Genomic DNA, 60,948 nt, shown 5'->3' on the forward strand with positions numbered 1-60,948 from the left:
TACCAATACTGAGTCAATGTGCAGGGGTACCAGGTAGTTGAGGTAATATGTACATGTAGGTAGGGGTAAAACTGACTAGGCAATCAGGATAGAGATTACATCTCCTAATCAAACACACACACACACACACACACACACACACACACACACACACACACACACACACACACACACACACACACACACACACACACACACACACACACACACACACACGTATTAGCCTATGGATTTTTAAACCAAGAAAAATAAATGGGAAAATGGGAGAGGAGAAATGACTAGAGTGTTGTTTAACTCACTGACCATGACCCATGAGTTCTTCTTACCTTTGTTCAGTAGAAAAGTCTCCCTCTCTAAACTTTATAGGTAGACCCATAGACTTGTTACTCTTCATCGACACACAGCTGGGTACAGGGGAGGCTGGTCTCTCCTGCTTGATTGGGCTTCAACACAACAGAGACAAACATTACATCTCTCATCTACTCTGAGCTCAGATGGGGAAACATAAGAAGAGTTTCATTCCAAAATGCTATATATATATTTTCAGAAATGTTGGTCAATTATATTTTGTGAGAAACTGTGAGAAACTGGGTCAAAGTAAGATATGGCATCTGTAAGTACATTTATCTTTAGATATCTAGGTGAGGCAACCACATATCACAGTCAAATATACAGGATACTAACATTCCATTCCTGATAATCAATGGATATATAGATATCTGTAACAAGGGTCGTATAAAGGGGACCAAGGCGCAGCGTGTAGAGTGCTCATACTTTACTTTAATGAAAACGCTTAACCTGTTGGGGATAGGGGGCAGTATTTGCACGGCCGGATAAAAAACGTACCCGATTTAATCTGGTTACTACTCCTGCCCAGTAACTAGAATATGCATATAATTGTTTGATTTGGATAGAAAACACCCTAAAGTTTCTAAAACTGTTTGAATGGTGTCTGAGTATAACAGAACTCATTTGGCAGGCCAAAACCTGAGAAGATTCCAAACAGGAAGCGCTCTCTCTGACTATTTCTTGGCCTTCTTGATCATCTCTAACCAAAACAGGGGATCTCTGGCATAACGTGACATTTTCTAACGCTCCCATAGGCTCTCAGAAGGCGCCAGAACGATGAATGGTGGCTTTGCAGGCCATGGCTGAAAAACATTAGTGCATTTGGTAAGTGGTCGATCTGAGGACAATGAGACTGGAGGCGCGTGCACGAGCCGACACCATGTTTACTTTCTCTCTCTTTGAACGAAAACAACGACTCCCGGTCGGAATATTATCGCTTTTTTACGAGAAAAATCGCATAAAAATTTATTTTAAACAGCGTTTGACATGCTTCGAAGTACGGTAATGGAATATTTTGAAATTTTTTGTCACGAAACGCGTTCGGGCGCGTCACCCTTCTTTACCCTTCGGATAGTGTCTTGAACGCACGAACAAAACGCCGCTATTTGGATATAACTATGGATTATTTGGAACCAAACCAACATTTGTTATTGAAGTAGAAGTCCTGGGAGTGCATTCTGATGAAGAACAGCAAAGGTAATCAAACTTTTCTAATAGTAAATCGGAGTTTGGTGAGTACCACACTTGGTGGGTGTCAAAATAGCTAGCCTGTGATGGCCGGGCTATCTACTCAGAATATTGCAAAATGTGCTTTCACCGAAAAGCTATTTTAAAATCGGACATAGCGAGTGCATAAAGGAGTTCTGTATCTATAATTCTTAAAATAATTGTTATGTTTTTTTGTGAACGTTTATCGTGAGTAATTTAGTAAATTCACCGGAAGTGTTCGGTGGGAATGCTAGTCACATGCTAGTCACATGCTAATGTAAAAAGCTGGTTTTTGATATAAATATGAACTTGATTGAACAAAACATGCATGTATTGTATAACATAATGTCCTGGGATTGTCATCTGATGAAGATCATCAAAGGTTAGTGCTGCATTTAGCTGTGGTTTGGGTTTATGTGACATTATATGCTAGCTTGAAAAATGGGTGTCTGATTATTTCTGGCTGGGTACTCTGCTGACATAATCTAATGTTTTGCTTTCGTTGTAAAGCCTTTTTGAAATCGGACAGTGTGGTTAGATTAACGAGAGTCTTGTCTTTAAAATGGTGTAAAATAGTCATATGTTTGAGAAATTGAAGTAATAGCATTTCTAAGGTATTTGAATATCGCGCCACGGGATTACACTGGCTGTTGAGTAGGTGGGACGCAAGCGTCCCACTGGCCCAGAGAGGTTAAACAAAAACAACAAAACGACAGCCAACAGTTCCGTCAGGTATACTAACAAAACGGAAAACAACTACCCACACCAACACAGGAAAAACAGGCTGCCTAAGTATGGCTTCCAATCAGAGACAACCATAGACACCTGCCTCTGATTGGAAACCATACCCGGCCAAAACATAGAAAACAAGAACATAGAATGCCCACCAACCTATCACACCCTGGCCTAGCTAAACAGAGAAAACACAGCTCTCCTAGGTCAGAGCGTGACAGTACCCCCCCCAAAGGTGCGGACTCCCGGCCACAAACCTGAAACAATTGGGGAGGGTCCGGGTGGGCATCTATAATTGGCGGCTGCTCTGGTTCTGGGCGTAGCCCACCCCCCCGCCCACTGTTCCCCCCGCTTCTGTGTGTCCGGAGGAACCAGACCGTGGATCATTGCCGGAGGATCTGGAACGCCATCGCCGCTGAAGATTCCGAGCTGCAGGCCGCCGCTGAAGACTCCGGGCTGCAGGCCGCCGCTGAAGACTCCGGGCTGCAGGCCGCCGCTGAAGACTCTGTGCTGCACGCCGCTGCTGAAGACTCTGTGCTGCAGGCCGCCGCTGAAGACTCCGGGCTGGAGAGCGTCGCTGGAGCTGAGGAGCGTCGCTGGAGGCTCCAGACTGGAGAGCGTCGTTGTAGGTTCCGGACTAGAGACCGTTGTTGCAGGCTCCATGCCTTGGATCATCAATACAGGTTCCGTGCCCTGGATTATCACTGGAGGCTTTGTGCCATGGATCATCTCTACAGGTGCCGGGCCATGGATTATCCCTACAGGCTTCGTGCCATTGATTATCCCTACGGGCTCCGGACCATGGATAATCCCTACAGGCTTCTTGCCATGGATTATCTCTACAGGCTCCGGGCCATGGATCATCACTAGAGGCTTCGTGCCATGGATCATCTCTACAGGCTTCGGACCACAGATTATCACTGGAGGCTTTATTCGTGGAGCTGGAACAGGTCTCACCGGACTGGGGAGACGCACTGAGGACCGAGTGCTCAAAGCAGGCACCGGTCATACTGGGCTATGGAGGCGAACTGGAGGGAGAGTGCGAGGAGCAGGCACAGGACGTACTGGTTATGGAGGCGCATTGGAGGGAGAGCATGAGGAGCAGGCACAGGACGTACTGGGCTATGGAGGCACACTGGAGAGAGAGTGCGAGAGGCAGGCACATGCTCACCACAATAAGCACGGGGAGTTGGCTCAGGTCTCACCCCTGGCCCAGCCAAACTACCCGTGTGCCCCCCCCAAAAAAATGTTTTGGGGCTGCCTCTCGTTCTTCCCCGGTAGGCTCCGATATCTCTCTATTACCTGGCCCCAAGTCCAGTTTCTCCTTTCCGTCCACTCCTTATGTGACCAGGTGTCCATTTCTGCCTGGGCACGCCGCTTTATCCAATCATGGTGGGTAGTTCTGTAATGAGGGTCGTATAAAGGGGACCAAGGCGCAGCGTGTAGAGTGCTCATACTTTACTTTAATGAAAACGCTTAAACAAAAACAACAGCCAACAGTTCCGTCAGGTATACTAACAAAAAGGAAAACAACCACCCACACCAACCAAGGAAAAACAGGCTGCCTAAGTATGGCTTCCAATCAGAGACAACGATAGACACCTACCTCTGATTGGAAACCATACCCGGCCAAAACATAGAAAACAAAAACATAGAATGCCCACCCACCTATCACACCCTGGCCTAGCTAAACAGAGAAAACACAGCTCTCCTAGGTCAGAGCATGACAATATCTAGGTGAGACAACCACATATCACAGTTAAATATACAGGAATGTATACACATCTACAATCTAGAACAGTTATATAGAATGTACACATAAGCAATCATTTCTGATTAAAAAACGTTTTGGAATATGCCTTCTTAAACAATATTGTCAGCTCACCTCTTAGTTTTGGTGTCATGTCCCTCAGAGAGACTCATTTTAGAGGCAGGGCCCCCCTCCTCTCTCTCCCTAGAGAGACAAATTTTCGAGCACTGACCCCTAAACAGAGATCCAGCATGTTGGTTGTCGTTAACACAGTGACAAGAAATTATTGAAAGTCAGTTGTTCTCATTTATTAATGATCTCTTAGAAATAAAACATTTACTAACAGACACATCCAAACCGTCAGGTGATTTAATGTAATGACTTTTTCTAGCCCAATGACTACTCAAAACCCTCCCAACAAGGCCTGAAAACTAGCCCCAAAAAATAGTCCCTGGTAGCGCCTGAGGCCTACATGTTATTTCAGATAGCCTACAGTAGCCTGGGCAAGATGTAGGCAAGATGTAAGATGAACGATTTAGCAGCTAGCCTAGTTCAAATTGACAAATATATTTATTCAACATGAATAGCGAGGCGATTTGGTGGTAGGAAGTGCTTCTGTTGCCCAGTAGCCTGCTGGAATAGGCTACTGAGGATGGGGTCGTAATTTCAATCACTGAATCAAATATTAATAACATGGTTATGAACTGAATAGGTCTATGCTTGTCAACAACAGCCAGGTAATCTTTTACTTGTAGTCTAATCTAACTGACTGATATCTTCAATCTAATGCATTCTAACAGCTAATCAGCAATTGCTATATCAAGTGTGACAATGGTCACAGCTCTAACTTCCAACTGAATTAACACGGCCATTAATAATTGCATAATAACAAAAGACTACAACAACAATAAACTACATTGCCATAGAAATGAATAGGCTATTTAATGGCCAACAGACGTGTCATTTTCCCCAAAAAATGTTTAACAGGCCTACAAACCCAAAAGGTTTTAATTTCAGAATGTTCATTTGTTTGCCTCAAATATTAAACTGTCTTAAAATATTTGATGATTAGTTGAATCAGGTGTGTAAGTGCTGGTCAGAACAAAAGGATGAGAAACCCTGAGATAAACATAAAACCATATAATGTAAAAGCTCCTCCACCATCTTTACCAGACGTTTTACTGATAACATGTAGACCTACTGATTAGTTTCCACTTTGAAAACTGCTGTCTGTCAGCAACTCAGCTCAAGTAGCAGTTCTTCTAACAGTTCTTCTAATATATCATTCCTGTTATTCATTCACGTTCTCTGTCCTTTAGAATTGATTACTGTTCAGTAATACTTAGAAATACTCACTTTATTTTTCAGGTCTCTCCATATAGTGTTTTCTGCTCTGTCGTCTCAAAATGGATCCTGTACAAAATAAACATGTTACTTCCTGCTTCATTCAGCACACTCCCCACCCTGAAAATAGTGTTTAATTTGTAACTTCCACTAGATGGCAGTAAACACCTGCTGTAACGAGACTCTACAACAGTAAGTGTTTGGTTTCTTTGTCCTGGTGAGTCCTGGGAAGTGTATCAGAAGAAGAGAGCTGACCTAGGATCAGGTCCATGTAATCTGATTCATTATGATCTAGGATCAGGTCCCCCTCTCCATGTAATCTGATTCATTATGATCTAGGATCAGGTCCCTCCTCTCCATGTAATCTGATTCATTATGATCTAGGATCAGGTCCCCCTCTCCATGTAATCTGATTCATTATGATCTAGGATCAGGTCCTCCTCTCCATGTAATCTGATTCATTATGATCTAGGATCAGGTCCTCCTCTCCATGTAATCTGATTCATTATGATCTAGGATCAGGTCCTCCTCTCCATGTAATCTGATTCATTATGATCTAGGATCAGGTCCCTCCTCTCCATGTAATCTGATTCATTATGATCTAGGATAATTACATATTGGAGAATAACAACAATCTCAATCTGAAGCTCTAAAGAAAAAAGAGGAATAGTGTAAATCAGGACCACCATTCTTCCTCCTGCCCACCTATTGTCCCTGTATGAATCAGGACCACCATTCTTCCTCCTGCCCACCTATTGTCCCTGTATGAATCAGGAACACCATTCTTCCTCCTGTCCACCTATTGTCCCTGTATGAATCAGGAACACCATTCTTCCTCCTGTCCACCTATTGTCCCTGTATGAATCAGGAACACCATTCTTCCTCCTGCCCCACCTATTGTCCCTGTATGAATCAGGAACACCATTCTTCCTCCTGCCCCACCTATTGTCCCTGTATGAATCAGGACCACCATTCTTCCTCCTGTCCACCTATTGTCCCTGTATGAATCAGGAACACCATTCTTCCTCCTGTACACCTATTGTCCCTGTATGAATCAGGAACACCATTCTTCCTCCTGTCCACCTATTGTCCCTGTATGAATCAGGAACACCATTCTTCCTCCTGTCCACCTATTGTCCCTGTATGAATCAGGACCACCATTCTTCCTCCTGTCCACCTATTGTCCCTGTATGAATCAGGAACACCATTCTTCCTCCTGTCCACCTATTGTCCCTGTATGAATCAGGAACACCATTCTTCCTCCTGTCCACCTATTGTCCCTGTATGAATCAGGAACACCATTCTTCCTCCTGTCCCACCTATTGTCCCTGTATGAATATTAGTTGGCATCTAATTGAAGAACATACTGCTTTATAGATCCCAGCCTGACAAACAATTGTTTGGGCCTTTGAGCACTTGCACTGGGCCTCCGTTGAGTCTCCATGTGTCAAGCAGTACAGAGAAACACCCTCTAGATGACAGCAGAGGCTCTTGGATCTACCCTGTCTAACCACCAGTTTAGTGACCTTGTTCCATCAATATGTCCATACTACTTCACAACCCATTTCAGGTCTTGACCAGCAATGTCCCATTGGGCTCAACCAAGCCGAGAGTGAGGTTCTATAAAGAGGACTGACTTTCATACCAACTCCTAAACAGGTGGACTGACTTTCATACCAACTCCTAAACAGGTGGACTGACTTTCATACCAACTCCTAAACAGGTGGACTGACTTTCATACCAACTCCTAAACAGGTGGACTGACTTTCATACCAACTCCTAAACAGGTGGACTGACTTTCATACCAACTCCTAAACAGGTGGACTGACTTTCATACCAACTCCTAAACAGGTGGACTGACTTTCATACCAACTCCTATACCGGTGGACTGACTTTCATACCAACTCCTAAACAGGTGGACTGACTTTCATTCCAACTCCTAAACAGATGGACTGACTTTCATACCAACTCCTAAACAGGTGGACTGGCTTTCATACCAACTCCTAAACAGGTGGACTGACTTTCATACCAACTCCTAAACAGGTGGACTGGGAGGAGCTCCGCAGGGATCTACACGTCTATCATAGAAGATTGAAGTTATCAGATCATTTTGAATATGAAACAGATTTTCCTCAGATACTATTTCCAAACCCCTCACATTGGGAACCTCAGTTGGAGTCAGAAACTATACAGACTCTTATACGTAGGGATGTGGCTTCCTTTTCACTATTCAGAACCAGACCTGTTATCAGCTTAACCTTATAAATGTTCTAGAAATATAGTGATTAAACCAGCAGATAAGGGGGCTCAGATTGTTGTAATGGATAAAGTGAATATCTTCTTGAAGCCAATAGACAATAGGATCATATTAAACACTATGTTCCTTTGTCCCACTCAACACAACCGGAAAACACAAAGATTAATTCAGGAGATAAACCTTATGAGGATAAGTACATTACAGATAAACAGATGGTCTGTCTTTTTGGGCCAGATTCTCCAAGGCCTAGGCAGTTTTACTTACTGCTTAAAATACATATCTCCTGAGACGTTGGCGGTTCCCTGCAGCTGACCAATAGGAAGTGATTGTGTCTTAGAGAAGTTGGCGGTTCCCTGCAGCTGACCAATAGGAAGTGATTGTGTCTCAAAATCTTACTGTATTGCTGAATATATAGACTTTAATATCAACCCTCTATCCCAGAAACACCCAGCTATGTTCAGGATACTGATGAATTAAGGGTTTACTACTATTGTAGTACTGACTTTAATATCAACCCTCTATCCCAGAAACACCCAGCTATGTTCAGGATACTGTTGAATGAAGGGTTTATTACTATTGTTGTACCCTATTTATTAACTTAGCTACTGACTTGTTCTATTGTTGTTGCATTGTCAAGAGGTTAACCTGCAAGGAAGCATTTCATTACATTATACCTGTACTGTACTAGATATTATTAGTTATCAACAGCTCAGTACGTTATTACTGTACTGGATATTATTAGTTATCAACAGCTCAGTACATTATACCTGTACTGTACTAGATATTATTAGTTATCAACAGCTCAGTACATTATCCTGTACTAGATATTATTAGTTATCAACAGCTCAGTACATTATACCTTGTACTGTACTAGATATTATTAGTTATCAACAGCTCAGTACTTATACCTGTACTGTACTTTATATTATTAGTTATCAACAGCTCAGTATATTATACCTGTACTGTACTGGATAGTATTAGTTATCAACAGCTCAGTACGTTATACCTGTACTGTACTAGATATTATTAGTTATCAACAGCTCAGTATGTTATACCTGTACTGTACTAGATATTATTAGTTATCAACAGCTCAGTACGTTATACCTGTACTGTACTAGATATTATTAGTTATCAACAGCTCAGTATGTTATACCTGTACTGTACTAGATATTATTAGTTATCAACAGCTCAGTATGTTATACCTGTACTGTACTAGATATTATTAGTTATCAACAGCTCAGTACACTATACCTGTACTGTACTAGATATTATAATAGATTTTTTTAGGGTTGCCATGGATTTCAAGCGGGCAACAGGCGTGTTGGGGGTTTCCTGCCAGCGTGACCACCCGCTTCACTTCCTGAACATGAAAAAGGCTGAAAGGTGGGATGCAGTAATAAGGTTTTTTCAGTTTGTTTTCAATATTTATTTTCAGTATTTGATTAATTTAGTTTGTAAATAATGATGTATCTCTTCTGTAGTTTGTCAGATGCAGTGAACCTGCTGAGAGATGAAGGAGGGGATGAGATGCCAGAACATCAATCTCATCTTCATGGAGGACATTGATGCCAGATGCAGTGAACCTGCTGAGAGATGAAGGAGGGGATGAGAGGCCAGAACATCAATCTCATCTTCATGGAGGACATTGATGCCATATGCAGTGAACCTGCTGAAAGATGAAGGAGGGGATGAGAGGCCAGAACATCAACCTCATCTTCATGGAGGACAATGATGCCATATGCAGTGAACCTGCTGAAAGATGAAGGAGGGGATGAGAGGCCAGAACATCAACCTCATCTTCATGGAGGACAATGATGCCAGATGCAGTGAACCTGCTGAGAGATGAAGGAGGGGATGAGAGGCCAGAACAATCTCATCTTCATGGAGGACATTGATGCCAGATGCAGTGAACCTGCTGAGAGATGAAGGAGGGGATGAGAGGCCAGAACATCAATCTCATCTTCATGGAGGACATTGATGCCAGATGCAGCCACATGTGAAGTAATGAACCTTTTTTATTCAAGCTCTCATTGACTTTAACATTTGAAAAGCAGTTTTCTCCAAAAATAGTTTTAACGTGAACATTTGGTCCATAACTTTTTAGAGAAACTTTCCTGAATTGAAGCATGGGACCAAATTGGTTGTTCCAGTTTTCCATGCTGATGGACATGACTTGTCATGTCAGGTACTTGAACAGGATCATTAATATTATTAGTAGGTATTTATTCATATTTTATAAGGTGTAAACAAATAACCCTTTTACCATGGTATGACATGATTTTATATTTCTAGATGAAATTCAACACCCGATATGTGGAAGGTGCTGGACTGGCAGATGGGGAGCAGATGGAGAGGCTGTGGTCGTATCTGAGGCGCTTTGGGAAGGTCACCAAAGAAATGAGGCCGTCCCATCTTATTGACCTCCTGACTGATGCACTTCTCCACCATGGGAAAAAGATACGCCAGAGGAAACGTTAGTACACTTGGAATTGTTCTTCATTTACTTGATGCTGGTTGACTCTAGTGATGTTCCTAACATGTCCTGTTGTTTTGATGTAGTGGACTCTCTGCCATAGAGGGTTTTCCCAGCAACAGAAGTTGCAACAGAGGCAGAAAGGGAAATGGCAGAAACTCTTCCAGGTAAACATTGTATCAATAATCTAAGCATAGAATTTCAGTATTGATTAGAAATGTTGTCACATCTGTCACTGTTGTTATGTTTTAGGAACAACACTGGACACCATTAGGGATTGGAGCAGGAATGTCACTGTCACCCGTGAGAAGCAAAAACCTGCTCTGTGCTGGGAGGAGCAATATGTTGCAATGCATACAACATACAATTGCAATGTATATCATTAATTTTAAATGACTAAACAAAGTTGTTATTTTTCGGCATCATTATTGTCTGTCCTCTCTAATCCATGTTTTATTATCAGGGCATTGTTTTATTATCAGCTTGTGCAGATCGAGAGGTACTTCCTGAGTTTTTAACAGTGTAATTCTTAGATCAATGAATATAATTGATCTCCCTGGTCAAAGTATTTAGAACCTTTCTGATGACAGAAAACTGAAGACGATGGGGAGGAAGAACAGCACCCTCCATCGATGGTCCCCCACCAGCAGTCTCTTCCAGACTGCACTCCACAGACTGCAGAGTAACAGATTGATGGTCCCCCACCAGCAGTCTCTTCCAGACTGCACTCCACAGACTGCAGAGTAACAGATTGATGGTCCCCCACCAGCAGTCTCTTCCAGACTGCACTCCACAGACTGCAGAGTAACAGATTGATGGTCCCCCACCAGCAGTCTCTTCCAGACTGCACTCCACAGACTGCAGAGGAACAGATTGAGGACCAATCTGGAGGGAACCTTCAGTCTGCTGCTAGAACGGAGGATCCTCTGTGGCCTGATGACAAAATATGCAGCTTTTATATATATATATATTCAACAATAGGAACAAGTCAACTCATATCAGATCTATGATAATTCTGGGTGGTCAAACACAATAATAATATTTATTTGTATCTGTTTCTGAACTTGGTTTCTGTTGCTAATGATCTATTGTTGGATGGTAATCAGAGTAATTTTATAGCAGCTTTAGGTCATTTTTTATTTATTTTTTGTTTAGATTGGATTACCTTTAACATATGTTCTGTCTGTATTATCTGTTATCAATAGATGGTCAAGGTATAGATTATGTCACACACTGACCTAGGAGAGCTGTGTTTTCTCTGTTTAGCTAGGCCAGGGTGTGATAGGTGGGTGGGCAATCTATGTTTTATTTTCTATGTATGGTTTCCAATCAGAGACAGGTGTCTTTCGTTGTCTCTGATTGGAAGCCATACTTAGGCAGCCTGTTTTTCCTTTGTCCTTGTAACGATCGTCGTGCAGGAAGGAAGAAGTGGACCAAGGCGCAGCTGGGAGCGAACACATGTTATTTATTACAGACTGAAATAACACGGTCAAAACAGAGAATAAACGTATCGCTACTGCTCCAACAAAAAGAGACAACAACCCACAAACATCGTGGGGGGAAAAGGAACTTAAATATGATTCCCCAATCAGAGGCAACTAGCGACAGCTGTCTCTGATTGGGAATCGACAGAACCCAACATAGAAATACGCCCCAAAGCAAGGCTATACCAGGGTGTGATAGGTGGGTGGGCAATCTATGTTTTATTTTCTATGTATGGTTTCCAATCAGAGACAGGTGTCTTTCGTTGTCTCTGATTGGAAGCCATACTTAGGCAGCCTGTTTTTCCTTTGTTCTTGTAACGATCGTCGTGCAGGAAGGAAGAAGTGGACCAAGGCGCAGCTGGGAGCGAACACATGTTATTTATTACAGACTGAAATAACACGGTCAAAACAGAGAATAAACGTATCGCTACTGCTCCAACAAAAAGAGACAACAACCCACAAACATCGTGGGGGGAAAAGGAACTTAAATATGATTCCCCAATCAGAGGCAACTAGCGACAGCTGTCTCTGATTGGGAATCGACAGAACCCACATAGAAATACGCCCCAAAGCAAGGCTATACCAAAAACATAGAAAATAAACTATAGAAATGCCACACCCTGACCAAAATAGAAGAGTTCACCTGGTCAGGGCGTGACAGTCCTTGTGGGTAGTTATTTTCTGTTTAGTTCATGAAACCTGACAGAACTGTTTTGCCGTCGTTTTGTTTGATTGTCAGAGTGTTCTGAGTAAAATAAATACAAGCTGCACATTGGTCTACTCCTTTCGACAGCTGTGACAGATTATCTGTTATCAACAGATGGTCAAGGTATTGATTATCTGTTATTAATAGATGGTCAAGGTATTGATTATCTGTTATTAATAGATGGTCAAGGTATTGATTATCTGTTATTAATAGATGGTCATAGGTATTGATTATCTGTTATCAATAGATGGTCAAGGTATTGATTATCTGTTATCAATAGATGGTCAAGGTATTGATTATCTGTTATCAATAGATGGTCAAGGTATTGATCATCTGTTATCAATAGATGGTCAAGGTATTGATCATCTGTTATCAATAGATGGTCAAGGTATTGCCAACCGCCTGTCCAAAAGGCCACGGTCGGTAGTAGCATAAAAATACATGTGAAGGACTGCAACCTGAGGAGACAAGGTTTGTCCTCACAGCTCCTACAGGCCCTGGTGTATGAGGATGCAGTGCAGGTGGACAGCACTGCTTGGTCCTGGAGAGCAGGAGGAGCAGAGGATGATGGGAGTTTCACCTCAAGCAAAGGCACTTTGTGCTCTTTGTGAAGAGAAGCAGTACATTGAGGATGATGTCTTCACTGTCAAGATGTTCTACTCACATGAGCAGGAACTGATCGTGGAGGCCTTACAACATTACACAGAGCAGGAACTGATCGTGGAGGCCTTACAACATTACACAGAGCAGGAACTGATCGTGGAGGCCTTACAACATTACACAGAGCAGGAACTGATTGTGGAGGCCTTACAACATTACACAGAGCAGGAACTGATCGTGGAGGCCTTACAACATTACACAGAGCAAGATCGATTTTGTCTTGGTGCAAGAGCTGTCCTTGCTGGAAAGCTTGATGAGCTCCAGCAGGCAGAAGGACAATGTGAATCATTCAGAAGGGCTTTTATTGAGGACAGAAACTATGAAGAGGAGGAGGAGGATGACTATTATGATGTCGACTACAATGATGGTGATATTGATGGAGGAATAGATGAATGAGGCTGAGGGTGATGACTACAACAACGATGGTGATATTGATGGAGGAACAGATTAATGAGGCTGAGGGTGATGACTACAACAACGATGGTGATATTGATGGAGGAATAGATTAATGAGGCTGATGACTACAACAACGATGGTGATATTGATGGAGGAATAGATTAATGAGGCTGAGGGTGATGACTACAACAACGATGGTGATATTGATGGAGGAATCGATGAATGAGGCTGAGGGTGTTGACCACAACAACAATGGTGATATTGATGGAGGAATAGATGAATGAGGCTGAGGGTGATGGTGATGACTACAACAACGATGTTGATATTGATGGAGGAATAGATTAATGAGGCTGAGGGTGATGACTACAACAACGATGGGGATATTGATGGAAGAATAGATGAATGAGGCTGAGGGTGATGACTACAACAACGATGGTGATATTGATGGAGTAACAGATTAATGAGGCTGAGGGTGATGACTACAACAACAATGAAGATATTGATGGAGGAATAGATTAATGAGGCTGATGGTGATGACTACAACAACGATGGTGATATTGATGGAGGAATAGATTAATTAATGAGGCTGAGGGTGATGACTACAACAACGATGGTGATATTGATGGAGGAATAGATTAATGAGGCTGAGGGTGAAGACTACAACAACGATGGTGATATTGATGGAGTAACAGATTAATGAGGCTGAGGGTGATGACTACAACAACGATGGTGATATTGATGGAGGAATAGATGAATGAGGCTGAGGGTGATGACTACAACAACGATGGTGATATTGATGGAGGAATAGATGAATGAGGCTGAGGGTGATGACTACAACAACGATGGTGATATTGATGGAGGAACAGATTAATGAGGCTGAGGGTGATGACTACAACAACGATGGTGATATTGATGGAGGAATAGATTAATGAGGCTGAGGGTGATGACTACAACAACGATGGTGATATTGATGGAGGAATCAGATTAATGAGGCTGAGGGTGATGACTACAACAACGATGGTGATATTGATGGAGGAATAGATTAATGAGGCTGAGGGTGATGACTACAACAACGATGGTGATATTGATGGAGTAACAGATTAATGAGGCTGAGGGTGATGACTACACCAACGATGGTGATATTGATGGAGGAATAGATTAATGAGGCTGAGGGTGATGCCTACACCAACGATGGTGATATTGATGGAGGAATAGATGAATGAGGCTGAGGGTGATGACTACAACAACGATGGTGATATTGATGGAGGATAGATTAATGAGGCTGAGGGTGATGACTACAACAACGATGGTGATATTGATGGAGGAATAGATGAATGAGGCTGAGGGTGATGACTACAACAACGATGGTGATATTGATGGAGGAACAGATGAATGAGGCTGAGGGTGATGACTACAACAACGATGGTGATATTGATGGAGGAACAGATTAATGAGGCTGAGGGTGATGACTACAACAATGATGGTGATATTGATGGAGGACCAGATTAATGAGGCTGAGGGTGATGACTACAACAACGATGGTGATATTGATGGAGGACCAGATTAATGAGGCTGAGGTGTGTTGTTTTTAACATGTCCATTCTGTTTTAATTGATGTCATTGTATTCCTGCCCTTTGTTTATAATGGTATGGTTTATTGCTCTTTTGGGGTTAAAAGAAGCACATTTCTGTTTATTTATTAGATGTGATACAGGCCATTGTTGCATGTCATTCACTATTTATGTCATGGTGAGGAGAACCTGACTTGAGCCTGATATACCCCAAGAGTCTAATGGAATAGACAGGTTTGCTTCCTCTAAAGTATTGTCTTTTTATTGACTTGTTATTTGTGGAGTTTGTAAATATATTTAACAAATATCACCCCTTTATTTAACTTGGCAAGTCAATGTAGATTATTGTGTAAATATTGTCATGTGAATATCTAGATCACCATTGTCAATGTAGATTATTGTGTAAATATTGTCATGTGAATATCTAGATCACCATTGCAGCTGATCCTGTCTGGCTCCTGCAACATTTAACCTCCAATAATGGGTTTAGTAACTAAGGATTGTAGCTTTAAGGTTTCAGTATGTAGCCTACAGAGAAACACATTTAGATTTCAAGCCTTGTAGACTCGTCATTTCAGATAATTTGACTTTGCTGGAGAGGGGAGACTGGAGGCCATGGTGGGGCCGAAGTAGCACATTTAATAAATAATATTTCTAAACAAACCACAAAGCGGTTAGAACTACAATTCCGGCGCCATTTCCCGGTCACCGCCGCTGGACGCGATGCAACATGAAACAGGGAGTTGTAGTTCTTCACAGAAAGAGCAGGTGTATTCAAACCATTACAATTCTTAAGCACTGGAACATTTTGGAATCACAATCATGAAACCCCCCTTAAACATATGACACAATGTTCTCACTACAACTGAGGACTCTTACAGTGGTAGACTTTATTTTAATAAATAGGTCTGTAGGCTTTTAGCTGGGGTTGAATATACTCCTCAGTAAACTAGGGAAACAGATTGATTGTTCTACTAGAGACTTGTACTGATAAGAATAAGAACATATTTGATTGATCAGAAAGTTTATGTCCACATGCCAAGCCAACAGGCTTTGGGCGAGAGCTTAAAACACATCAGTTTTCACTATCTGAACCCCTGAAACACTACATGGGCTGGGTTGAATATAACGTTACTCATCATATAGACCAGGCTACATATATTCGTATACAGCATACATACAGCATACATACAGCATATATACAGCATACATACAGCATATATACAGCATACATACAACATATATACAGCATACATACAGCATACATACAGCATATATACAGCATATATACAGCATACATACAGCATACATACAGCATATATACAGCATACATACAGCATACATACAGCATACATACAGCATACATACAGCATACATACATACAGCATACATACAGCATATATACAGCATACATACAGCATATATACAGCATACATACAGCATACATACAGCATACATACAGCATATATACAGCATACATACAGCATACATACAGCATATATACAGCATACATACAGCATACATACAGCATATATACAGCATACATACAGCATACATAGAGCATACATACAGCATACATACAGCATACATAGGCCTACAAGTTTAAAGGAAATGTTCCCTCTTTCGCAGAGACTGCATTCACGGTAAATGCTGCATATGTCGGCTTAGTCTGAAATCACCTTTCAATTTCTCAGCTGGGATTCTTTCTGAATTTTCTGATTAAACGGGCTCGTCCCGTATGCGGGACGGACATCCAGCGGACATCCAGCGAAAAATCCTATCGCCATTAGCATAACGAAATGTAATATTATTTTTTTTGAAATATAGGACTATGTTATATCGTTTTATAGATACACCTCTCCTGAATCGAACCACGTTGTCCGATTTCAAAAAGGCTTTACAGCAAAATCAAAACATTAGATTATGTTAGAGGAGTATATCGTAAAAGTAGCCACATAGCCATTTTCCGACCAACCACATGCATCACAAATAACCAAAAAACAGCTAAATGCAGCACTAACCTTTGACAATCTTCATCAGATGACACTCCTAGGACATCATGTTACACAATACATGCATTCTTTTGTTTGATAAAGTTCATATTTATATATAAAAACAGCATTTTACATCGGCGCGTGACGTTGACTAACTATTTTCCCTCAAATGCATCCGGTGAAACAGCGCTACAATTTACTAAATTACTATTCGAAAACATTTTTAAAATGTAATATTGTCATTCTAAGATTTATAGATGAATATCTCCTGAAAGCACCTGTAATGCCAGATTTAAAAATAACTTTACTGGGTAATCAGACTTTGCGATAAAAGGGGATGCGATACTCAGAAAAATAGGCTACCGTTACAGGTCAGCGCCATCTTGGAACAATTGCATATCAAATCTACTCTTGTATGCTATTGTCAATAATCCCTTACCTTTGATTATCTTCATCAGAAAGCACTTCCAGGCATCCCAGGTCCACAACAAATGTATTTTCGTTCGAAAAAGTGAATCCTTTACGTCCCAATAGATTGTTCTTGTTAGCGCGTTCTGAAGGCTGCTCCAAAAGTTCCGTCGGCCGCGGGACTCCTCTTTCAATAAAATGCTTTTTTGTTTATTTAGGTTTGTTCAAACATGTCAAACGTTGTATAACATAAATCTTTAGGGCCTTTTTTAACCAGAGCTCCAATAAGATTCAAGGGGGACGATTGCATTGTCTTTCTAAACGTTTCGAAAGGGGAGGGTAGCCAGGGGCGCTGGCGTCATAATGGTGATGGCCCTCTCCATGTGACCACTTTCCACAGCTTCTCATTCTGTCAGTTTTCACAGTAGGAGACTCAAACCACTTTGTAAAGACTGGGGACATCTAGTGGAAGCAATAGGAAGTGCTCAATGAACCATTGCTCACGGTGTGATTTATAGGCAAAGTGATGAAGATGAGTCCGCAATTCAGAATTCCACATCCTGTTACGATTGGTCTCGGGGTTTTGACTGCCATATGAGTTCTGTTATACTCACAGACACCATTCAAACAGTTTTAGAAACTTTAGGGTGTTTTCTATCCACAAGTATTAATTATATGCATATCCTAGCTTCTGAGTTTGAGTAGGAGGCCGTTTAAAATGGGCATCAATTTTTTTCAAAAATCGCTGTAGCGCCCCCTATCCTAGGCGACCGTCAAGAGGTAATCAATTCTTGTTGCTCCATTGTTCTTTTGTTTGAATCACAGCTACGTTTTCGTATATAACGTGGGATTGTTTTAAATAATGTATGTAACAAATAGGCTAAACAACTGACATTGTTACAGAAACCAGAATAGTTGTGAACTACAAATATGGCGCCATTTTGTAGTTTTCTTCCTTACTCTAAGCCTAGCTCTGTTGATCTGCTTTATCAATGGCGCAACATTCAGCCCCTCCAAAATGCCTTAATTCATCTGATGCATCCCTTACGCAGATCCACTGACATCGGAATCACTATTTCAATTTGTCTACAGACTCAATAGTATTTCAACATGCAGTATTCTCATACATTTTGATGATTTTTTTCTCATTAACAGACATTCACTAAGAGGATTTGTTCAGATCCGTAGGCTGCTCTAACATTTTAACACTGAGCCATGTGACTATACAGTAGCCTTCATCTATAGTCTACTGTAAAATCATATGCTGCTTTAGGCTAAATACTATAGTTATCTGTGTGTTTCAATAGGACAAATGGAAAGAGGTCCTACTGTATTAGAAATGATGGTGTAGAGTATCTACAATGTCACCCTCCCTAAATAATGGTGGTGTAGAGTATCTACAATGTTACCTCCCTAAATAATGGTGGTGTAGAGTATCTACAATGTCACCCTCCCTAAATAATGGTGGTGTAGAGTATCTACAATGTGACCTCCCTAAATAATGGTGGTGTAGAGTATCTACAATGTTACCTCCCTAAATAATGCACAAGTTACATTTTACCTTCATTCATGACGAGAGAGAATGCAGGAGACAGTCAACTAATAAAGCAGGCAGAGGACCATTTAGTGGTGCTGAAATGTAAAGCTGCAACCACAACGTAATCAATAGGAGGTGAACAGCACCTGGTGCTGAAAATATAGATAACTTGTTATGCAAGTGTTGCACAGCAACAGATGGAGAACACCTACACCGGTCGAGTAATTAATTTCAACAATAATCTTAATTTTAATTTGACTTTAAAAACAACAAGAGGGCTTAATTGGAGTCTATTTCTTCAGAGTGAAGGCCCATATAAAATAACTTAGCTGGCTGAGCAGGCTAGGCTATGTGGCTTAACAGCATCTTTCACAAGAAAACAAAATGGCCTGATAGAAGTGGGATTTGTATTTATTTATTAGGCCTACTTACAACTGCAACATGGCCAAAAAGGCAGCATCCTACATAAAACAATAATTGAATGAAAAAAAGTCGATGTCTGTATCTGAATGTCTGTATCGGGATAGCCTGATCCTTTATTGACAGAACAAACAGATGGCTCAATGGATTTCAATCAGCTCATTTTGAATTACAGCCTAATCCAGCGAGGGTACCGTTTTCTTAGCAAGGGAGGAGAATTATCCACCAGGGCTGACTGTGAGAATATCACATTGAAACTAAATGATATCCTTGGGCATGCTGTAGTCTTCAAATCTGGAGGAGAAGTTGTCTGGTACCTCTGCCTGTCGTTTCTTCAGTGTGCTGAAGAGCAGTAACCTTCCAGAGGACAAGTCCATATCAAACAACTCAAGCTTCCTAGTAAAGGCCTCAAGATTTTTCACCATGTCCACGACTGTTTTCCTCTTCCTTGTCACTGCAGATTTAATTTCAATTACAGAATGTCGCCAAAAAAGAGGAATTCCTCAATTTCCAAAATACGAAGGTGATCAGCTGCTGCCCTCATTTGGCTTTTTCTGACAAAATCCACAACCTGGTCATGCAGCTCACAGAATGTCTCTAGAGCTTTTCCTTTACTCAGCCAGCGCACGTTGTTGTGAAGCAGGAGATCATCCTGGATGGACTCCTCTGGTTCTGTCACCAGCTTGCTGAAAAGACGGTGTTGTGTTGCTTGATATCCATCACATCTATTAGCTGAGAGTTTGGTCTGGTACACAGCACACTCTGATGGATGAGACAATGTAAACCATGTTTAGTCTGGTACACTCTGATGGATGAGACAATGTAAACCATGTTTAGTCTGGTACACTCTGATGGATGAGACAATGTAAACCATGTTTAGTCTGGTACACAACACACTCTGATGGATGAGACAATGTAAACCATGTTTAGTCTGGTACACAACACACTCTGATGGATGAGACAATGTAAACCATGTTTAGTCAAGTACACTCTGATGGATGAGACAATGTAAACCATGTTTAGTCTGGTACACTCTGATGGATGAGACAATGTAAACCATGTTTAGTCTGGTACACAACACACTCTGATGGATGAGACAATGTAAACCATGTTTAGTCTGGTACACTCTGATGGATGAGACAATGTAAACCATGTTTAGTCTGGTACACAACACACTCTGATGGATGAGACAATGTAAACCATGTTTAGTCTGGTACACAACACACTCTGATGGATGAGACAATGTAAACCATGTTTAGTCTGGTACACTCTGATGGACGAGACAATGTAAACCATGTTTAGTCTGGTACACAACACACTCTGATGGATGAGACAATGCAAGCCATTCATTTGTGGGGCGATTTCCTTCAACTTGCTGACCATGCCCCTGTGTCTGTCCACTATAGCAGGAGTCCCATCAGAAACCTCTGTCCACCATAGCAGGAGTCCATCAGAAACCTCTGTCCACCATAGCAGGAGTCCATCAGAAACCTCTGTCCACCATAGCAGGAGTCCATCAGAAACCTCTGTCCACCATAGCAGGAGTCCATCAGAAACCTCTGTTCACCATAGTAGGAGTCCATCAGAAACCTCTGTCCACCATAGCAGGAGTCCATCAGAAACCTCTGTCCACCATAGCAGGAGTCCATCAGAAACCTCTGTCCACCATAGCAGGAGCCCCATCAGAAACCTCTGTCCACCATAGCAGGAGTCCATCAGAAACCTCTGTCTACCATAGCAGGAGCCCCGTCGGGGACCACAGAGTTGACTCTTCTAATGACAAGCCATGCTGCGTAAACAATTGTTCCAGCTTTGTGAATAGGATGTCCCCGGTGGTGTGTCCTTCCAGGGGAACGTCCCTGGAGGTGTGTCCTTCCAGGGGAACGACCCCGGTGGTGTGTCCTTCCAGGGGAACGACCCCGGTGGTGTGTCCTTCCAGGGGAACGACCCCGGTGGTGTGTCCTTCCAAGGGAAAGTCCCCGGTGGTGTGTCCTTCCAGGGGAACGTCCCCGGTGGTGTGTCCTTCCAGGGGAACGTCCCCGGTGGTGTGTCCTTCCAGGGGAACGTCCCCGGTGGTGTGTCCTTCCAGGGGAACGTCCCCGGTGGTGTGTCCTTCCAGGGGGACGTCCCCGGTGGTGTGTCCTTCCAGGGGAACGTCCCCGGTGGTGTGTCCTTCCAGGGGAACGTCCCCGGAGGTGTGTCCTTCCAGGGGAACGTCCCCGGTGGTGTGTCCTTCCAGGGGAACGACCCCGGTGGTGTGTCCTTCCAGGGGAACGTCCCCGGTGGTGTGTCCTTCCAGGGGAATCAGTGCCAGTAGCTCTTCTTTAAAGTCATTTTCATGAAAATAACAGACATATACACACAACTGTGCTACATGGGTGTTGTCAGTTCTCTCATCAATAGCCAGTGGAAAATGCTCAGCCTGACTGAGCCCCTCCAGAAAAATCCTATGCACATCATCCACCAGAGCACGGACACGGTGTCCGGCTGTTGTCACAGACAGGGGCACCTGTTTGACAGACGCAATTATGCTATCCATAGACTTGTCTGTAGCCAATTCCTCCAAAACTGTCATCATGCACTTTTTAAACAGCTCTGCGTCTGTGAAGGGCATGTTGTGTTTGGTTAGAACCCAGGATGATTTTAGGAAGCACTTGGACCTTCTGTTGTTGGGTCAGGCCATGAAGGAGGATTCTACTGCCATGTTTGTAGGTTGTAGTTAATGCTTCAGTGTTTCTGCGTCGGGCTTCTGTCTGGGGTGGGAAGTCCACTTTTAAAGTACCATGTAATGTACCATCATAATGCCGTCTGAGATTGCATTATTTGCAAACAGTGAACTTCATTGCAAACAAGACACACTGGCTTGGCATTGGATAAAGATGGTAAGATGAATGCATATCTCTCTGTCCATTCTTCCCTGAAACTTAGATTTTCATTATCCACCTTTCTTTTGCTACTTTTGAGAGTGACATGTTCTCTTGCTATCAAGCGAATTGTTCTGAATGAATGTTGATATTAATAAAGTAGTGTAGACTACAGTAGACTACGTAGACCTGTTTTTACCCACCAATCAACACACAGAAATATAAACAAACAAATATAATTGAATAGAGATATTGGTGATTTTATGAACTTAATCAGATCAAAATGAATGAATGTATTATGTACTAATCAAATGTGTTAAACATGTTGTTCCATTTGTAGTGTAGACTTAATAATTGTGCTAATATTATATGCTAATTATGTTCTGGCCCAATCAGAAAAAAATTGGCCCGAAGCCAAACCTAGTTGACGAACCCTGTTTTATAGTATGCCATGGCCTTTACTGGCCATCTGCTGTTATGTTTATGATATACTATGGTGTTGTTGATGAACCCTGTTTTATAGTATGCCATGGTCTTTACTGGCCAACTGCTGTTATGTTTATGATATACTATGGTGTTGTGTCACTAGACTTTGACCAGATATTATTACATCCAAAGATCAACTGTACCTGAACATAGATACAGAGACACTTGTCATCAGGAAGCTGCTCTCTCAGCACAACGGAAAATATCTCAATGACTTGACATGTTCTGGTTGTGAATTCAGGCTACAAGGTAAGAATCTTCCCAGGGATTATTGTAAAGTGTGTAGATAAATTAAATGTATGGTTTTATATTAGTATAGTGAATGACAGTAAAACACTCAGATATAACAGTCAATTTCACCTGGGACAGCTACGTGACAGTTCAATCATACAAAATGGTGCTAACTGGGCGTAGGCAAGTCAAATTCAAAAACATATTGTTCATATATCGTATTATACGATTCGTATATCGTGGTAATTTTACAATTTGTAAAAATGTTAATGTATCATAGTTGTAAATCATTTTTCAGAATATCAGAACATGTTGTTTTCTAAACTACAATGAGCTCCTGCTTACTGTGTAATTTGGTATGAAACCACTGAACATACTTTTCTTAACATTGTTATTATGAACTGAATTCAGTAACACCATAATAAAATCATACCTGTTGAACAAAGCAACACACTAGAATGAGAGAAGTTATTAAAAGAGAAAGTGAAACATAATTATTATTAATATTATTATTACTACTACATGGAGAAAAGGTGAAAAATATTAAATCACCTGACTGTTTGGATGTGTCTGTTAGTAAATGTTTTATTTCTAAGAGATAATGAATAAAAGAGAACAATTGACCTTCAATAATTAGTTGTCACTGTGTTAACCACAACCAACATGCTGGATCTCTGTTTAGTTGTCACTGTGTTAACCACAACCAACATGCTGGATCTCTGTTTAGTTGTCACTGTGTTAACCACAACCAACATGTTGGATCTCTATTTAGTTGTCACTGTGTTAACCACAACCAACATGCTGGATCTCTGTTTAGTTGTCACTGTGTTAACCACAACCAACATGCTGGATCTCTGTTTAGTTGTCACTGTGTTAACCACAACCAACATGTTGGATCTCTATTTAGTTGTCACTGTGTTAACCACAACCAACATGCTGGATCTCTGTTTAGTTGTCACTGTGTTAACCACAACCAACATGCTGGATCTCTGTTTAGTTGTCACTGTGTTAACCACAACCAACATGCTGGATCTCTGTTTAGTTGTCACTGTGTTAACCACAACCAACATGCTGGATCTCTGTTTAGGGGACAGTGCTCTAAAATGAGTCTCTCTGGGGAGAGAGAGGAGGGGGGCCCTGCCTCTAAAATGAGTCTCACTGGGGAACATGGCACCAAATCTAAGAGGTGAGATGACCATTTTTTAAAATAATTTATGAAGAGTTTATATCCAAAACGCTATATCCAACAGTTTTTGACATTTGTGTTTTTTCATCAGAAATGAATGATTAAGGGTGTGTAAAATATTATTGTTCTAAGATTTTCAATTAATAGATTTTAGCATATGACATTTTACTGAGAACATCACAGCAAGATAAAACAAATATTGTTGCATTCTGTAGATTCTCCTGTTTCATTCTGATCTATAGAGCCCCACAGTGGAGGTGTCATAATACCCATAACACCTAGTGGTCAAACAGGGAAATGGTTCCAATAGTTTTATAGAGCCCCACAGTGGAGGTGTCATAATACCCATAACACCTAGTGGTCAAACAGGGAAATGGTTCCAATAGTTTTATAGAGCCCCACAGTGGAGGTGTCATAATACCCATAAACACCTAGCGGTCAAACAGGGAAATGATTCCAATAGTTTTATAGAGCCCCACAGTGGAGGTGTTATAGTACCCATAACACCTAGCGGTCAAACAGGGAAATGGTTTCAATAGTTTTATAGAGCCCCACAATGGAGGTGTCATTATACCCATAACACCGTGTGGTCAAACAGTGAAATGGTTCCAATAGTTTTTCCAATAAAAAACATGAGCTGGCGCACAACCAGATATTTTTTTTTATGTGGAGGTTCTGCCTAACGGCAAATAAACTATTAGCTATAATAAATAAAGAGAGTCACACACTCCATATATAAACTCCCAGTAATTTATTGGGTATTTACCAACGTTTCAGCATCACTGTGCCTTCTTCAGGGTGATGTCATGAATACTTGAACCAGGTTATATAGACAAACAGGGCAATTAGTGCAACCAATGACAATAGTGAGGGGTGTGTCATAATTATTAAGTTAATTAGAATGAATTAATGAAACTGTTAAAAAACAATAGTTTATGGCATATTAAATATATTACGCTATTGTTATCGTTTAGAAAAATACTTGAATATTGTACATAACATTACCATCAACATACATACCTCCTCTCTATGGTAGAGCAACATGCTCAATGCCTGTGTATTTGAGGGAGGAGATTGGATGGTGAGCTTCAACAAAGTGAGCTGCTACTGGATAGTCAATGTTTGAATGTGCACATGAGCCACGTTTGAAGTTCCCATTTGGAATGGGTGTGAAGAGTGTCTAAGTGGGCTCAGGGGGCAGGTCAGATCTCACCAAGATATCTACAATATTGCAACCACGCTTATAGACCACCAGTGGGGGTTCCTTACAGACCACCAGTTGGGGTTCCTTATAGACCACCAGTGGGGGTTCCTTATAGACCACCAGTGGGGGTTCCTTATAGACCACCAGTGGGGGTTCCTTATAGACCACCAGTGGGGGTTCCTTACAGATCACCAGTGGGGGTTCCTTATAGACCACCAGTGGGGGTTCCTTATAGACCACCAGTGGGGGTTCCTTATAGACCACCAGTGTGGGGTTCCTTATAGACCACCAGTTGGGGTTCCTTATAGACCACCAGTTGGGGTTCCTTACAGACCACCAGTGGGGTTCCTTGAAGAGGTGTGCAATTTTTTTTGTCTGATTGCAGAATATGCCAGTGCTTTTTCAGTATTGCTTTCATTTTCTCTGAATACTTGGTGTACTTGGTGCAAAAGACGGTTATTTTTCTTCTTTGGTTGAGTTGTTAGCAATTCCTCTCTTGATTTTTGAGATATTTTCATAATTGCAGCATCAAGAGTTTTGTCCTTGTAGCCTCTCATTTTGAATGTATCTGTCATTGTTTTAGCATTGCTGTCAAAATCCAATAGTTTTTCCACCATACATTAGAAACACTTAAAATAAGTGATGTTTTGTGTAGGGTGGAGTGGTGCGGCGGTCCTTGTGGGCAAATTTAGTCATCAAAGTCTGTCATCCATATCTCTGGATTGATGGTGCTTTCAAGACAACTCTAGCAAGAGACCAGAGTTCCCGACTTGGAATTTCGAGTTGGATGACCGTTCAAACCGTGTCTTCTCAGTCGGAGCTCATTTTTTTTCAGAGTTTCCAGTTGTCCTGAACTCACTGAAGTCTGAGATTTCCCAGTTTCCAGTTGTTTTGAATGCAGCAGAATTCATGCTGGATTCACAGCATGGCCAATGTATTCAACCTTTTCTGTCCCATGGTGTTGCATGTGAATGTTTATCATTTTAAGCTTGAAAAAGAGACCCTAAACGCAGAATTGGACCACCCACCCTCTCCACTGAATTGTCTGGCTAGTGATTGCTTTGCAATGCTTGCAGTTAGCCACTGATTCCTTTCAAACCACTCATTCCAAACTACTCATTGCTAGCTAAGATTTTCAACATATGATGTTGACATGATCAGTCCAATCAAAGCTACGGTAAATATAACGTGATTTGACGTCCTTTTATCTGTGGCCAATGACCTTGAGCCTTTTGGATGGGCACTTCTAATGTAACTCTATGGCAGCACCCAATGGGCTTGAATTTTCAAGCTCTCCCTGTAGATTTTGCGGTGACGTAGTGTCTCTATGAGTGACAAAACACTAAGCCAATCAAGGCGCAACTACAGAAAGTTACCAACCCCTACGCTCAGTATTTCTATTATCCAGATACCTGCTGGTACCTCTTAACTGGTTAGGACAGCTCATGAGGCTATTATCCAGATACCTGCTGGTACCTCTTAACTGGTTAGGACAGCTCATGAGGTTATTATCCAGATACCTGCTGGTACCTCTTAACTGGTTAGGACAGCTCATGAGGCTATTATCCAGATACCTGCTGGTACCTCTTAACTGGTTAGGACAGCTCATGAGGTTATTATCCAGATACCTGCTGGTACCTCTTAACTGGTTAGGACAGCTCATGAGGTTATTATCCAGATACCTGCTGGTACCTCTTAACTGGTTAGGACAGCTCATGAGGCTATTATCCAGACACCTGCTGGTACCTCTTAACTGGTTAGGACAGCTCATGAGGTTATTATCCAGATACCTGCTGGTTCCTCTTAACTGGTTTGGACAGCTCATGAGGCTATTATCCAGATACCTGCTGGTACCTCTTAACTGGTTAGGACAGCTCATGAGGTTATTATCCAGATACCTGCTGGTACCTCTTAACTGGTTAGGACAGATCATGAGGTTATTATCCAGACACCTGCTGGTACCTCTTAACTGGTTAGGACAGCTCATGAGGTTATTATCTAGATACCTGCTGGTACCTCTTAACTGGTTAGGACAGCTCATGAGGTTATTATCCAGATACCTGCTGGTACCTCTTAACTGGTTAGGACAGATCATGAGGTTATTATCCAGACACCTGCTGGTACCTCTTAACTGGTTAGGACAGCTCATGAGGTTATTATCCACATACCTGCTGGTATCCTAAATATCTGCCACTAGATAGGACACATAATAATAAAAAATGAATATTATTATTGTAACCCACTGTAAAGACTGGGTTTAGTTGATTGTGTTGCACTGCTCATGTCTGCGTTGTGGAACGTCCCGCTTTCGCGTACAGAAATACCCGTGTCCCCGTACGGTGTGGCACCAAGCATATTGTCCAGTTACAAGCAGAGTGGGCTGAGGTGATCTTGGGGAACAACGACATAGTTCATTACAGTGTTGAGACGCCAAAGTTTATTGTTCAATTTGCTTTTTGCTTAATGGTCAGGGAAAGTATGAGTGTAGCCAGATCCTTTTCCCTTGCTATCCTTGTTTAATTTTGTGGTTCACCGGATTCGTCATCATCCTCGAGACGAGGGACAGACGAACGACCTGCTAGCTAGCAAAGCTAGTCGGTACAGCTAGGTAAGCTAGCTACTATACCAGAAGCATCCTAGTTATCCTAGCTAGTCGGTACAGCTAGGTAAGCTAGCTAGCTACTCTACCAGCAGCATCCTAGTTCCCCTAGCCACCACTACATCATCACCAGCTGCCTGTATTTCTTGTGGACTGATGGAGCTCCCCGGTTGTTTCTTCCAGCTGTTAAATCCCGTGGAGGGCTCCTCCCTCTCTCATTGACGGATGCTGGATACCTCTGTCCGGTTCTTCTCTCTTCACTAGATGGACGGTGACTTTAGTGTTTAACCTCTATGGGCTAGGTGGGACGCTAGCGTGCCACCCGTGGTGCACTCCATCAACAGCAGGTGCATTTCAAGAGCGGCAAATTTGAATCCAAATAAATGTCAAAATTCAAATTTTTCAAAAATACAACTATTTTACACCATTTGAAAGATAAACATCTCCTTAATCTAACCACGTTTTACGATTTCAAAAAGGTTTTACGGCGAAAGCATAAATTTAGAGTATGTTAGGACAGTACATTTACAAGAGTTGTGTGTAATGTTTTGTCAAGTCAAAGACAGGGTCACCAAAACCATAAAACCAGCTAAAATGATGCACTAACCTTTTACAATCTCCATCAGATGACACTCCTAGGACATTATGTTAGACAATGCATGCATTTTTAGTTCTATCAAGTTCATATTTATATCCAAAAACAGCGTTTTACTATGGCATTGATGTTGAGGAAATCGTTTCCCTCCAATAACCGGCAGTCAAGTCAGCGTCACAAATTAAATAATTAAAATTAGAAAACATTGGTAAAATATTATATTGTCATTTAAAGAATTATAGATTTACATCTCTTGAACGCAATCAACTTGCCAGATTTAAAAATAACCTTACTGGGAAATCACACTTTGCAATAATCTGAGCACTGCGCCCAGAAAAATACGCGTTGCGATACAGACTAGACGTCATGTTGGGGAGATCTAAAATCGAAAATACTATGTAAATAATCCATTACCTTTGATTCTCTTCATCAGATGTCACTTCCAGGTATCACAGGTCCATAACGAATGTAGTTTTGTTCAAAAAAGCTCATCATTTATGTCCAAAAATCTCCGTCTTGTTAGCACATGATCTAAGCCAGCCGGACTTCTCGTCATGAACGAGGGGAAAAAATATATTTCCGTTCGTTCAAACATGTCAAACGTTGTATAGCATAAATCATTAGGGCCTTTTTTAACCAGAACATGAATAATATTCAAGGTGGACGAATGCATACTCTTTTATAACGTATTGGAACGAGGGTACCCAACATGAACTCGCGCGCCAGGTGTCTAATGGGACATCATCGTTCCATGGCTCTTGTTCGGTCAGATCTCCCTCCAGAAGACTCAAAACACTTTGTAAAGGCTGGTGACATCTAGTGGAAGCAATAGGAAGTGCCAAAATATTCCTCAGCCCCTGTGTTTTTCAATGGGATAGGTTTAAAGTCAATACAACACATCAGGTATCCACTTCCTGTCAGAAAATGTCTCAGGGTTTTGCCTGCCAAATGAGTTCTGTTATACTCACAGACACCATTCAAACAGTTTTAGAAACTTTAGAGTGTTTTCTATCCATATATAATAAGTATATGCATATTCTAGTTACTGGGTAGGATTAGTAACCAGATTAAATCGGGTACATTTTTTTTATCCAGACGTGCAAATGCTGCCCCCTAGCCCTAACAGGTTAAAACCCCTAAACCTAACAATCAATCAAATGTATTTATAAAGCCCTTTTTACATCAGCATCTTACCCTACGTATTACCTATTTTAGCCTTAACCCTAATTCTTTTAGAAACGGTTTTAGTAATAATATGTTAGTAAATACCATTATAGTACAAAATAGCATTTTGATTATTTTGTTAATCAAAACCTGTCTAAGTGTTTTGCTGTTTTTGTTTTGTTATTTTATTACATTATTATTGCAAGGCAGAACATTTGATAAACAAGCCACCTTTGAAAAATAAAACTAATGTGGTTTGAACTTGGTGACCAAGTAACCTCTATGTGAAAGTCCATCAATTGGTGTGGGATAGGTGGGGCAGGTTTGAGACTGATCTAAGGAATTAACCAGAAAAATACACTTTATTTCTGCCTCACCAACTGCCTCACCAATGTCTGTAAGTAAATTAATTACTTTTAATTGCTACATTTCCAATAGATGGCAGCATAAGACCACGAAGCATCAGTTATAGGCTACAAGCAGCAATATGATTGACATAAAATAGCATGCAACCACAAAGACTATGTCCCATGATTTTCTAAAATGGTCACTCATTACTTTAGTTAGCTATATATCTCATATTAGGGCTGTGTTGCTTTTGGGAGAGCAAAAAAATAGTAACTACAGCAGGTATTGAACCCCGGCCAAATAATCACTAGTCAGATGCTCTATCCCAATGGTGCCCAGGACGTCGATTGGTCGACCGGTCGATCGCAAACTTCTTTCTAGTAGAACGCATAAAAGTTTAAAAAATGTATCCACACAAAATATATATTTTGGCAATTCACAGCGTTACCATTGAGTCTGCTTAAAAATGATGAGGTCCACAGTTCTGAAGCACCGTATGCTTTGCTTACAGGTTAGCTTCTTTCTCGAATATTACTGCAAAGCCAAAATATTTTTTTTAAAACTGTTTTTTAAACAAATAAATAATTTCAAATGAAATAAAACATTTAAAAAATCTCGACCTCCATCACTTTTATTGTCACAAAAATCACAATTAAAATCCAGCTCCACAGCCACCTCTAGATCCCACAGCACACTCCTGCAGTGGAACCAGTGCTGATAGAAGTCACAGCACACTCCTGCAGTGGAACCAGTGCTGATAGAAGTCACAGCACACTCCTGCAGTGGAACCAGTGCTGGCAGAAGTCACAGCACACACCTGCAGTGGAACCAGTGCTGGCAGAAGTCACAGCACACACCTGCAGTGGAACCAGTGCTGGCAGAAGTCATAGCACACACCTGCAGTGGAACCAGTACTGGCAGAAGTCACAGCACACTCCTGCAGTGGAACCAGTGCTGGCAGAAGTCACAGCACACACCTGCAGTGGAACCAGTGCTGGCAGAAGTCACAGCACACACCTGCAGTGGAACCAGTGCTGATAGAAGTCACAGCACACTCCTGCAGTGGAACCAGTACTGGCAGAAGTCACAGCACACTCCTGCAGTGGAACCAGTACTGGCAGAAGTCACAGCACACACCTGCAGTGGAACCAGTGCTGGCAGAAGTCACAGCACACACCTGCAGTGGACCAGTACTGGCAGAAGTCACAGCACACACCTGCAGTGGAACCAGTACTGGCAGAAGTCAGTGCCAACACAAGAAAAACCACACAGCCATTTTCCAAGCAGGATAGGGGTGACAAAAACCAGAAATACAGCAAAAATTAAGCACTAACCTTTGACGATCTTCATCAAATGACACTCCTAGGACTTCATGTTACACAATACATGTATGTTTTGTTCGATAAAGTTCATATTTATATCCAAAAACCCAATTTCACTCTGAGACTGAGGCAGATATATATTATTACTGTGTAAAAGCTAGTAGTACTACTGATTTCTCTGAGAGTGAGACAGATATATATTATTACTGTGTAAAACCTAGCAGTATGTCACAATATTCTCCTTCATCTGAAGATATCTCAAAAACTCTGTCAGAAAATGTGGACCAATACGCAGCGGATTGCGTGATCAACATCATGTTTATTAACTATGATGTACACGGAAAACAATAAACACGAAATGACAGAGTGACAGTTTCACAGGCTATACAAATACTTACAGCAGTGCGAAATAAAACAACCCACAAGCCCAAGAGAAACACACACCTAATATATGACTCCCAATCAGGAACAACAATATCCAGCTGTTCCTGATCAGGAGTCACAAGACTAACACAGAAACAGAACAACTAGAAACTACATACAACACACAACTTCTGCCACATCCTGACCAAATACTAAACAACTACTCCCTCTGCTGGTCAGGACGTGACAGTAACCCCCCCCCCCCCCCCCCCCTAAAGGTGCAGACACTGGAATGCACCTTAAAAGAAAACACACCAAAAAATCCCCCAATACTACTACTACAAAAAAAAAAAATACCCCCTAAACAAAAAGGGGAGGGAAGGGAGGGTGGCTGCCGTCAACGACGGCACCTGTGCAACACCCCCCCCTCCCCATACCAACCTATATTGGAGGCGGCTCAGGTGCGGGACGTGGACCCCGCTCCACCCTCGGCGTCGCCCACTTAGGTGGCGCCACTGGCCGCGTCGAAGGACTGCTGCGCCCGGCGACCCTGGCTGCGCCCGGCTGGCTGGCGACCCTGGCTGCGCCCGGCTGGCGGCCCTGGCTGCGCCCGGCTGGCGGCCCTGGCGGCTCCAGACTGGCGGGCGGCCCTGGCGGCTCCAGACTGGCGGGCGGCTCTGGCGGCTCCAGACTGGCGGGCGGCTCTGGCGGCTCCAGAATGGCGGGCGGCTCTGGCGGCTCCAGACTGGCGAGGCTGGGCTGACGCACTAGAAGCCTGATGCGTGCGGCTGGTACTGGACATGCCAGCCTGGAGACACGCACCTCAAGGCTAGTGTGTGTAGCGGGAAACACTGGACCGTAGATGCCCACTGGCGGTCTCGAGCACAGGACTGGCATCACCCCTACTGGCTGGATGGCCACTTTGCCCTGGCACATGCGGGGCGCTGGTACTGTGCGTACCGGCCTGAAAATACCCAGCCTCGCCACAGCACCCATCACCCCAAAGCACGGGACCTGTCCAGTATGTCTCTTCCCAAAAAGGGTACGGGGAGCTGGCCTGGGGCTCCATCCATGCCCAGCCAAACTACCCTTGTGCCCCCCCAAAAAAAATACTTGGGGCTGCCTCTCGGGCTCCCTTACTAGCCATGTTCCCCGGTCCTCACCAGATTTCCTCCGCTGCTTGGTCCTTTTAAGGTGGGTTGTTCTGTCACGATATTCTCCTTCGTCTGAAGATATCTCAAAATCACTGTCAGAAAATGTGGACCAATACGCAGCGGATTGCGTGCTCAACATCATTTTTATTAACTACGATGTACACGGAAAAAAATAAACACGAAATGACAGCGTGACAGTTTCACAGGCTATACAAATACTTACAGCAGTGCAAAATAAAAACAACCCACAACCCCAAGAGAAAAACACACACCTAATATATGACTCCCAATCAGGAACAACGATATCCAGCTGTTCCTGATCAGGAGTCACAAGACTAACACAGAAACAGAACAACTAGAAACTACATACAACACACAACTTCTGCCACTTCCTGACCAAATACTAAACAACTACTCCCTCTCCTGGTCAAGACGTGACACAGTACTACTGATTTCTCTGAGAGTGAGGCAGATATATATTATTACTGTGTAAAACCTAGCAGTACTATTGATTTCTCTGAGAGTGAGGCAGATATATATTATTATTGTGTAAAACCTAGCAGTACTACTGATTTCTCTGAGAGTGAGGCAGATATATAGAATTTTACAAAAAAACATGACTGTTTGTCTTTCTGAAATGAAACCATCAAGTGATAGATTTTAAACTAATACATGTCTGTCATTGAACAACCCCATGCCATGATTAGATAGTGAAAAAACACACCAATCTCTTTCAGAATTTCTTTAAACAATAAAAGTAAATGTTCGAACATTTCTGAAAAGTGATATATAGCGTTTTGGAATTAAACTCTTCTTATGTTTCCCCATCTGAGCTCAGAGTAGATGAGAGATGTAATGTTTGTCTCTGTTGTGTTGAAGCTCAATCAAGCAGGAGAGACCAGCTTCCCCTGTACCCAGCTGTGTGTCCATGAAGAGTGACAAGTCTATGTATCAACCTCTAAACTTTAGAGTGGGAGACTTTTCTACTGAACAAAGGTAAGAAGAACTCATGGGTCAAGAAGAACTCATAAACAACACTGTCTCTAGTCATTTCTCCTCTCCGTTTCCCATTTCATTTTGTTGTTTTCATAATCCGTAGGCTAATCCTTTTGTCCATTTTCATAGTCCTAAAATAATTTTAAACAAACACAACATTCCCTGCCTGTGTGTCTGTGTGTGTGTCTGTGTGTGTGTCTGTGTTTGTGTGTGTGTCTGTGTGTGTGTGTGTCTGTGTGTCTGTCTGTCTGTCTGTGAGTGTGTGCACTCCCTGGATGACGAGATGTAATCTTTATCCTGATTGCCTAGTCACTTTTATTCCTACCTACATGTACATATTACTTCAACTACCTGGTACCCCTGCACATTGACTCAGTACTGGTACTCCTTATAGTCTCATTAATACCTCAACTACCTGGTACCCCTGCACATTGACTCAGTACTGGTACTCCTTATAGCCTCATTATTACCTCAACTACCTGGTACCCCTGCACATTGACTCAGTACTGGTACTCCTTATAGTCTCATTATATCCTCAACTACCTGGTACCCTGCACATTGACTCAGTACTGGTACTCCTTATAGCCTCATTATTATTATTTTATTGTGTTATTATTTCCTTTTTTTATTTAGTGAATTGTTCTTATTTTTTAACTGCATTGTTGGGAAAGGGCTCATAAGTTAGAAATCCATGGTAAAGTGTTCCCCTGTTGTATTCGGCGCATGTGAGAAATACAATTTGATTTGATTTGAAGCTCATTGGCAGAAACACGTCACTGGGTCTAACGGTCGTCTCGTGCTGAACAGATCATGTTCGGATGTTGAAGCCCGGTGGCTGGAAAAACTCCCTAGAAAGGCAGGAACCTAGGAAGAAACCTAGAGAGGAACCAGGCTCTGAGAGGTGGCCAGTCCTCTACTGGCTGTACTGGGTAGAGAGGAACCAGGCTATGAGGGGTGGCTAGTCCTCTTCTGGCTGTGCTGGGTAGAGAGGAACCAGGCTATGAGGGGTGGCCAGACCTCTTCTGGCTGTGCTGGGAGGAGATTATAACAGTACATGGCCAAGATGTTCAAACGTTCATAGATGACCAGCATGGTCAAAAAATAATCACAGTGGTTGTAGAGGTTGGAACAGGTCAAAACCTCAGGAGTAAATGTCAGGTTGCTTTTCATAGTTGAGCATTCAGAGGTCGAGACAACAGTTGTGGTAGAGAGGGAGAGAGAGAGAGGGTGTAAACAGCAGGTGAGAGAGAGAGGGTCGAAACAGCAGGTTCGGGACAAGGTAGCAGGTCTGGTGAACAGGTCAGGGTTCCATAGCTGCAGGAAGACCAGCAGAAACTGGATCAGCAGCATGGTTGGACGTCCGGCTTTCATTTGAACATCATTTTATACGTCACTTGTTTCTCTTTGTATTTGTAGATAACTTTGTTCTAAAGTTAGCGGCGGTCACAGAGAGACTGATAAACCATGTGATTCTATGTTTAGCTGAGATCTTGTGTGTATGAAGTGAAGCGGGGTGCACTAAGCTGTTCAACATTAATAACGATGGTTTTGGGAAACAGCTCAGAGATTTAATGATGCTCCTACAAAGGTTTTAATGATGAACTTGGCTTTAAGATGCTTTTGGGAAACCAGGTCCTGGATAAAAACATCTGATAAATTCAAAAGTAAATGTTTTACATACAGATTTCATATTACTGTATTTAATAATTATTTTTACATTTTTAAATATTGATGTCACAAATGTTTCATTTGTACAGTTCTTTATTAAAAATGTATTTATTTGTTACATTTGACTGTGTAAAACTTAAAATATGTATAAAATCTAGCAGTACAACTTATTTCTCTGAGTGAGGCAGATATATAGCATTTAGCAAAAAAAACAGATTATTTGAAACCATCAAGTGATATATTTTAAACAAATACATGTCTGTTATTGAACAACCCCATGCCATGATTAGATAGTGAAAAAACACACCAATCTCTTTCAAAATGTCTTTAAGAAATAAAAGCTTATTAACAAACATTTCTGAAAAGTGATATGAAGCGTTTTGGAATGAAACTCTTGTTTCCCCATCTGAGCTCAGAGTAGATGAGAGATGTAATGTTTTTCTCTGTTGTGTTGAAGACCAATAAAGCGGAAGAGACCAGCCTCCCCTGTTCCCAGCTGTGTGTCCATGAAGAGTGACTGGTCTATGGGTCTACTTATAAACTTTAGAAAGGGAGACCTTTCTACTGAACAAAGGTAAGAAGAACTCATGGGTCATGGTCAGTGAGTTAAACAACATTGTATCATTTCTCCTCTCCCATTTTCCCATTTCTTTTGTTGTTTTCATAATCCATAGGCTAATCCTTTTATCCATTTGTATAGTCCTAAAACAATATTAAACAAACACAACATTCCCTCCGTGTGTGTGTGTGTGTGTGTGTGTGTGTGTGTGTGTGTGTGTGTGTGTGTGTGTGTGTGTGTGTGTGTGTGTGTGTGTGTGTGTGGGTGTGTGTGTGTGGGTGGGTGTGTGTGTGGGTGGGTGTGTGTGTGGGTGGGTGTGTGGTCGGTCCCTGGATGAGGAGATGTAATCTCATGTTTTGTCCACAGAAACCAACAGGAGAGATCAGAGTCAGAGATTCTCAGTGGTCCGTCTTCCCAGGGTCATCCAACAGACCTGGCCTCCATATTCAGTGTGTGTGGTCCTGTTATGTACATTTGTTTTTGTTTACCTCAAGTGAAGTTGAACTGTCAATCGTTCATTAATGTATTGATGAGAAAGCATTTCTTCTCTTGCTTAACTTATTTACTTTATTTATTTCAGGTGCTTGAAGAGAATATTATGACATTTGTGAAGAACGAGCTGAAGATGTTCAAGAGGATTCTTAGTCCAGAACTCCCAGAAGGCTTTGAGAGTCAGAAGCAGGATAAGGAAGTGGTGGATGCTGAAGATGAGAACCAGGCGAGCAGTGCAAGAGAGGGGGCTCTGAAGATCACACTGCACGTCCTGAGGAAAATGAATCAGAAGGAACTTGCTGACTCACTGGAGAAAAGTAAGATCTGTCTGCCTCATGTTGAATGCTGTTTTATAACATTTAAAAGCTGTAGCTAAAGTACAGCTAAAGTAGCTGTGTATCTCAATGATATTGTAGCAGCCTTAACACAACACCTAGAGACCTCATCAATTAGCAGCAGGGATGTGTTGGGGTGACTAATTTAGAGAGAGAGGGAGAGAGAGAGAAAGGGAGAGAGATGAGAGACAGGAGGAGAGAGGGAGAACATTGATAATACCATCAATAATACCAATAATAATATAATCAGTCACACCAGTCTGTATTGCATTATGAAAACATGTACACATTTATACAGTCAGTTAAGAGAATAAATTATTATAATTTAAACGTTATAATAGTCCTACAATACCGTAGGCACTAAAACAGACATAATATTAATATCCTCTGTGTTATATCTAGATTCAGATGAGCTTGCTGTGATTTGCCAACGTGAACTCAAATCTAATCTAAAGAAGAAGTTTCAATGTGTATTTGAGGGGATCGCTAAACAGGGAAACCCAACACTTCTCAATAAGATCTACACAGAGCTCTACATCACAGAGGGTGGAACAGGAGAGGTCAATAATGAACATGAGCTGAGACAGATTGAGACAACAACCAGGAAACAAGCAAGACCAGAGACTGCAATCAAATGTAACGACATCTTCAAAACCTTAACTGGACAAGACAAACATATCAGAACTGTGCTGACAAAGGGAGTCGCTGGCATTGGAAAAACAGTCTCTGTGCAGAAGTTCATTCTGGACTGGGCTGAAGGAAAAGCAAATCAGGATAAGCAATTTGTATTTTCATTTCCTTTTCGGGAGCTGAATTTGATGAAAGGAAACAAACACACTTTCATTGAACTTCTCAATCACTTCTCAATGGAAACCAAAGAATCAAGAATCTCCAACTACGACAAGTACAAAGTTCTGTTCATCTTTGATGGTCTGGATGAGTGCTGACTGCCCCTAGACTTCCAGAAGAACAAGATCTGTTGGGACGTCACAGAGTCAACCTCAGTGGATGTTCTGCTGACAAATCTTATCAAGGGAAATCTGCTTCCCTCTGCTCTCATCTGGATAACTACCCGACCTGCAGCAGCCAATAAGATCCCTTCAGGGTGTGTTGACCAGGTGACAGAGGTACGAGGGTTCAATGACCCACAGAAGGAGGAGTACTTCAGGAAGAGATTCAGTGATGAGGATCTGGCCAATAGAATCATCTCACACATAAAGACATCAAGGAGCCTCCACATCATGTGCCACATTCCAGTCTTCTGTTGGATTTCTGCAACAGTCCTTGAACACATGCTGAAACATAAGAGAGAAGAGATGCCCAAGACTCTGACTGAGATGTACACATACCTTGTGGAGTTTCATACCGAACAGAAGAATGAAAAGTATCTTGGGAAAGAAGAGACAGGTCCACACTGGAATACAGACAGCATTCTGTCACTGGGAAAACTGGCTTTTCAACAGCTTGTGAAAGGCAATCTGATTTTCTATGAAGAAGACCTGAAAGAGGCTGGCATTGATGTCAATGAAGCCTCAGTGTACTCAGGATTGTGCACACAGCACTTTAAAGACGAATGTGGGCTGTACCAGGACAAGGTTTACTGCTTCGTGCATCTGAGCATTCAGGAGTTTCTGGCTGCTGGATATGTGTTCCTCTCTTTCATCAACAACAATGAGAATCTAATGGACAAACAGCAATCAACGTCCAATAACTTTTCTGTGAGGATCAGACAAAGGCGTAAATTTACTTTCTACAAGAGTGCTGTGGATAAAGCCTTACAAAGTCAGACAGGAAACCTGGACCTTTTCCTCCGCTTCCTTCTGGGCCTCTCACTGGAGTCCAATCAGAGGCACTTACGAGGTTTACTGACAAAGACAAGAAGCAGCTCACAGAGCCATGACGAAACAGTCAAGTACATCAAGGAGAAGATCAGGGAGAATCCCTCTCCAGAGAGGAGCATCAATCTGTTCCACTGTCTGAATGAACTGAATGACCATTCTCTAGTGGAGGAGATCCAAAGCTTCCTGAGCTCAGGAAGTCTCTCAAAACCCAACCTGTCACCTGCACAGTGGTCAGCTCTGGTCTTTGTTTTGCTGACTTCAGAAAAGGAGCTGGATGTGTTTGACCTGAAGAAATACTCCAGATCAGAGGAAGGTCTTCTGAGGCTGCTGCCAGTAGTCAAAGCATCCAGAGCTGTTCTGTGAGTAAATAAAATGACATTTAAGAACTAATCATTAGGCAGAAATGTTAAGTTTAGAGAAAAATATATATTATAATATGTATATAATATTATATTGAAAAACATATTGAATAAATGCATTGACGTTCACATTAGTATACAATTATGACCATACACTTCTAGGAGACGGAAGATGAATCTATATGTTGTTGGGGAGAATAAACCAAATGCATCTGCCATTGTCCTTCTACACTACTGGTGTTAAATTAACAGTGTGTTTGTGAAGTCATTATGATCTCTTTGTCAGGCTGTCAGGCTGTGGAGTCATAGAGGAAGGCTGTGCTTCTCTGGTCTCAGCTCTGGAGTCAAACCCCTCACACCTGAGAGAGATGGATCTGAGTAACAATGACCTGAAGGATTCAGGAGTGAAGCTGCTCTCTGCTGGACTGGGGAATCCCCACTGTAAACTGGAGACTCTGAGGTCAGTATTCCTGTAGTTGGTCAACAAGTGATAACTGTTCACCAGATCCACATGTGTTTACCAGGCACACATAGTCCACAACATATGTGTTTGGACAGTGAAGCTTACAGTTTTAAATTGGTTGCTATGCTCCAGCATTTTGGATTTGAGATAGATTGTTTCAAATTTGGTGACACTACAGAATGTCACTTTTTTTAAGGGTATTCATACCTATCGGTTTCACTGTTTAGAAATGAATTGTGAATTGTTAATAATGACGAATAACAAAGTTACAGAGGCACAAAAATCAGAAAAAAATGCTAACCTCCTGTTATTGGTAATGGTGAGAGGTTAGCATGTTTTGTTGTAGCCTCTGTTATTGGTAATGGTGAGAGGTTAGCATGTTTTGTTGTAGTCTCTGTTATTGGTAATGGTGAGAGGTTAGCATGTTTTGTTGTAGTCTCTGTTATTGGTAATGGTGAGAGGTTAGCATGTTTTGTTGTAGCCTCTGTTATTGGTAATGGTGAGAGGTTAGCATGTTTTGTTGTAGCCTCTGTTATTGGTAATGGTGAGAGGTTAGCATGTTTTGTTGTATCCTCTGTTATTGGTAATGGTGAGAGGTTAGCATGTTTTGTTGTTGTTGTATCTTTTTCACTCATTGTTATTAATGATTCATTCATGATCTTTCTCAATCATGGCATCATCAGGATTGATTTAGTAGTGTTTAGAACCATGTTATCTAATCAATTAGACAAATTATTCCAGTCATCATCCACCATTTAATTATTGGGCAAAACATAACCCAAAACACAACCAAACAAACTGACTACAAGGTAGACGAAATCCGAGCAAGGGTTGCCTTCCAGAGAGACATCAGAGATTGGAACATTCTTTGTTTCACGGAAACATGGCTCACTCGGGACACGCTATCAGAGTCGGTACAGCCACCGGGTTTCTTCACGCATCGCGCCGACAGAAACAAACATCTCTCTGGTAAAAAAAAGGCTGGGGGGGTATGCCTTATGATTAACGAGATGTGGTGTGATCATAACAACATACAGGAACTCAAGTCATTTTGTTCACCTGACCTAGAATTCCTTACAATCAAATGCCGACCGCAATATCTACCAAGATAATTCTCTTTGATTATAATCACAGTCGTGTATATCCCCCCCAAGCAGACACATCGACGGACCTGAAAGAACTTCATTGGACTCTATGTAAACTGGAAACCACATATCCTGAGGCTGCATTTATTGTAGCTGGGGATTTTAACAAGGCTAATCTGAAAACAAGACTCCCTAAATTTTATCAGCATATCGAATGCGCGACCCGGGCACGAAAAATCCTGAACCATTGTTACTCTAACTTCCGTGACGCCCTGCCCTCTTTTTGGAAAATCTGACCACGGCTCCCAGCCTATAGACAGAAACTAAAACAGGAAACACCTGTTGAACAGACCTATCTGATTACACGCTTCAAGATTGCTTCAATCACGTGGACTGGGATATGTTCCGCATAGCGTCGGACAATAACATTGATGAATACGCTGAGTAAGTTTATCAGCAAGCACATCGGTGATGTTGTACCCACAGCGACTATTAAAACCTTCTCAAACCAGAAACCATGGATTGATGGCAGCATTCGAGCAAAACTGAAAGCGCGAACCACTTTTAATCAGGGCAAGGCGACCGGAAACATGACCGAATACAAACAGTTTAGCTATTCCCTCCGCAAGGCAATCAAACAAGCTAAGCGTCAGTATAGAGACAAAGTAGAGTCGCAATTCAACGGCTCAGACACGAGAGGTATGTGACAGGGTCTACAGTCAATCACGAACTACAAAAAGAAAACCAGCCCCGTCGCGGACCACGATGTCCTGCTCCCAGACAAACTAAACAACTTCTTTGCTCGCTTTGAGGACAATACAGTGCCAACGACACAGCCCGCTACCAAAACCTGCGGGCTCTCCTTCACCGCAGCCAATGTGAGTAAAGCATTTAAATGTGTTAACCCTCACAAGGCATCCCTAGTCGTGTCCTCAGAGCATGCGCAGACCAGCTGGCTGGTGTGTTTACGGACATATTCAATCCATCCTTATCCCAGTCTGCTGTTCCCACATGCATCAAGAAGGCCACCACTGTTCCTGTTCCCAAGAAAGCTAAGGTAACTGAGCTAAATGACTATCGCCCCATGGCACTCACCTCCGTCATCATGAAGTGCTTTGAGAGACAAGTCAAGAATCATATCACCTCCACCCTACCTGACACCCTAGACCCACTCCAATTTGCTTACCACCCCAATAGGTCCACATATGATGCAATCGCAATCACACTGCACACTGCCCTAACCCATCTGAATACCTATGTAAGAATGCTGTTCATTGACTACAGCTCAGCATTTAATACCATAGTACCCTCCAAACTCGTCATTAAGCATGAGACCCTGGGTCTCAACCCCGCCCTGTGCAGCTGGGTCCTGGACTTCCTGACGGGCCGCCCCCAGAGGTGAGGGTAGGAAACAGCATCTCCACCCCGCTGATCCTCAACACTTGGGCCCCACAAGGGTACGTTCTCAGCCCTCACCTGTACTCCCTGTTCACGCATGACTGCGTGGCCATGCACGCCTCCAACTCAATCATCATGTTTGCAGATGACACTACAGTGGTAGGCTTGATTACCAACAACAACGAGACAGGGAGGAGGTGAGGGCCCTCGGAGTGTGGTGTCAGGAAAATAACCTCACACTCAACGTCAACAAAACAAAGGAGATGATTGTGGACTTCAGGAAACAGCAGAGGGAGCACCCCCCATCCACATCGACGGGACCGTAGTGGAGAAGGTGGAAAGTTTTAAGTTCCTCGGCGTACATATCACGGACAAACTGAAATGGTCCACCCACACAGACAGCGTGGTGAAGAAGGCGCAACAACCGATGTCACAGGAAGGCCAAAAAGATCATCAAGGACAACAACCACCCGAGCCACTACCTCCAGAAGGCGAGGTCAGTACAGATGCATCAAAGCTGGGACCAAGAGACTGAAAAACAGGTTCTATCTCAAGGCCATCAGACTGGTAAACAGCCATCACTAACATTGAGTGGCTGCTGCCAGCAAACTGACTCAAATCTCTAGCCACTTTAATAATTACAAATTGGATGTAATAAATGTATCACTAGTCACTTTAAACAATGCCACTTTATATAACGTTTACATACCCTACATTACTCATCTCATATGTATATACTGTACTCTATACCATCTACTGCATCCTGCTTATGCCGTTTGGCCATCGCTCATCCATATATATTTTTATGTACATATTCTTATTAATTCCTTTACACTTGTGTGTATATAAGGTAGTTGTTGTGAAATTGTTAGATTACTTGCTAGATATTACTGCACGGTAGGAACGAGAAGCACAAGCATTTCACTACATTCGCATTAACATCTGCTAACCATGTGTATGTGACAAATAAAATTTGATTTGATTTGAAATGCGTCAATGTCACCTCATATGAAACATTTGATCTCAATTCCAAAATGCTGGAGTATAGAGACAAATCTAAAATGTTAGCTTCACTGTCAAAATAGATATGGTGTGGACTGTATACTCAATACAATCTAAATCTGATACCTCACTGTCTCTTTTGACTGATACTGCTTTTTAAACTGGTCTGGTCAGTCTACTCAAATATTTCTATTATACACTGCTCAAAAAAATGAAGGGAACACTAAAATAACACATCCTAGATCTGAATGAATGAAATAATCTTATTAAATACTTTTATCTTTACATAGTTGAATGTGCTGACAACAAAATCACACAAAAATAATCAATGGAAATCCAATTTATCAACCCATGGAGGTCTGGATTTGGAGTCACACTCAAAATTAAACTGGAAAACCATACTACAGGCTGATCCAACTGATGTAATGTCCTTAAAACAAGTCAAAATGAGGCTCAGTAGTGTGTGTGGCATTGGTGGATGGAGCGAGACATGATGTCCCAGATGTGCTCAATTGGATTCAGGTCTGGGGAACGGGCGGGCTAGTCCATAGCATCAATGCCTTCCTCTTGCAGGAACTGCTGACACACTCCAGCCACATGAGGTCTAGCATTGTCTTGCATTAGGAGGAAACCAGGGCCAACCGCACCAGCATATGGTCTCACAAGGGGTCTGAGGATCTCATCTCGGTACCTAATGGCAGTCAGGCTACCTCTGGCGAGCACATGGAGGGCTGTGTGGACCCCCAAAGAAATGCCACCTCACACCATGACTGACCCACCGCCAAACCGGTCATGCTGGAGGATGTTGCAGGCAGCAGAACGTTCTCCACGGCGTCTCCAGACTGTCACGTCTGTCACATGTGCTCAGTGTGAACCTGCTTTCATCTGTGAAGAGCACAGGGCGCCAGTGGCGAATTTGCCAATCTTGGTGTTCTCTGGCAAATGCCAAACGTCCTGCACGGTGTTGGGCTGTAAGCACAACCCCCACCTGTGGACGTCGGGCCATCATACCACCCTCATGGAGTCTGTTTCTGACCGTTTGAGCAGACACATGCACATTCGTGGCCTGCTGGAGGTCATTTTGCAGGGCTCTGGCAGTGCTCCTCCTGCTCCTCCTTGCACAAAGGCGGAGGTAGCGTTCCTGCTGCTGGGTTGTTGCCCTCCTACGGCCTACTCCACGTCTTCTGATGTACTGGCCTGTCTCCTGGTAGCGCCTCCATGCTCTGGACACTACGCTGACAGATACAGCAAGCCTTCTTGCCACAGCTCGCATTGATGTGCCATCCTGGATGAGCTGCACTACCTGAGCCACTTGTGTGGGCTATAGACTCTGTCTCATGCTACCACTAGAGTGAAAGCACCGCCAGCATTCAAAAGTGACCAAAACATCAGCCAGGAAGCATAGGAACTGAGAAGTGGTCTGTGGTTACCACCTGCAGAACCACTCCTTTATTGGGGGTGTCTTGCTAATTGCCTGTAATTTCCACCTGTTGTCTATTCCATTTGCACAACAGCATGTGACATTTATTGTCAATCAGTGTTGCTTCCTAAGTGGACAGTTTGATTTCACAGAAGTGTGATTGACTTGGAGTTACATTGTGTTGTTTAAGTGTTCACTTTATTTTTTTGAGCAGAATACATTTTTCTATCTACAACTAATACTTTGAGAATTTGTCATTTCTAATAATGATACATTAATTTATGAATAGATATGGCAGGTTTCAGGACTCTGATGTATCTGAATATGTTGAAAAAATATACTGCCACTATTTTCACCACCAAAGAATAGCAGTGTGATTTTAATATGATTTGACTCTTTGCAGGCTGTCAGGCTGTCTAGTCACTGAGGAAGGCTGTGCTTCTCTGGTCTCAGCTCTGAGGTCAAACCCCTCACACCTGAGAGAGCTGGACCTGAGCTACAATCACCCAGGAGACCCAGGAGTCAGACTGCTCTCTGCTGGACTGGAGGATCCACACTGCAGACTGGAGAAACTCAAGTATGTAGAGGGTTTATGTCAATGTTCATATCAGACATGTTTGACTTATCAGGCTAGTTAATACAAACACCCACACACGCTGGATACAAACACACAGACAAACATTTGCTTGAAGTTATATGCATGTGTGTTTGTCCAGTGTGTGACTTGTGTGTGTGTGAGGTGTGTGTGTGTGTGTGTGTGTGAGAGTTCAGGTGTATCCCTCAATGACTGCCTGTTCTTCTGCTTACCACTACAGTGTGGAACATGGTGGAGAGAACACAATGAAACCTGGGCTTAGAAAATGTGAGTGTTGACTGTTGTGAAGAATATGACTAAGAATAATTCTTAATTCAAGTTAAGTCAAAGTCAAAGACCACCATCATTACTTACTTGGTCATATTAAATATCAGCTGTAGTTCTACAGAAGCAGAAATCAGGGTCACCAAAGTTTACAAAGAGTTGCTTTGACAATGTGTGTGTCTGTTCGTGTTACATAAGAAATGTGTTTGTGTTCATGCATGCATACAGGTGTGTGTGTGTGTGTGTGTGTGTGTGTGTGTGTGTGTGTGTGTGTGTGTGTGTGTGTGTGTGTGTGTGTGTGTGTGTGTGTGTGTGTGTGTGTGTGTGTGTGTGTGTGTGTGTGTGTGTGTGTGTAATTAATGGGAATACGTGTGTTTTATATTACCATACAGTATAACATATGATCATTCAACAAGTCTCAAGTTACTTTAACTTCTCCTTTTGATACATAGAAACATCCACATTAAATGAATTAGTGAAAAGTGAGTTAACATTCTAATGTGAATGATGATGATTTCTAATATTGTGTCTGGTTTCATCCATCAGATGTCTGTGATCTCACACTGGACCTAAACACAGTAAACAGACTCCTCTCACTGTCTGAGGAGAACAGAAAGGTGACATGGAGGAGAGAAGAGCAGCCGTATCCTGATCATGCAGAGAGATTTGAGGGCTGGGGACAGGTGCTGTGTAGAGAGGGTCTGACTGGGCGCTGTTACTGGGAGGTAGAGTGGAGTGGGAAAGGGGCTGTTATAGGAGTGACATATAAAGGAATCAGCAGGAGAGGAGGGGTTAATGACTGTTATCTTGGATACAATGACAAGTCCTGGAGTCTGTTCTGCTCTGACAACAGTTACTCTGCCTGTCACAATAATAATCTCACTGCCATAGACGTCCCCTCCTCCAGCCCCCACAGAGTAGGAGTATATCTGGACTGGCCAGCTGGCACTCTGTCCTTCTATAGAGCCTCCTCTGACACACTGACCCACCTGTACACATTTACCTCCACATTCACTGAGCCCCTCTATCCAGGGTTGTGGGTTCATAATGACTCCTCAGTGTCCCTGAAATAATATCATGACACACACACTGGACACAAACAACTGGACACACACACACACTGGACTCACACACACACACTGCACTCACTCAGAAACAGCCTCGTACATTTGCAATATGTTCAATTCATTTTGACATCACGAAAATGGCGACATTTAGAAATTTCCCACAGTCGCAGGACTAGGTGCATGGAAACCACCTCGGCCCATAGAGATGGACCCCAACGTTTCTGTCCGATACCTCATTCAAGGACCCCGTAGCAACGCCTGGAAAAAGTGGATTTTCAGCACCAATTAAGATCGTTGCTTGGGCACCAAATGACCTATCGAGCTGTAACTTGGGATTCAGGGTCGCCTCACATAGGCTTACACATAATGTCAGAGCTGGACCCGCAGCTAGAACGTAACTACGTGTTTTATGTTTTTTTTATGGTTTAAACTGAAGACGCTGGGAATTATGGGCCTGCTCTGAAATATGTCATAGTTGGCTTCTAAACGAGTTGGAAAAAGTGGGTTTGGTGTCAGATGATATCAGTTTGGTGTCAGAATGACATCTAATTGACTGATGGACGCTGACTAGCTGGGTGACTTTTGTACATTTGCAATGGAGAGGAACCACAGTCACTGCCCAGCCATCCCGAGTTCATCGGGCCAGTCAATTATGCATTTCTGCAGTATTTTTGAGCATGCCAAATTTGTGATGCTAAATGCCCATTGAAACATATTGCAAATGTAAGGCGCATTTGCAATATGATTCAACAGTGAAAAAACATCACCAAAATGACATGATGAAATCAACACAACGAGCGATGGAGAGGAACCACAGTCACTGCCCGGCCATCCCGAGTTCATCAGCCCAGTCAATTATGCATTTCTGCAGTATTTTTGAGCATGCCAAATTCGTGATGCTAAATGCCCATTGAAACATATTGCAAATGTAACACGCATTTGCAATATGATTCAACAGTGAAAAAACATCACCAAAATGCACATGATGAAATCAACACAACGAGCGATGGAGAGGAACCACAGTCACTGCCCGGCCATCCCGAGTTCATCGGGCCAGTCAATGTACAGCCGTGCACCTGGTGATTGGAAAAAAAATCTAAAGAATTTTTTTAAACGGTCCAGAAAGCACTTTTTTAAGGGGGTGATACGTTTTTGAAAAAACTTTCACATTTTCTACATTTGACTCTTCGGTGTTGACTTGTGTTACATTTGCAATTTGAAAATTCACGGTGGAGCGCGCTCGCCATCTATAGGATTTTTGGTGCGGGACACTTGGCATTTGCCATATGAAATTTGCAATATGATTTGGATGAATGTGGACCGCATTGGGTGGTATTGTGCATCGTGTGTATGATTGTGCAGTGCCAATATGTTGCCATGTTATTTTGTCCATTTCAGGGGGGTGTTCCCTTACTATGAACAAATCTTTATTTTATGAACAAGTCTTTTAAATGGATATATTCTTTCTACAGCTTATCAGAGTACACACAATATGTTCCCCCTGTTGATGACGTTTGTTATGCATTAAGGTTGAACCAAAAGACTACATGTAACAAATATGAAATGAAATACAAAACAATTAAATATGTGAAATTGAATTAAACAAATTGTAGAATTTGTACAACAGTGGTGTAATGCAGGGTCACTATAGCAACAGTGTTGTGATGCAGGTCACTATAGCAACAGAGTGTTGTGATGCAGGGTCACTATAGCAACAGAGTGTTGTGATGCAGGGTCACTATAGCAAAAGAGTGCTGCGAAGTCATCATAAGAGAGGGAGATTCTAGACACACACTCTCTCAGCCTGCTCTCTGCTCTCTCTCTCTGCTCTCTCGATCTCTCTCTGCTCTCTCTCTCTGCTCTCTCTGCTCTCTCTCTCCCTCCTCTCTCTCTGCTCTCTCTCTGCTCTCTCTCCTCTCTCTCCTCTCTCTGCTCTCTGTCTGCTCTCTCTCTCTGCTTTCTCTCTGCTCTCTCTGCGCTCTCTATCTCTCTCCCCCCAATCTCTCGCTTTTCTGAACAGGGGTGCAGTTTGGACAATCACCACTTGATGGCAGTGTTAAACCAGAAGTGATGAAAACAACATCACTGCATCGAGAGAGAGTCTAATATACTGATATACAGTACATTCAGAAAGTATTCTGACCCTTTGACTTTTTCCACATTTTGTCACGTTACAGCCTTATTTTAAAATGGATTCAATAGTTTTTCCCCCTCATTAATCTACACACAATACGCCATAATTACAAAGCAAAAACGGTTTATTTCATGTGTGCAAATCTATATTTAAAAAAAACATAAATATCACATTTATATACGTTTTCAGACCCTTTACTCAGTACTTTGTTGAAGCACCTTTGGCAGCGATTACAACCTTGAGTCTTCTTGAGTTTGACGCTACAAGCTTGGCACACCTGTATTTGGGGAGTTTCTCCCATTCTTCTCTACAGATCCTCTCAAGCTCTGTCAGGTTGGATGGGGAGCGTTGCTGCACAGCTATTTTCAGGTCTCTCCAGAGATGTTTGATCGGGTTCAAGTCCGGGCTCTGGCTGGGCCACTCAAGGACGTTCAGAGAAGAATCCACTCCTGCGTTGTCTTGGCTGTGTGCTTAGGATCGTTGTCCTGTTGGAAGGTGAACCTTCACCCCAGTCTGTGTATACTATACTGGGAGGGTAGAGAGTCAGAACAGAGGGAAAGAGCGAGAGAGGGAGGGTAGAGAGTCAGAACAGATGGAAAGAGCGAGAGAGGGAGGGTAGAGAGTCAGAACAGATGGAAAGAGAGAGAGAGGGAGGGTAGAGAGTCAGAACAGAGGGAAAGAGAGAGAGGAAGTGGAGACAGAGGATGTGTGGAAGTTGCTTTATATTTGGTAATTGGGGGCCTTTGAGCGATGATGGGCTGGGTGACATCAGTGACACTGAGAGATATGAGCTGCTGTGGAGGGAGAGCAAGAGAGAGAGGGAGGGAGAGAGAGAGAGAGGGAGAGAGAGAGAGAGAGAGGGGGGGAGATTAGTCAGCAGAAATTATTCAGGACGATGTTCGTTTTTACATTTTCTTCTTCATTTCTCTCTTTTACCACTGAGGAAGATAAAGGACACACACACACATAGACAGACACAAACACGAAGGGTAGGTAATCAGGTATTCCTCCCATGGTGTGTGCATTGATTTTAGTCAGTGTGAACACTTGGTAGAGTTTCTGACATGTTGATTTAGTCAGTTTGAACACTTGGTAGAGTTTCTGACATGTTGATTTAGTCAGTTTCAACACTTGGTAGAGTTTCTGACATGTTGATTTAGTCAGTTTCAACACTTGGTAGAGTTTCTGACATGTTGATTTAGTCAGTGTGAACACACTCTCTCTGTTCTGGCTCTTCCATGAGGTGTGAGGCTATTGACATGACTCTGTATGAGGTAAGCTAACACACACGCACCCGCACGCACAAACACACACATTCTGAGCTGCCTATTTAACTCCAGAGGTCAACAGGGACTTGGTAACAGGTGGAGAATAATTGGTCTGACTCACACTGTCCAGACATGACCCAATGGATAAATCATTCCCTATTGGATGAGATTATTTATGCATATTATTATTTATTTGTTCATGTTTTAATCTGCCTTGAGGTTGTTTCTCTCCCTCTCTCTTTATTTGTGGTGACACTTCCTCTTATGCTGTCAGAAGAGAGTGTGTGGATGTGTGAGCACATGTGTAGTGTTTAGGAGAGAAGGGCTTTTGTGAGGGTTCATTTATCTATTTAACTACTAGATGGTAATAGACCCTAGTAGACAGTATTGAAGACATCTCCCTACTAGATGGTAATAGACAGGAGACAGTATTGAATACATCTCCCTACTAGATGGTAATAGACCCTAGTAGACAGTATTGAAGACATCTCCCTACTAGATGGTAATAGACAGGAGACAGTATTGAAGACATCTCCCTACTAGATGGTAATGACCCCAGTAGACAGTATTGAAGACATCTCCCTACTAGATGGTAATAGGTCCTAGTAGACAGTATTGAAGACATCTCCCTACAAGATGGTAATAGGTCCTAGTAGACAGTATTGAAGACATCTCCCTACTAGATGGTAATAGGTCCTAGTAGACAGTATTGAAGACATCTCCCTACTAGATGGTAATAGACAGTAGACAGTATTGAAGACATCTCCCTACTAGATGGTAATAGGTCCTAGTAGACAGTATTGAAGACATCTCCCTACTAGATGGTAATAGGTCCTAGTAGACAGTATTGAAGACATCTCCCTACTAGATGGTAATAGACAGTAGACAGTATTGTAGACATCTCCCTACTAGATGGTAATAGACAGTAGACAGTATTGAAGACATCTCCCTACTAGACGTTAATAGACCCTAGTGGACAGTATTGAAGACATCTCCCTACTAGATGGTAATAGGTCCTAGTGGACAGTATTGAAGACATCTCCCTACTAGATGGTAATAGGTCCTAGTAGACAGTATTGAAGACATCTCCCTACAAGATGGTAATAGGTCCTAGTAGACAGTATTGAAGACATCTCCCTACTAGATGGTAATAGGTCCTAGTAGACAGTATTGAAGACATCTCCCTACTAGATGGTAATAGACAGTAGACAGTATTGAAGACATCTCCCTACTAGATGGTAATAGACAGTAGACAGTATTGTAGACATCTCCCTACTAGATGGTAATAGACAGTAGACAGTATTGAAGACATCTCCCTACTAGATGGTAATAGGTCCTAGTAGACAGTATTGAAGACATCTCCCTACTAGATGGTAATAGACCCTAGTGGACAGTATTGAAGACATCTCCCTACTAGATGGTAATAGACCCTAGTGGACAGTATTGAAGACATCTCCCTACTAGATGGTAATAGACCCTAGTAGACAGTATTGAAGACATCTCCCTACTAGATGGTAATAGGTCCTAGTAGACAGTATTGAAGACATCTCCCTACTAGATGGTAATAGACAGGAGACAGTATTGAATACATCTCCCTACTAGATGGTAATAGACCCTAGTAGACAGTATTGAAGACATCTCCCTACTAGATGGTAATAGACAGGAGACAGTATTGAAGACATCTCCCTACTAGATGGTAATGACCCCAGTAGACAGTATTGAAGACATCTCCCTACTAGATGGTAATAGGTCCTAGTAGACAGTATTGAAGACATCTCCCTACAAGATGGTAATAGGTCCTAGTAGACAGTATTGAAGACATCTCCCTACTAGATGGTAATAGGTCCTAGTAGACAGTATTGAAGACATCTCCCTACTAGATGGTAATAGACAGTAGACAGTATTGAAGACATCTCCCTACTAGATGGTAATAGACAGTAGACAGTATTGTAGACATCTCCCTACTAGATGGTAATAGACAGTAGACAGTATTGAAGACATCTCCCTACTAGACGTTAATAGACCCTAGTGGACAGTATTGAAGACATCTCCCTACTAGATGGTAATAGGTCCTAGTGGACAGTATTGAAGACATCTCCCTACTAGATGGTAATAGGTCCTAGTAGACAGTATTGAAGACATCTCCCTACTAGATGGTAATAGACCCTAGTGGACAGTATTGAAGACATCTCCCTACTAGATGGTAATAGGTCCTAGTGTACAGTATTGAAGACATCTCCCTACTAGATGGTAATAGACAGTAGACAGTATTGAAGACATCTCCCTACTAGATGGTAATAGGTCCTAGTAGACAGTATTGAAGACATCTCCCTACTAGATGGTAATAGACCCTAGTGGACAGTATTGAAGACATCTCCCTACTAGATGGTAATAGGTCCTAGTAGACAGTATTGAAGACATCTCCCTACTAGATGGTAATAGACAGTAGACAGTATTGAAGACATCTCCCTACTAGATGGTAATAGACAGTAGACAGTATTGAAGACATCTCCCTACTAGATGGTAATAGACCTAGTAGACAGTATTGAAGACATCTCCCTACTAGATGGTAATAGGTCCTAGTAGACAGTATTGAAGACATCTCCCTACTAGATGGTAATAGACCCTAGTAGACAGTATTGAAGACATCTCCCTACTAGATGGTAATAGACAGGAGACAGTATTGAAGACATCTCCCTACTAGATGGTAATGACCCCAGTAGACAGTATTGAAGACATCTCCCTACTAGATGGTAATAGGTCCTAGTAGACAGTATTGAAGACATCTCCCTACTAGATGGTAATAGGTCCTAGTAGACAGTATTGAAGACATCTCCCTACTAGATGGTAATAGGTCCTAGTAGACAGTATTGAAGACATCTCCCTACTAGATGGTAATAGACAGTAGACAGTATTGAAGACATCTCCCTACTAGATGGTAATAGACAGTAGACAGTATTGAAGACATCTCCCTACTAGATGGTAATAGGTCCTAGTAGACAGTATTGAAGACATCTCCCTACTAGATGGTAATAGACCCTAGTAGACAGTATTGAAGACATCTCCCTACTAGATGGTAATAGGTCCTAGTGGACAGTATTGAAGACATCTCCCTACTAGATGGTAATAGACAGTAGACAGTATTGAAGACATCTCCCTACTAGATGGTAATAGACAGTAGACAGTATTGAAGACATCTCCCTACTAGATGGTAATAGGTCCTAGTAGACAGTATTGAAGACATCTCCCTACTAGATGGTAATAGGTCCTAGTAGACAGTATTGAAGACATCTCCCTACTAGATGGTAATAGGTCCTAGTAGACAGTATTGAAGACATCTCCCTACTAGATGGTAATAGACAGTAGACAGTATTGAAGACATCTCCCTACTAGATGGTAATAGGTCCAGTGGACAGTATTGTAGACATCTCCCTACTAGATGGTAATAGGTCCCAGTGGACAGTATTGTAGACATCTCCCTACTAGATGGTAATAGGTCCTAGTAGACAGTATTGAAGACATCTCCCTACTAGATGGTAATAGGTCCTAGTGGACAGTATTGAAGACATCTCCCTACTAGATGGTAATAGACAGTAGACAGTATTGAAGACATCTCCCTACTAGATGGTAATAGACAGTAGACAGTATTGAAGACATCTCCCTACTAGATGATAAAAGACAGTAGACAGTATTGAAGACATCTCCCTACTAGATGGTAATAGGTCCTAGTGTACAGTATTGAAGACATCTCCCTACTAGATGGTAATAGACCCTAGTAGACAGTATTGAAGACATCTCCCTACTAGATGGTAATAGACAGGAGACAGTATTGAAGACATCTCCCTACTAGATGGTAATGACCCCAGTAGACAGTATTGAAGACATCTCCCTACTAGATGGTAATAGGTCCTAGTAGACAGTATTGAAGACATCTCCCTACAAGATGGTAATAGGTCCTAGTAGACAGTATTGAAGACATCTCCCTACTAGATGGTAATAGGTCCTAGTAGACAGTATTGAAGACATCTCCCTACTAGATGGTAATAGACAGTAGACAGTATTGAAGACATCTCCCTACTAGATGGTAATAGACAGTAGACAGTATTGAAGACATCTCCCTACTAGATGGTAATAGGTCCTAGTAGACAGTATTGAAGACATCTCCCTACTAGATGGTAATAGACCCTAGTAGACAGTATTGAAGACATCTCCCTACTAGATGGTAATAGGTCCTAGTGGACAGTATTGAAGACATCTCCCTACTAGATGGTAATAGACAGTAGACAGTATTGAAGACATCTCCCTACTAGATGGTAATAGACCCCAGTAGACAGTATTGAAGACATCTCCCTACTAGATGGTAATAGGTCCTAGTAGACAGTATTGAAGACATCTCCCTACAAGATGGTAATAGGTCCTAGTAGACAGTATTGAAGACATCTCCCTACTAGATGGTAATAGGTCCTAGTAGACAGTATTGAAGACATCTCCCTACTAGATGGTAATAGACAGTAGACAGTATTGAAGACATCTCCCTACTAGATGGTAATAGGTCCCAGTAGACAGTATTGAAGACATCTCCCTACTAGATGGTAATAGGTCCTAGTGGACAGTATTGAAGACATCTCCCTACTAGATGGTAATAGGTCCTAGTAGACAGTATTGAAGACATCTCCCTACTAGATGGTAATAGGTCCTAGTGGACAGTATTGAAGACATCTCCCTACTAGATGGTAATAGACAGTAGACAGTATTGAAGACATCTCCCTACTAGATGGTAATAGACAGTAGACAGTATTGAAGACATCTCCCTACTAGATGGTAATAGACAGTAGACAGTATTGAAGACATCTCCCTACTAGATGGTAATAGGTCCTAGTGGACAGTATTGAAGACATCTCCCTACTAGATGGTAATAGACAGTAGACAGTATTGAAGACATCTCCCTACTAGATGGTAATAGACAGTAGACAGTATTGAAGACATCTCCCTACTAGATGGTAATAGGTCCTAGTAGACAGTATTGAAGACATCTCCCTACTAGATGGTAATAGACCCTAGTGGACAGTATTGAAGACATCTCCCTACTAGATGGTAATAGGTCCTAGTGTACAGTATTGAAGACATCTCCCTACTAGATGGTAATAGGTCCTAGTAGACAGTATTGAAGACATCTCCCTACTAGATGGTAATAGACAGTAGACAGTATTGTAGACATCTCCCTACTAGATGGTAATAGGTCCTAGTGGACAGTATTGAAGACATCTCCCTACTAGATGGTAATAGGTCCTAGTAGACAGTATTGAAGACATCTCCCTACTAGATGGTAATAGGTCCTAGTAGACAGTATTGAAGACATCTCCCTACTAGATGGTAATAGACAGTAGACAGTATTGAAGACATCTCCCTACTAGATGGTAATAGGTCCTAGTAGACAGTATTGAAGACATCTCCCTACTAGATGGTAATAGACAGTAGACAGTATTGAAGACATCTCCCTACTAGATGGTAATAGGTCCTAGTGGACAGTATTGAAGACATCTCCCTACTAGATGGTAATAGACAGTAGACAGTATTGAAGACATCTCCCTACTAGATGGTAATAGACAGTAGACAGTATTGAAGACATCTCCCTACTAGATGGTAATAGGTCCTAGTGGACAGTATTGAAGACATCTCCCTACTAGATGATAAAAGACAGTAGACAGTATTGAAGACATCTCCCTACTAGATGGTAATAGGTCCTAGTAGACAGTATTGAAGACATCTCCTCCATGAGGTGTGAGGCTATTGACATGACTCTGTATGAGGTAAGCTAACACACACGCACCCGCACGCACAAACACACACATTCTGAGCTGCCTATTTAACTCCAGAGGTCAACAGGGACTTGGTAACAGGTGGAGAATAATTGGTCTGACTCACACTGTCCAGACATGACCCAATGGATAAATCATTCCCTATTGGATGAGATTATTTATGCATATTATTATTTATTTGTTCATGTTTTAATCTGCCTTGAGGTTGTTTCTCTCCCTCTCTCTTTATTTGTGGTGACACTTCCTCTTATGCTGTCAGAAGAGAGTGTGTGGATGTGTGAGCACATGTGTAGTGTTTAGGAGAGAAGGGCTTTTGTGAGGGTTCATTTATCTATTTAACTACTAGATGGTAATAGACCCTAGTAGACAGTATTGAAGACATCTCCCTACTAGATGGTAATAGACAGGAGACAGTATTGAATACATCTCCCTACTAGATGGTAATAGACCCTAGTAGACAGTATTGAAGACATCTCCCTACTAGATGGTAATAGACAGGAGACAGTATTGAAGACATCTCCCTACTAGATGGTAATGACCCCAGTAGACAGTATTGAAGACATCTCCCTACTAGATGGTAATAGGTCCTAGTAGACAGTATTGAAGACATCTCCCTACAAGATGGTAATAGGTCCTAGTAGACAGTATTGAAGACATCTCCCTACAAGATGGTAATAGGTCCTAGTAGACAGTATTGAAGACATCTCCCTACTAGATGGTAATAGGTCCTAGTAGACAGTATTGAAGACATCTCCCTACTAGATGGTAATAGACAGTAGACAGTATTGAAGACATCTCCCTACTAGATGGTAATAGACAGTAGACAGTATTGAAGACATCTCCCTACTAGATGGTAATAGGTCCTAGTAGACAGTATTGAAGACATCTCCCTACTAGATGGTAATAGACCCTAGTAGACAGTATTGAAGACATCTCCCTACTAGATGATAATAGGTCCTAGTGGACAGTATTGAAGACATCTCCCTACTAGATGGTAATAGACAGTAGACAGTATTGAAGACATCTCCCTACTAGATGGTAATGACCCCAGTAGACAGTATTGAAGACATCTCCCTACTAGATGGTAATAGGTCCTAGTAGACAGTATTGAAGACATCTCCCTACAAGATGGTAATAGGTCCTAGTAGACAGTATTGAAGACATCTCCCTACTAGATGGTAATAGGTCCTAGTAGACAGTATTGAAGACATCTCCCTACTAGATGGTAATAGACAGTAGACAGTATTGAAGACATCTCCCTACTAGATGGTAATAGACAGTAGACAGTATTGGAGACATCTCCCTACTAGACGTTAATAGACCCTAGTGGACAGTATTGAAGACATCTCCCTACTAGATGGTAATAGGTCCTAGTAGACAGTATTGAAGACATCTCCCTACTAGATGGTAATAGACCCTAGTGGACAGTATTGAAGACATCTCCCTACTAGATGGTAATAGGTCCTAGTAGTACAGTATTGAAGACATCTCCCTACTAGATGGTAATAGGTCCTAGTGGACAGTATTGAAGACATCTCCCTACTAGATGGTAATAGACAGTAGACAGTATTGAAGACATCTCCCTACTAGATGGTAATAGACAGTAGACAGTATTGAAGACATCTCCCTACTAGATGGTAATAGACCAGTAGACAGTATTGAAGACATCTCCCTACTAGATGGTAATAGGTCCTAGTAGACAGTATTGAAGACATCTCCCTACTAGATGGTAATAGACCTAGTAGACAGTATTGAAGACATCTCCCTACTAGATGGTAATAGACCAGTAGACAGTATTGAAGACATCTCCCTACTAGATGGTAATAGACAGTAGACAGTATTGAAGACATCTCCCTACTAGATGGTAATAGGTCCTAGTAGACAGTATTGAAGACATCTCCCTACTAGATGGTAATAGACAGTAGACAGTATTGAAGACATCTCCCTACTAGATGGTAATAGGTCCTAGTAGACAGTATTGAAGACATCTCCCTACTAGATGGTAATAGACAGTAGACAGTATTGAAGACATCTCCCTACTAGATGGTAATAGACAGTAGACAGTATTGAAGACATCTCCCTACTAGATGGTAATAGACAGTAGACAGTATTGAAGACATCTCCCTACTAGATGGTAATAGGTCCTAGTAGACAGTATTGAAGACATCTCCCTACTAGATGGTAATAGACCCTAGTGGACAGTATTGAAGACATCTCCCTACTAGATGGTAATAGGTCCTAGTGTACAGTATTGAAGACATCTCCCTACTAGATGGTAATAGACAGTAGACAGTATTGAAGACATCTCCCTACTAGATGGTAATAGACAGTAGACAGTATTGTAGACATCTCCCTACTAGATGGTAATAGACCCTAGTGGACAGTATTGAAGACATCTCCCTACTAGATGGTAATAGGTCCTAGTAGACAGTATTGAAGACATCTCCCTACTAGATGGTAATAAGTCCTAGTAGACAGTATTGAATACAACTCCCTACTAGATGGTAATAGACAGTAGACAGTATTGAAGACATCTCCCTACTAGATGGTAATAGACAGTACACAGTATTGAAGACATCTCCCTACTAGATGGTAATAGACAGTAGACAGTATTGAAGACATCTCCCTACTAGATGGTAATAGGTCCTAGTAGACAGTATTGAATACATCTCCCTACTAGATGGTAATAGACAGTAGACAGTATTGACGACATCTCCCTACTAGATGGTAATAGGTCCTAGTGGACAGTATTGAAGACATCTCCCTACTAGATGGTAATAGACAGTAGACAGTATTGAAGACATCTCCCTACTAGATGGTAATAGGTCCTAGTAGACAGTATTGAATACATCTCCCTACTAGATGGTAATAGACAGTAGACAGTATTGACGACATCTCCCTACTAGATGGTAATAGGTCCTAGTGGACAGTATTGAAGACATCTCCCTACTAAATGGTAATAGACAGTAGACAGTATTGAAGACATCTCCCTACTAGATGGTAATAGACAGTAGACAGTATTGAAGACATCTCCCTACTAGATGATAAAAGACAGTAGACAGTATTGAAGACATCTCCCTACTAGATGGTAATAGGTCCTAGTAGACAGTATTGAAGACATCTCCCTACTAGATGGTAATAGACCCGAGTGGACAGTATTGAAGACATCTCCCTACTAGATGGTAATAGGTCCTAGTGTACAGTATTGAAGACATCTCCCTACTAGATGGTAATAGACAGTAGACAGTATTGACGACATCTCCCTACTAGATGGTAATAGACAGTAGACAGTATTGTAGACATCTCCCTACTAGATGGTAATAGGTCCCAGTGGACAGTATTGTAGACATCTCCCTACTAGATGGTAATAGGTCCTAGTAGACAGTATTGAAGACATCTCCCTACTAGATGGTAATAGGTCCTAGTGGACAGTATTGAAGACATCTCCCTACTAAATGGTAATAGACAGTAGACAGTATTGAAGACATCTCCCTACTAGATGGTAATAGACAGTAGACAGTATTGAAGACATCTCCCTACTAGATGATAAAAGACAGTAGACAGTATTGAAGACATCTCCCTACTAGATGGTAATAGGTCCTAGTGTACAGTATTGAAGACATCTCCCTACTAGATGGTAATAGACAGTAGACAGTATTGAAGACATCTCCCTACTAGATGGTAATAGACAGTAGACAGTATTGAAGACATCTCCCTACTAGATGGTAATAGGTCCTAGTAGACAGTATTGAAGACATCTCCCTACTAGATGGTAATAGACCCGAGTGGACAGTATTGAAGACATCTCCCTACTAGATGGTAATAGGTCCTAGTGTACAGTATTGAAGACATCTCCCTACTAGATGGTAATAGGTCCTAGTAGACAGTATTGAAGACATCTCCCTACTAGATGGTAATAGACAGTAGACAGTATTGTAGACATCTCCCTACTAGATGGTAATAGGTCCCAGTGGACAGTATTGTAGACATCTCCCTACTAGATGGTAATAGGTCCTAGTAGACAGTATTGAAGACATCTCCCTACTAGATGGTAATAGGTCCTAGTAGACAGTATTGAAGACATCTCCCTACTAGATGGTAATAGGTCCTAGTAGACAGTATTGAAGACATCTCCCTACTAGATGGTAATAGGTCCTAGTAGACAGTATTGAAGACATCTCCCTACTAGATGGTAATAGACAGTAGACAGTATTGAAGACATCTCCCTACTAGATGGTAATAGACCCTAGTGGACAGTATTGAAGACATCTCCCTACTAGATGGTAATAGACAGTAGACAGTATTGAAGACATCTCCCTACTAGATGGTAATAGACAGTAGACAGTATTGAAGACATCTCCCTACTAGATGGTAATAGACCCTAGTGGACAGTATTGAAGACATCTCCCTACTAGATGGTAATAGACCCTAGTGGACAGTATTGAAGACATCTCCCTACTAGATGGTAATAAGTCCTAGTAGACAGTATTGAAGACATCTCCCTACTAGATGGTAATAGACAGTAGACAGTATTGATCACATCTCCCTACTAGATGGTAATAGACAGTAGACAGTATTGAAGACATCTCCCTACTAGATGGTAATAGACAGTAGACAGTATTGAAGACATCTCCCTACTAGATGGTAATAGGTCCTAGTAGACAGTATTGAAGACATCTCCCTACTAGATGGTAATAGGTCCTAGTAGACAGTATTGAAGACATCTCCCTACTAGATGGTAATAGACAGTAGACAGTATTGAAGACATCTCCCTACTAGATGGTAATAGACAGTAGACAGTATTGAAGACATCTCCCTACTAGATGGTAATAGACAGTAGACAGTATTGTAGACATCTCCCTACTAGATGGTAATAGGTCCTAGTAGACAGTATTGAAGACATCTCCCTACTAGATGGTAATAGGTCCTAGTAGACAGTATTGAAGACATCCTGGGGACCTGGACAAACGTTGAATACTGCAGTGGATCTGGTGTGACCTGGCTGCTCAACTAAAGCATATATCTAGACGTAAACGATTCATAACATCAGTCTGCACGCTGCACCAGCAGGGAAGAGGAGGAAGATGAAGAAGAGGGGGAGGAGAGAGAAGAGAGGGAGGAGTAGGAGAAGAGGGAGAAGGAGGAAGATGAGGAGGAGGAGTAAGAGGAGGATGAGTGGGAGGAGAGAGAAGAGGGTTAAAGGCATGTGTCCCCGTCGAGGGCCGATGACTCATCACAACACCTGAGGTATTTAGTGATGACATCATCACTACTGTGACATCACGACCCCAACTGGCAAAAGTTCCCAGCGTTGATATAATGTACCGTGCATGTGTGTGTTCGTGTGCGTGTGTGTGCATTAGCATTCTGTAAAAGCC

At 42.1% G+C, this 60,948-nt stretch overlaps 2 protein-coding genes across 3 annotated transcripts in view; one reads left to right on the forward strand and one right to left on the reverse strand.

Moving 5' to 3' along the window:
• LOC106592354 (NLR family CARD domain-containing protein 3-like) overlaps positions 1-5,495 on the reverse strand; it is a 17,980-nt gene extending 12,485 nt beyond the window's left edge. Inside the window, exons 1-3 of the mRNA XM_082972260.1 lie at positions 5,396-5,495; positions 4,175-4,273; positions 327-443 (exon numbers count right to left, since the gene is read on the reverse strand). Coding sequence (XP_082828386.1) covers positions 327-443; positions 4,175-4,212 — 155 coding nt within the window. The 5' untranslated portion in view covers positions 4,213-4,273; positions 5,396-5,495. The remainder of the gene's footprint in view (positions 1-326; positions 444-4,174; positions 4,274-5,395) is intronic.
• Positions 5,496-22,791: 17,296 nt separating this feature from the next.
• LOC123731747 (tripartite motif-containing protein 16-like) lies at positions 22,792-48,008 on the forward strand. 2 transcript variants are annotated; one of them, XM_082972242.1, is made up of 11 exons: positions 22,792-22,888; positions 23,958-24,056; positions 33,685-33,801; positions 35,927-36,043; positions 36,395-36,479; positions 36,609-36,837; positions 38,959-39,055; positions 39,342-39,515; positions 44,827-45,000; positions 45,239-45,285; positions 45,829-47,983. In XM_082972242.1, the coding sequence occupies exons 2-11, from the start codon at positions 23,974-23,976 to the stop codon at positions 46,353-46,355; spliced, it is 1,650 nt and encodes a 549-aa protein (XP_082828368.1). In that variant the 5' UTR covers positions 22,792-22,888; positions 23,958-23,973; the 3' UTR covers positions 46,356-47,983. The 2 variants fall into 2 exon arrangements, with proteins under 2 accessions (XP_082828368.1, XP_082828367.1); XM_082972241.1 differs by having other exon boundaries at positions 36,395-36,837; positions 45,829-48,008.
• Positions 48,009-60,948: the final 12,940 nt, after the last annotated feature.

The sequence above is a fragment of the Salmo salar genome, unplaced genomic scaffold (assembly GCF_965601325.2).
Source record: "Salmo salar unplaced genomic scaffold, fSalSal1 ptg000619l, whole genome shotgun sequence".
Taxonomy (NCBI): domain Eukaryota; kingdom Metazoa; phylum Chordata; class Actinopteri; order Salmoniformes; family Salmonidae; genus Salmo; species Salmo salar.

Coding starts and splice junctions, on each gene's coding strand:
- LOC123731747 (XM_082972241.1), top strand. CDS start 23,974: ATGAGTCTCTCTGGGGAGAGAGAGGAGGGGGGCCCTGCCTCTAAAATG. Junction 36,838..38,958: donor TGCTGACTCACTGGAGAAAA/GTAAGATCTGTC, acceptor TGCTGACTTCAG/AAAAGGAGCTGGATGTGTTT. Junction 45,286..45,828: donor GAAACCTGGGCTTAGAAAAT/GTGAGTGTTGAC, acceptor TTCATCCATCAG/ATGTCTGTGATCTCACACTG.